Source organism: Macrotis lagotis, chromosome 1, assembly GCF_037893015.1.
Source record: "Macrotis lagotis isolate mMagLag1 chromosome 1, bilby.v1.9.chrom.fasta, whole genome shotgun sequence".
Taxonomy (NCBI): Eukaryota; Metazoa; Chordata; class Mammalia; order Peramelemorphia; family Peramelidae; genus Macrotis; species Macrotis lagotis.
The window spans coordinates 851,946,674-852,018,762 of NC_133658.1; the positions used below are offsets into that span (position 1 = coordinate 851,946,674).

At 39.9% G+C, this 72,089-nt stretch overlaps 2 protein-coding genes across 2 annotated transcripts; both read right to left on the reverse strand.

Moving 5' to 3' along the window:
* Nucleotides 1-19,788: 19,788 nt before the first annotated feature.
* On the reverse strand, nt 19,789-49,011 carry RRAGC (Ras related GTP binding C). The gene is made up of 7 exons (XM_074217584.1): nt 48,738-49,011; nt 45,120-45,323; nt 44,221-44,420; nt 42,711-42,825; nt 40,934-41,076; nt 34,241-34,389; nt 19,789-29,035 (listed from the first exon to the last, which is right to left on the reverse strand). The coding sequence occupies exons 1-7, from the start codon at nt 48,987-48,989 to the stop codon at nt 28,884-28,886; spliced, it is 1,215 nt and encodes a 404-aa protein (XP_074073685.1). The 5' UTR covers nt 48,990-49,011; the 3' UTR covers nt 19,789-28,883.
* Nucleotides 49,012-53,259: 4,248 nt separating this feature from the next.
* On the reverse strand, nt 53,260-58,633 carry MYCBP (MYC binding protein). The gene is made up of 5 exons (XM_074217585.1): nt 58,427-58,633; nt 58,177-58,249; nt 55,543-55,591; nt 54,535-54,664; nt 53,260-53,542 (listed from the first exon to the last, which is right to left on the reverse strand). Exons 1-5 carry the CDS (start codon nt 58,439-58,441, stop codon nt 53,498-53,500), a joined length of 312 nt encoding a protein of 103 aa, XP_074073686.1. The 5' UTR covers nt 58,442-58,633; the 3' UTR covers nt 53,260-53,497.
* Nucleotides 58,634-72,089: the final 13,456 nt, after the last annotated feature.

A 72,089-nucleotide genomic window follows, 5' to 3' on the forward strand; every position in this document is an offset into this window, starting at 1 on the left:
AATATAAAATACCAAAGTAGTAATGAATTTTAGAATATAGACTGTCCAAGCAAAAGAAGGATCTTAGAATAATATCAGAACTGAGAAGAACTATAAAATATAGAATGTTGGGGTTTTAAATTTTATTTTATTTCCAATTACATGTAAAGATAATTTTCAACATTCATTTTTTATTAAGATTTTGAGTTCCACAATTTTCTCCCTCCTTTCCCTCCCTTTCCTCCCCTTGACAATATTCTGATACAGGTTATACACATACAATCATGTCAAACATTTCCATATTAGTCTGAAATATATGTGAGAACTTAGAACATAAAGCATAGAATTTCATAGTTATAAAGAAATTAAAACATAGATTATAAAATATTAGAGTTGGAAAGGTTCTTAGAAAATAGAATCTAAAAGATTAGTTTAGAATATCTGAAAATGTCTAGAATAACCGAAAAGTAGAATTCAGAATGTCAGGGCTTAAAAGATTCTCCTGTAATTAGATCATTGTATAAAAAATTTAGCACTGGAAGAGACCTCAATGACCTAATCATTAGTCCATTCATTCCATCCTCCATTTTCAAGAGAGAAAACTTGAGGTTCAGGGATTTTCTAGGGGAAAGGGGCAGGGATTTTCTGCCAGAATCTTACAAAAAAGGAACACAAATGATTTCTAGATTAGAAATTTTTAACCTGGGTTTTATGAATTTGAAAGAATTTGGTAGAATAAAATAGACAAAATAGACAAAAAATAACATTTTAAATGCACAAAATAAAATACAAAGGATTAAAAGGGCCAATCATATTGAAACTCAGATATATTGATAACTGAGTTTCAATATGATTGGCCTTCTTTTTAATCCTTTGTATTTTATTTTGTGCATTTAAAATGTTATTTTAAGAAGGGGTCCATATTCTTCACCAGAGTATCTAAGGAGTTCATGAGACACACACAAAAAAAAGGTTTACAACCCTAACTCTAGACAGACAGAATGGAGGAAAACTGTACCTTCTTTGTTTGCTTTGTAGAAATCAGAAAAATGTTATAAACTGATGAGTTCCTCCTCCCTTAAACATTCAAACAGAGCCTGCTGTCTGAGACACAGAAAAAACAATCCCAGGAGGGTATGGAGTCAGACTAGATGATTCCTAAGGTCATTCCAGCCTTGAGAGTCTATGCATTAGTCTTCAACCATAAGCAGTACAGGCCATGGAAAGGGCATTGACTTGGAATGAGACCTCCCTCTGACATTCGCTGCCTCCGTGACCTTGGACAAGTCACTTGACCTCCCTAGGCCCCAGATTCCTCATCCATAAATGAGGGGGTTAAAATAAACAGTCTCTGAATAGTCCCTTCTAATTCTTTAAGTGTGCAAGATTTTGGGGGGAGGTTGGGGGAGGAGGAAGGGTTTTTTTTGTTTGTTAGGGTTTGTTTTGTTTTTTAGTTATAGTGAATACTTACCATTTTTAGGTTTCTAGTTTTTATAAACCACCATCCCTCTCTATCTCATCCCATTCACAGCCAGACTTGGGCTATAGGAACTTGACCTTATTTTTAACAATCCTTTATTTTCTAACATAAGGACATTCAATAATGTTCACCAAGGATAAAAATCAAGAGTGTGAAGAATGAAGAAAGGCCTCTCCAGGAGAGAGGGTGGACTGGGTTTACCCAATGAAATCCAAGAACCTGCTCTAAGAGGGAAAAAGACCTAACCACACAAGTGGTGGGGGATGGCCCCGTCTACTGGACTTACCCACCATTCTTCCTTGGCTCCTAGAGCCCCTGGATTCTTCCTTTACTGGCCTACAGTGGAAACAGACTTGAGGTCAGACTATCATAGCCTTAGAACTAGAAGGAACCTTGGAAGTCATCAATCCCAACTCAACCATCCTGTTTTATAAGTGAGAAAACAAAGCCCCAATGAACAAAGAGCTTTGTTTATGCAGATGGAAAGGAGCAAAGCCCCAACTTGTATTCAGTTCTAACTCCAATCCAATGCCCTTTCCCATCTATCATACCACTTTTCACACAATGGGTTTTGAATCAAACTTGTCCTGTACAATCATAGGCAAAATAAGGCACAGTAATCACAATAATCATACAGACAATGAGAAGTTATAAGTCTCTATTACCTTCTTTGACCCCAAGGACATTGGAGGAAAGGTTTTCTTGGATCATACAGATCAGGAAAACTGAGGATCCAGGATCTCAGAAGTGAGCTAGATAGTCAGACACCAACAGGTATTTATTAAGTATTCTCTTTGTATTAACCTCTATTAATCAATAAACATTTATTAAATATCTGCTATGATCTGGGAACTGTGCTACAGAAAGACAGGTTCTTGCCCTCAAGGAACTTACAATCTAATGAGAGAAGGCAACTCACAAAAGGGAGTCTGGAAAGTCGGGGGCAGGGAGGATAGAATTAGAGAAAGTATTCAATCTTGCAGGAGCACGGAGAAGGCAGAGAAATTCTAAAATAATGCATTCAGGTGAGAAAAAAGATGTTCAAAGCTGAGCTCTCTCCTCAAATAGAGCCTTGGGAGTACATGGCTCCACCCTTCAAGCAGAGGGACGGGGGAGTTTGTGAAGTGGAGTCCAAAGGCTAATGGAATCTTGCAGAGAATGAGGTATTGCAAATAATGATCCTCCTGGGTTATGATAAAGTCCCAAAGGAATACTGCCAGGGGAGAAATGCTAAGGATCAGGAAAGTCCGGTTTAGGTTCTGGCCATGTGAGCCTGTTTAAAAAAGAATGAAACTAATGGATAGAGCACCAGTCCTGGAGTCAGGAGGACCTGAGTTCAAATCCGGCCTCAGACACTTAATAATGACCTAGCTGTGTGGCCTTGGGCAAGCCACTTAACCCCATCTGCCTTGCAAGAACCTAAAAAATAACAAAAACAAAAACAAAAAACAACAACAACAACAACAACAAAAGAATGAAACTTCCCAGAGAAGAACCAGAGTTCAGTTGTGAGTACTCTGACTCTGTGACATTCCTGTACAAATAATGAGGGCAGTGAGACAATGCAGAAGGGGCTATAGCCTGGTATCTTTGGTTAGTGGGTTGACAAGGAAACATATTCCATCTGATTTAGAAGTGGCATGGGAATCTGGGATAGAGGGTAGGTACTCTTGTGCGTAGTTTGGGGGGAGAGGGAATGTTTTTCCTGGTTATTTAACTATTTTATTTTATTAAAGACAAATTCCTAATGGTTTACTACATCGAATTTGCCTCCATCTATGAGAAAATGCAATGAATAGGGAAGTCAAAGATTTTTGACTAGACACTAACTCTAAAAAGCACCTTAAGAGTTGTGTAATTCTCTATATTGAGGGAGACCCTCAAATTCTGAAAAATATTTTGGTACAAAAGTCAGGTATTATTTCAAAAAAAATCTTCCTGAAAGGGTAAAGAGCTGGGCCCTTCCTTCACTCCTTCTGCCTGGGAGCATGAAGCCTCGCTTTTTAATCTGTCGCCTCTGAAAAGTGTCTCTGTATTTCGTCAGGGCAGCACATTCAATTCAGCCAACGTGTTCATTTCGAGATCAATACTGTCATAACCAGGTTGAAAAATTAAATTATTGTAACTTTATTTACATTTCTTAAAAGTACTGTGAAAATTATTCCTAACCGGGACCTAATCAATGTTAGAGACTAAAAATATGCCACTCTGCACAGCTCTCTCAAAAGATTAATGTACATTTTTTTACAAGAAATTAGTAGCTTAATGAAGTGGATAAAAACGCTGTCACCATTTTTATTGGCTCTAAATTGCATAGTAGTAGAGGTACAGTAAGTGCCTCCCTCACATATAATGACATAATGAGTCATGACTCTAGCTGGAAGGCCAATTTGCCCTTAACTGACACAAAACCAGGGAATTAACATCCCACTCATTCCGAGCCAATATCAGACGCATTATTACATCTCACAGCAGGGCTGGTAACGAAAACTCTTAACTGTAGAAATATTGATCTATTCTTCTTTGAAATGATGAAATGTATGTACGTATGTGTGTTTTAAAAGAGTATCTTAAGTTATTTGATTTTGTGAGAGAGGCAATTTGTTGGGGGGACAAAAGTGGGGTCCACCTTCAATGTGGAAAGTTTGGGGAGAGTTGGGGATTGCCAAGAAAAGAGAGTTAGAGACCTAAGCTCCAGCTCCATCTCTGCCACCGGTTAGCTTGGGAGGCATTGTGCTTCCCCGATTCTAGGTTCCTTTTCTCTTTTGTAAAATGAGGGGTTAAACTAGCCAATATCAAATATTCTAGGTTCTAAAGTTCTTTCCAGTTTTGGCATTTCTGTGTTCTACATTCTAAAATTGTTCTGTGGTCTCTTAATAAAAATGCTACTAGTAACAGCTTACATTGACGTAGTCCTTCACAGGTAACAAAGCGTTTTGACTTAAAGAAGTCATTCAACTATTAAGTGTCCAAGCAAGGATACTTTGACTTCAGGTTCAGGATCTTTACTTCCACTGTACCCCAGCTCTGACAATCTCTGATCCAAGGACCCCCCAGTTCTAAGATCTATATTGTAAGTCCCCTCCAGCTCTGATTTGCCATATTTTTAAGGCCCTTCCCAGCTATAACATACTACATTCTGAGATCCCCTTCCCTCTCTAATATTCTATATTTTAAAGGTCCTTCTGGCCATAAATTCAATGTTCTGAGGCCATTTCCAGTTCTCACATTCTGCTATAAAGGGTTGTCCAACAATAATTCTCTATGTTCTGAGGGGCCTTCCAATTTGAATAGTCTATGTTCTAAGGTCCCTACATTTTTGAATTTTCAGAAATGACTTGGGAAGCCTAAAATATTATATCCAGGCTACCAAAAAACTATTAAATGCCATCTATACTAAAGCATTCTTTGTAATGAGTACTGGGAACACCTGGAAAATTCCACCTATTGCTTCATTTCGATGCCTGTCACGATACCTGGAGAATGCTTTAATTAAATGTGCATCCACACAGGCCCATCAAACTCTAGGTCCTGGTGGAAATCCTTATCAGGCCTTTGAATGGTAAAGTAGGATTTAGCTTCTTAATGCATCTCTATGTATTAAAATGCTACCTTGTCATTCAAGGCCCAGGAAGCTTTCCCTGATTTCGCCAGCTGATGGTGATCTCTCCATTTTCTTAACTCCCCCAACAATATATATTTATCTGTATTGTATTATACTTATTTGTATACGTATCTCATTTCCCCAATAAATCTGTATGATCTTTGAGGGAACTGGCTATCTTATTTTTCTGCTTTTATTGCACTTGGTGCCTACCTCAGAGCCTTGAATGAAGTGGGTATTTATTTAATAAATGCTTATTAAATGAATATACAAACCCGGACCACAAGATCATCATGCATAAAAGCTTTCCATGGCTCCCCATTGCCCACATATATTATCTATCATTCTTAAAAACAAAGCAAGAATCAAATGTAATGCAACCACTCTGGGTCCCATTTTTGAGACCAAGGTTGAGGAAACTGAGGCTCAGCCAGATTAAATTACTTGCCAGAAGTCACATAGATGGAAAAAGGCAGAGTCGAAACCCAGACGCAGATCTTCAGACTCCAATCTGATGCATATTCTACTGGCCTGTCACTTACTACCAATGGGACCATGGGTCAATCACTTAACCTTGCTGGGGTCTCCATATAAAAGGATGAGGTCAGATTATTTGACCTCTGAGATCCTTTCCATCTTTAGATTTTTTTATCTCTGAGAGTTAAAGCTATGAACAAATTGCTTCCTTGAGGAAACTGAGGCTTAGAAAATGGAAGGTGACTCCCCCAAGGACTCATAGGTAATGTGGTAGAACTGCAAATCAAACCCAAAGCCTCTGACTCCCAATCCAACATTCTTCTCATGACACCATTATAAAAGCTAGGATTGAAGCCAGTTCCTTCCAGAATCAAGTCCTATGCTTTCTTTTTTTTTTTGTTTGTTTGGTTTGGTTTTTTGCAAGGCAAAGGGTTAAGTAACTTGCCCAAGGTCACACAGCTAGGTAATTATTGTGTCTGAAGCCAAATTTGAACTCAGGTCCTCCTGATTCCAAGGCCAGTGCTCTATCCACTGTGCCACCTAGCTGCCCTCTCTATGCTCTTTCAATAATACCATGCTACCTCTTTCTACTATCATGATTAAGCATGGTGGGCTTCAAGTTAGATCTTGAAAAAATCATGGACAAAGAGTAATTGAAAGAATATTGAGAAGTTATAAAATACTGAAAATGAGTGGGGTAGTTTAGTGTATTGGAGAGATCCCCAGCCTTAGAGTTAGGAGATTAGTTAGTTCTAGGATCAGTTTGACCACAATTTCATTATCCATATGACTGTGCATGTACAAATACTCATTTCATTGGCCCTAAAAGTAAAATGAGAGGGTGGGTACAGATCATCCCTTCCAATTCTAAGTGTCTTCTAATCTTTGTCCTTAAATGCTATCACCAAAGCAGAATCAGTTCTGAATTCTTGAACTGAACTATATGTCAAAAACAAATAACTGGAGACATTTGCTGCGCTGTCCTTGACAGCTCCCCTCTCTCTGCTCTCCCTGCTATCACAGAGCATGGAAACTAGGGTTTATAATAAGACAAGCCCTAATGAATGAATGAAACTCTGTACCTCCCAATCCAACTACATCTGCTTCTCTGTTGTTTCAAACTCAATCCAATTTGACAAGCATTTATTGAGTGTTACTTATGGGCCCCATGCTGCTGAAGAGACAAAAGAAGTCTAAGACATGGGCACTTAAAATAATAATAACTATCTATCTATCTATCACTCATAGAGACAAGCAGCCTGAAATAATGGATAACGGACCAGCCTAGGAGTCAGAAAGACATTCCAACTCTGACATTCTATGCGATGAGGCTCCTCATACCCTTGATATTTTATGTTCTAAGAACCCTTCCAGTTCTGACCTTCCTTGTTCTATACGCTACTCCTTCTACCTCTATTATCCCATATTATGAGATTTCTTCCTCCTCTAACATCCTGGGTTTTAATGTGCCCTGTTTCTGACTTAACCTGTCACTGCATCTCTAAGATTATATGTTTACAGATATTTGAACCATCTGCATTGGTGGAGAGAGTTTCCACATCGGGAGTTCCCTGCAGGGATGAAATCACAGGTCTGGACTCCTTCAAAAATATGTGTTTCACAATGAATCACAGGCATTAGAACTGGAATCTCAGAGACCATTTTATTTGGATCCTATATCAGCCTTGGAAGACGGTTAAAAAAAATTATATTCCCATCTTTTAGAGATGAAACTGAATTCAGAAAGATTGCATGGCCTTTTCCATGATATCATAGGTCATCAGTGATCAGAGTTGGGACCCCAACCAAAAATAGGGCCTTGAACATGACAGACATATTTGTATAGAGTTTTAAGGTTGGCAAAGTCCTACATATGGATTAGCTTATCTTACTTAGGTCCAAACTTTCCCCTGAAATTCCTGCCAGATACCCCTGAACACAGTGTGCCCTTCCCCAAGCTCTAACATAGTTCTCTTTTTTATGTTGTCTTATCCCATTAGAATGTAAGCTCCTCATTCTGTAAGAAATCATGAGGGATGAAGTTCTGTAAGAAATCATGAGCTATGGGGCAACTAGGTGGTGTAGTGGATAGAGCACCGGCCCTGGAGTCAGGAGGACCTGAGTTTAAATCTGGCCTCAGACACTTAATAATTACCTAGCTGTGTGGCCTTGGGCAAGCCACTTAACCCCATTGCCTAGCAAAAACCTAAAAAAAAAAATCATGAGCTAGGTGGCACAGTGGATAGAGCACCAGCCCTGAAGTCAGGAGGACCTGAGTTCAAATCTGACCTCAGATACTTAATAATTGCCTAGCTGTATGACCTTGGGCAAATCACTCTTAACCCTATTGCCTTAAATTTGAAAAAAAAATTAATTAAAAAAAAGGAATCATGAGGAACAGGACTGGAAAGACATATGAACTGATGCTAAGTGAAGTGAGCAGAACCAGCTCATTGGTACACCCGAACAGTAGCATTGTATGATGATCAAGTATGATCGTGTCAGCAGTACAATAAGCAAAGACATTCTAAAACCCTGGTGATAGAAAATGCCATTCACATCCAAAAAAGGAACTATGTAGTCTGAATACAGACCAAAACATACTATTTTCAATTTTTTTAATTTGTTTTATGTATTATGGCTTTTTCCCTCTCATGATTTTCCCCCTTTTTAATTTGATTCTTCTTTCACAATATGATTAATACGGATATATGTTTACCATAATTATACATGTATAACCTATATTAGATTGCTTTCTATAAGGGGGACGGGGGAGGGAAGGAGAAAGGAAGAAAAATGTGCAACTCAAAACCTTACAAAAAATGATTGTTGAACCTGTTTTTACATATAACTGGAAAGTAATATTAATTTTTAAAAAAGAATGTAAGTTCTTGAAAGTAGGGACTGTCTTTTGCCTCTTTTTGCATCTCAATTTCTTAGCACAGTGTCCAGTCATAGTAGGCACTTAATAAATGTTCACTGAATGAATGAATGCTGTCTTCCCACATTGGAATGTAAGAAACTAGAAAGCAGGGATTGTCTTGCTTTCCTTGCATTTGTATCATGAGCACTTAGAGCAATGATAAGCAAAATGGTAGACCCTTAATAATGTTATTTGATCTGAGCTTCAGGACAATTCTGTGAGGTAAACTGAGATTGATGATTTGGGCAAGCAGCCAGGTGGTGCTGAACGTAGATTCAGAGGGCCTGGTTTCAAATACCAGTGCAACAGCTTAAAACCTGTGACCTTGGAAAATCCCTAATGGTTCTGGGCCTCAGTTCCTGCATAGGTAAAATAATAGAATTAGGCTAGATGATCATAAAAGTTCCCATTGATATAAATCAACTTTCCAACGAGCCATCTGGGGAAATCCCAGTGTGAAGCCTACCTGCACCAACCCAGACCAGCCACTGGGTCCCTGGAGGACCGAGGGGTTAAGCTACTTGCCCATAACCATTCACTTAAAGAAAACAGCATTTACATCATGCTTTAGGGTTCATAAAATATTTTCACAAATAATATTTCATTTAATCTTCACAAAATACTAAGGAAACTGAAGCAGACAGAGGTTAAGTAACTTGTGCAGCATCAGACATCTAGTAAGTGTTTGAGGTTGGATTGGTCCTCTGGATAATCTTAGACTTGGAGTTGGGAAGACCCGTGTTCAAAGCTGTCTTACCAGCTATGTTCTTAAAACCCAGGCCCCCAAAACACTAGCTCTGCTTTAAACTATATGTCTTCCATGTAAGAACCAGTTCATCTAAGTCAATTCAATTCAATTCCAGAAGCATTATTTTTGTAAGTGTCTACTACATGCAAATGACTCTATTAAACAAGTGGCATGCAAAAACAAAACAAAACCAAAAAACACAGTCTCAGTTCTCTAGGAACTAACATTCTACTGAAAGAATACATTTGTTCAAGCAAATAAACAAATATGATACAATTTGTGCAGGGAGAGAAGACTAACTCTAAAAGGGAACAGGGCAGGTTTTCCAAAGGAGGTAGCATGGAAGCTGAGCTGGGAGGGAAAGGAGGGATTCTAAGAGGCAGAGATGAGAAATGAATTAAGGAGAGATTCATGAGAGTGGGTACCAGGGATTGATTTTTTTTGAAGGGAGGAGCGCAGAAATTCATGAATAAGTGTGCCAAAATGTGTAAATGGGTGGAAGAACCAAGCCCATTTGGAGGTTGGAGATCTCTTGAAATGTTAAAGTAACACTTAAAGAGCTCATTTTATTCTTCATGACATATGCTCATTTATTGCTTTTAACCCTGCTCTGCTTCCTTTAGAGAGGCAACTTGGAGTAGTGGATATAGCATTGGCCTTGGAGCCAGGAAAATCTGCATTCACATCTTACTTCAGACACTCCTAGATGAGTGATCCTGGGCAAGTCACTTAACCTCTGTGAGCGTCAGTTTTCCTATCTATAAAATAAAGGGATTAGCTTCAATGACTTCTAAAGTCTCCTCTAGAACTAAATCTAGATTCTCTGTCTTCACATGCATGTGGGGAAGAATCAGAAACTGGAGAAGAGTATGTAATCTGTATTGGCTGTTGTGGTTCCTCATTGGAAAAAAAAATCACTCAATGTCTATTGGCTTGTTTGTGCCCATTTTCCATAAGAGAGAGGCTGAAGCTCATAGAAGGTAGGGTTGGCATCACATAACTGGTTATAAAATGTGGCACAAGTCCATAGAATGTACTACAAAAGCAAACTGTCAGTCTAAGCAGTCACTTTCTTCTAGTTAACAAGGCCTTTTCCCTGATCCAAATTGTGTCTTTAGGTGGTTGATTTCATCTTTGATTGAAGACCTACACTAAGGGAAGGTGGGGGGGTAGCTTATGACCTCCCAAAGCAGCACATTCCACTTTGGGACAGTTCTAATTGTTAATCCCCCCCCCCACCATGTCTCATGCTGAAATCTATTTCTCTGTAGCTTTTCCCCTGTTCCTGGGGTCAAAAAACAAAAATACAAGACTAACCCCTGTTCCACAAAATTTAAATTTTAAATACTTAAAAATAGGGGTGATGCCCTTACTTCATATAAATCTTCTCTTCTCCAAACTAAACATTATTTAGTTCCCACAATAAAATCTTGAATGGCATGGTCTTCACTTCCCCTACCATTCTGAACTCACACTAGTTTGTCAGTGTTCTTCATTCTTCATCACTGTATTATACTGTTGAAATCAATTATACTGACTGAGCTCAGGGTCCACTAAGACCTCAAGGTCCTTTTCATAAAAGCCACCATCAAGTCCTGCCTCTCTTCTTAATTCATTTTTCATCACCATGTTTTACTGCTGAAGACACTTGCACTGAGTTCACAGTAGACTTAGTGGGGTCCACTAAGACCCTAAGGTCCTTTCATAAAAGCTACATTCAGGCCCTGTCTCTCCCATCTTATGCTTGGGAAGTTGGTTTTTGGTATAATTGTAGGAGATGGCTTTGATATAATTGTAGGAAAGCAAATTCTACCACTTACTATGTGATGTTTGGTAAGTCATTTCTAAAAGAACTGGAGTAGATACCTTCTGAGGGTCTTTGACCCCAAATTTACATTTATCCTTATGAAATTTCATCATAGTTTGACCCCATTGCTCCAGCCTAGTCTTCTTAATTCCTGACTATTGTTCAGTATGTTAGCTATTCCTCCTAGATGCAGGTTGCTTGTAAATGTAATGAACATGCCTGCTATGCCTCTGTCCCAATCACTGATTAAAATGATGAATAGCAAAAGGCCAAAGACAGTTTCCCAAGGCAATCCACTGGAGCCATCCCTTGGGAGAATCCACACTCGGTATTCTCTCCTCTCCGTCTGTCTGTCTCTCTATTTATGTATGTCTGTGTGTTTCTCTCCCTCTCTCTGACTTTATTTCTCTGTGCCTATCTATGTCTCTCCCTCCCTCTCTTCTCTATTTGTCTCTGTCTTCCTGTTTCTCAATATATGTCTAGCTTTCTTTCTGTCTGTATCAGTCTCTCCCTCTCTTCTGTTTCTCTTTTTCTGTCTTCTATACTTCTGTGTCTCACCCTCCCTCAATTTGTCTTCCTCTGTGTTTCTCTCTGTTTCTGTCTCTCTCTCACTCACTCTTTCACATCCACACAAACACACAAGCACACACATGTGCAGGCGCACCCACATAGTCCTACCAGCTGAGACTGGATTAAGGTATAACTGTGAAGGCCAGTACTTTCCACGATGGCAGTGCCTTTCCTCATATAGCCCCATTTGAGATCCAGGAACCTGGTCTTCCCCAGGTGCAGAGGGTTAGCTGTTCACAAAAAGGACTGGGGGAAGCAGCCCAGATGGGGACCAGAGAAGTAACAGCTCCACTTTTTGTGTCCTCTGCCTCAGAACCTGAGGAGACTGACCAAGGTGATAAAGTGGGTCATCTTCCAAATCACTAGACCATGTTAGCTCCACTGACATGGAGGACATTTCGGGCTAGCCCGGGCTTGGTTACACAGGCAGCTACTGCCATACTATATTAAAATAGATTTCAGAGGACTGCTTCCCTCATAAAAGAAAAAAGGCTGAATCTGATTAACTTTCACACAGTTATGACTAAAGTAAGAAGGAAAATAGCCATGGTTGCAGTAGAATTGTTGTACCTAGAAGTTCCTGGACTGTAGAAAAAAAAAAACACCCAATCAAGTCTATGGCTTAGAGGTGGCCATTTCCTATAAGTGTGATTGGCTAAAGCTAATTCAAAGAAGAAAAAAATGGGACTTAAATCAAATATCACCTCCAACAGGAAGTCATTCTTGATTTTCCTGTTCCATTGCAACAGTGGACCTCATGTTGTATGTTTGTGTGTCTTTAATGACTTCATTATACAATTGTGTATTAGAATTATCTATGTTTCTGTCTCTCTCTTGCTTCTGTTACAGTAGTGCCAAAAAAGACTATATTATGGAGAACTCACACAGGGCAAGAGTTCTCAAAGAGGTCAGAAGAAGCAATACTGGGATACCCTGAAGGTTTCATTGAAGAACTTTAGAACTGATTGCACCACGTAGGAGACACTGGCCCAGGACCACCCAGCCTGGTGTGCCCTCATCTTAGAGAGGGCTGCACTCAAGAATGGAAGCAACTCAAAGGAAACACAACATTCCTAAGTTTTAGAGTACCTGCCCCAGGTGTTCACCTGGACTATTTGTGCCCAACCTGTGGTAGAGCATTCCAAGCTCATATTGGTCAGATTGGCCAGTCAGACTCTTGTCTCAAACATAGTGATGTCATTTTGATCTTCTTCAATGATGAAGGACAAGAGCCAACCAGTGGCCCCTGCAAGGCCTGAGACCATGGGTGATGTGAGCTTGGTAGCTCCTCAGGTCCTAGGATGTTTGTACAGCCACAGGTGGTCCATCCAGCAGGCACACATTGAACAAAAGCATTTAGCATCATACTATTCAGGAAACGGGGGGGGGGGGGGAGCCAGGAAGACACAGGCCTTGTGCTTGGGGACTTCACTGTGAAGTGACAAAGGCCAAGTGGTACCAAGAAACTAGCAAGAGAGCACAAAAACAGATGGCGGCTAATATATCATGAACCATGGCAAAATCCTGGATAGAGGTTGTGAGGCCAAGGAGAGAGTTGCCAGGATGGACTTTGATCTGATCCACAGCTGCCAGAAGCATCATCATAAGCCACAGGACTGACTTTGTCACTCTCCTACTCAAAAATTTTCAGTGGCTCCCTACTGTCCCTGCAACAAAATACAAACTCCTTAGTCTATCATTCTATTATCCCAATCTGGCTCCAGCCTATTTAACTCCCCTCCAAAATACTAGCAGTAGGGGCAGTAAGTAGTACAATGGATAGAGCACTGGTCCAGGAATCGGGAGGACCTGAGGTCAAATCCAGCTTCAGGCACTTAATGCTTATTTATCTGTGTAACCCTGGACAAGTCACTTAACCCCACTGCCTTGCAAAAGCCAGAAAAAAAATAGTAGCAGTATATGGTTAGTAGAAATATAATTTGGGGAGTACATGAAATCATACTGAGAGGAACATAATGTTTTCTGTTTGGGGGGTCAGATTTTTTGGCGGGGGGGGGAGATCATTGTCTTTATACTCCTGAAGCTTAAACAATGTCTGGTACAGGGTAAGTAGTAGGTGCCTATAAAATGCTTGATGAATTTAACTGAATTATATAAAAGTGATAACTCTAGTTATTAAATGGTTTTAGGATTTAGGAGTCACAGTGGAGAGAGTGTAGAATTAGAAGCTCCAATTCTGCCTCACTTACTAGTTTCAGAGCAGATGGACTGATTAGCATGTCCTATGGGATGAGCTACCTTCTGGGGTTGTTGGGAGGCTCAAATGAGATATTGGTTAAGGCCTTAGCACATCGCTTCTTACAAAGTAGGTACTATAGAAACACTAGCTGCTGCTATTATTGTTGTTGTTAGTTTGAAGTCTTGGGTCACCGAAACAGGGCATCCCTCCTCCTTGTCCTCCCTTACCTAATAGCCAACTATTCATACTTTCCCTACCCTAGAGGCAAGTCACTGAAACCTCTCTGGACCTCAATTTCCTCATCTGTAAAATGGGTATCAATCATAATAGCACTTGCCTCCCAAGGTTGCTGTGAGGATCAATTGAGTGATCATATGTAAAATGCTTTATAAATCATAAAGTGCTATAGAAATGCTAGCCATTATTATTCTCAAATTGGATATGAGAGACAGAAGACCAAGCCCCTAGGCCCAAGTCTACTTCAGTCATTGCTGAACAGTATAATCTTGGGCAAATCTCTTCTCCCCTACTCTAGGCCTCAGAAATATGAAGAACCAAGAAAACAGTATACATAATGCTATAACAATGTAAATGGAAAGAATGACAAAAAAGGAAACCACAATGTCCTATCTCTAATAGCTGTGTCTATTTGGGTCACCTTGGGCAGTTCACTTAGCCTCCCTGCGCCTCAGTTTCCACAACTGTAAAATAAGGCGCTTGGACTAGATGGCCTCCAAAGTTCCTTCCAATTCTAAATCTATGGTTCTTGAACCCAGAGTAGTTATAATCATCAAATTTGGCCCCAAAGAAAAGAGGGGAAAAAATGTATCTCCTTTCTTTCCTTAATAGAAATGGGGGACTATACAAAGTCAGACTGTGGTTGATGAGATGTTGACTGGTTTTGGTTTTGATTTTGGTTTTCTCTTCTCTTTATTGATGCTGCTGAACTGCTTTTTTAAATTTTTTTCAGGGGTGAGAAGGGGAGAATATATTTGGACATGAAAGTGATGCAAAAACAAAAGATTCATTAAAATTTTTCTAAGAAAAATGACCTCCAGAAAGAGAAAATGGCAATTTACTGCATTTAGAAAAGCAAAAAACAAAAAAACCCTAGGGTAGGAAAAGTATGAATAGTTGTAAGGAAGAACAAGGAGGAGGGATGCCCTGTTTCAGTAACCAAAGACTTCAAACTAACAGCAATAATAATAGCAGCAGCTAGTGTTTCTATAGTACCTACTATAGCAATGTGCTATGGCCTTGACAAATATCTTATTTGAGCCTCCCAACAACCCCAGAAGGTAGCTCATCCCATAGGACATGCTAATCAGTCCATCTGCTCTGAAGGTTAAGGTTGTGTTCATACCAAACTAATTGTCTATTTCAAATATTCATTCACCTGTCTGCACTTACCACAAGAGATGTTCAGGTTTGTGTGTATTATTTTCAGACTTAAGACTCTTAAAATGGTAGCTAAGGCACTCAGGAGATAGCACATTAGCACTACTGGGCCCCTGGAGGAGTAAAAAAATGAAACTTGTTCTCTTTTCCCTGGAACATTCAGTCACTTTCCATGTCATCTTCCACAGCTATTTTCTCAATTTTCTCTCAAGCATACTTGAAGATGAAGTGATGGACCTCTATCTTACAGGAAGCTCATTAGCATTCATGTTTGCACAATAAAACCCAAGGTAGGAATTGTGGAGAATTTGAGAAGGCTGAGACGATTAAAGAAAGACAAGATCTTTGGAAAGGCAAATGGATGTCATAGATTCAGAGTTATGGAACATAGGGTAATGGAAAAACATTGGACTTAGAACTGGGAATCCAGGATCAGAATGGGCTCTGCATGACAATGGGCAAGCCACTCTATGTCTCTAAGCCACAGTTTCATACTAAAGAAGGAAGGAAAGAAGGAAGGAAGAGAAGGGAGGAAGAAGGGAAGATTAGAAGGGGGAGGGAGGGAGGGAGGGAGGGAGGGAGGAAGGAAGGAAGGAAGGAAGGAAGGAAGGAAGGAAGGAAGGAAGGAAGGAAGGAAGGAAGGAAGGAAGGGAGGGAGGGAGGGAGGGAGGGAGGAATGGATCTTCCAGGACTATTGTGAAGATCAAATTAGATATATTGCTTTGCAAACCTTACAGTACTATGTAATACTTGCCATGTCTAATCACACACAGTTCCAATAACATGGAAGCACTTTGGAAGGGCTTTGGTGCATGTCCAGTTTGTCTTCCAATGCACCTAATGCACCCCTACCTTGTGGGTTGGAATAGCCTCCTATGATTGGCCCATATTTTTAAAACTGGTCATATTGAATTAGTCACTCTTTTTCTAGCCATCCTATTTCGACCCACAAGGTAAAGATCCACAGCACCTGTGCAATGAACTGAACCAGTGAAAGAAGAAGTACTTTCTTTACCCTGCTCCTCTCTTTTTTACCCAAGTTTCAAGAAATGGGTCTAGGGATGCTTATTTCTGTTGTGCCTTGCTTGTTCTCCTCAGTTGCAGATGCAAGCTTCAGTGATCACCAAGGAACCAGGAGTTTGAACCATGGAAACCTTAGAACCAAGATTGCAACAGGTTGATAAAGACAAAAGTAAAACCATTTCCTCCTACCAAATCAGGAAAATGGCCTTCTAGTCTCTATTTGAAGATCCTCAAAGATGGATAATTCACTATCAGACCCCTACATGCTGTGCTCTTCCCCTTGAACCTACCAGGGTAAAGCAAGCACAGGATGGGTTCAGAATCATCCAGTACCAATTTTAAGGAACTTATGATCTAATCAACTCTCCTCTCTGGTTCTGTCTCTCATTTCTCTTCTGTCTCTCTCCCTCTCCTCTGTCTGTTTCTTGTTTCTCTTTGTCTCTGTCTCTGTCTCTGTCTCTCTCTCTCTCTCTCTCTCTCTCTCTCTCTCTGTCTCTCTCTCTGAACTGAGGTCCAAAGAAGGAATAGGATTTACCCAGGCTAGCACAGCATCTGGCACACTATTTAAAATGCCCATTGGCACTGATTTTGGGACAAGGGAGAGGAGCTAGCAAAAGATCCAGTTGTGGTCCTTTATCCATGATACACTCTCAAAGTGTCTATGTTATAGAATTGCAGGTTAACAAAAAAGATTTATGCTCTCAAACCAATGCTGATCCTGAGACCGAAATGCAAGGAAGTAAAAAAATGAAATAAAAGTTCTCTTCTGGTGTTCCAAGTTCAAGGCACTCATGGCTCAACTCTGATATTACCGAAGTAGAAATCTTAAGAACCCAAGACACTGAGAAAAATTTAAACGTGACAATGCTGCCACCTAGTGACAGGCAACACTAAGACTCCAGAACCAGCAACAGAATGAACAGTTATATATAGTTACCTAGCATCTGAGATCACAGGTTATTAGTGCTGAAATGGCTCTGAGAATTGAAAATGTCTCAGCTTAAGGAGACTTTAGAATTCAGGATATCTGAGACAAGAGAGACCTTAGAGGGGCGGCTAGGTGGCGTAGTGGATAAAGCACCGGCCTTGGAGTCAGGAGTACCTGGGTTCAAATCCGGCCTCAGACACTTAATAATTACCTAGCTGTGTGGCCTTGGACAAGCCACTTAACCCCGTTTGCCTTGCAAAAACCTTAAAAAAGAGAGAGAAAGACCTTAGAGCTGGCAGGGACTTTATTCAAAATCCTTTATATAAATAGAATTTGTTACAATTTTGAAAGAAAGGAACTCAAATCAAAACAATTCCAGGACTTGGGATGAAACTTACTGGCCCCCTCCAGAAAAAGAGCTGATGAACTCAGAGGGGTGGGATAGGGGAGCACTGCATTCTAGGGGATGGGGATGGTGATTGAGGGGGTGGAAGAGAAAAACAAAAGGAAAGAGACAGGAGAGGAGAGAAAGACAGAGTCAGAGAAAGACAAAGAATATTTGAGGATTTGTTTTACTTGAACATTCATGTTTGTAAAAGGTTTTGCTATACTTTTCATGCTTTCTCAGAGTGGGAGGGAGAGGTGAGAAAATGAGAATTAAGATCTTAAAAGAAATTTTGGTTTGCTTTAAGATCCTTGAGGGCAACAATTTTTTGCATATATTTATACTCAGGATGGTTAGCCCATAGTGTTTAAGAAATACTTCTGTAATTTTTTAAAAGCATTGATTAAGCTCCACTGATTGATTAAGTTCATATTGATTAATGTCCCAGACATCATCTAGGGGCTTCAAGATACCAAACAGTCCCTGGACTCAAGGAGCTTACAGTCTATGGAAGGCAAACAAAATGTACATAAAAAATTTAATTCAATGGTCAATGTGTTGATTTATTTTTGCTTGATTACAATATTTGTTACAAGGGAGAATTTTCACTGGAGAGCAGGAACTGGTGGGAGGGAAGGGGATGGAGGAAAAAGGAACATCGATATTTTAAAGAACAGAAACACTTGAAGAATTACACAAGAAGAAAAGAGTGAAGCTCATAAGGAGATAGAAAAGCAGGGCACTTTGCTACTATGTGGTTAATTTTAAATATAGTTTTTTAAAAACAAGCAGATGTTCAGCTTCATATACAAGAGTCTTTTCTGTGCACATTTGAAATGTTCATGTTTGTTGTTATTTGTTAAATTCATAATAGAAAACTTGAAAGAAAATAAAGTATAAAATAATTTCTGGGAAGAGATTACCAATTACTGGGAAGATGAATTTAGCCTTCCTGGAGGACAGGGCACTTGAGTTGAGCTTTGGAGGAAGTTAGATAATCTCAGGAATGGAAGACCTAATATATAGCAGACACAGAAAAAGGAGAACTGTCACACACAAGAGATAGAAGCAAATAATGCAGTTTGGCTGGAATAAAGAATATATAGAAAGGGAGTGATGTGAGATCAGCCTGGATAAATGAATGGAGCCAAAAGGCAGAGTTTTAAAGCCAGAGAAACAGATATCCTAGAAGCAAGAAGGAAGGAGCAATATGGTCAGAAGTGGAGGGGGGGTAGTCATTTTATAGTCATTTCTGACTCATCACAACTTGGCAAAGATACTGGAGTGGTTTGCCATTTCCTTCTCCAACTCATCTGAAAAATGAGGAAACTGAGGCAAACAGGGTTAAATGACTTTCCCAGGGTCACACAGCTAGTAAATGGCAGGTTGGATTTGAAATCAGGATGAAATGAGCCCAATACTCTGGCAACTATATATACTGGAGTAAGGATAGACTGGAGACTGAAACCAATTAGGAGAAATAATCTAGGCCAGGAGTGACAATGACCGGAAATACAGAAGCGGTTTTGTAAATGAACAGAAGTAGGCAGATATAAGATATTGCAAATATAGAAACAAAACTTGGCAACTAATTGTATATTAGTGATGAGAGCCAAGAGTGGAGATTGACTTCATTGCAAATCTAAGGTCTTAAAAGGATACCCTTCTAATCTCTAAAATGGGAATGTTAAAAGAGAAAGAATTGGGGGTTAGCAAGAGGATAGAGAATGAGTTGTTTTGATAAGTTAGTGATGTCTGCAGTATATATATATATATATATACACATACATATCAAAATGTCCAAAGTACTTGGTAATGTAGACCTGGAGCTAAGGAAAGAGACTGGGTTTGGATACAGATGTTCTCTTCTTCCATTAGTCTCTCTTGGTTAGCTTTCAAGGGTTTAATTATCCCTCCAAAAATGACTCCCAGATCTAGTCTCAATCTAAGACCCACTTCTGAGTTCTAGTCTCTAGTCACCAGCTGCTAATTGAACATTTTCAGATGGAATATACCTTAGGTATTTCAAATTCATCATCCTCAAAATAGAACCCATTTCCCCCAAAACCTCTTCTGAATTTCCCTATTTCTGACAAAGGCACCTTCATCCTTCCAAGTTACCTCAATATCAACTCCTCACCTCTCTCATCCCACATATTCAATGAAATGCCATCTGAATACAAATGACAGTTGAATCCCTGGGAGTTGAAGAGATCAACAAGAGAGTGAATAGCTCAAAATGCACAAAGGGTGGGAGAATAGTGACTCAGCAAAAGAGTTTGAGCAATGAGTAATAAAATGACAGGTAATAAAAAAGCAATCATAAATTTAAAAATAAAAATAAAGGAAAGAGTAGTCGGCGTCAAAGGCTACAGAGAAGTCGAGAATGACTGAAAAAAGTCAGATTTTGTCATCATTGATAACTTTGCAGAGAGCAGAGTTTCAGATTAAGGAGAAAGTGGGGAAGTGAGTTTCCATGTGGCAAGGGGGTAGTAGAAGAGTGACCTTTGAAGAAAAGACAGTGAATGTCAACTCAACTAACATTCTGTTTTCCAATGGGAGGGCCATGATATTATTCCGAAAGGATCTGCAAATCTATATGCACGCCAAACATTGTCATTTTGATCTTTATTTAGCTCCAACAAAATATGCGGCATGATTCAGTATAAGAAATAAACAAACATAGCTTCTGTAGAGTTTCACACATATATGTATTACTGTCTTTCAAATGTATGTAAATGTTGTGATTAATTAAAAAGACGAACTCATTTAAAAGTGTTTCTGAATTTGTTGTACCTTTTTATCATCATGTATTTTCTCAATCAATTGATTAATAAGATCATTTCTGACTCCTGGGGGGGGCATGATTTTTTTTTATGAGGATGCTTGGAACTTAAAAAGACTGAGAACCATTTCTCTGACATTCTATAATCTGGATGCCATATTCAAGACATAAGTTATCTTAAGGACTTGGAGAAACATTTGAGGAGGATAAGAGAAGCTTCAAGCTTGGTATAGTGGGAGCAGTGCTGTCCTGAAAGTCCCAGTATCCAAGAGAGTTAGAAAAGGTCACCCAACTACTATAATAGGACTTCCCACTATAACATCTAGGACAGATAACTGGTCAGACTCTGCTTGGACTTCCAATGAGGAGGAACCCATCCCTTATTGAGGTGGCTCATTCCACTTTTAGATAGTTCTCATTGTTAGTAAGTTTTTTCCAGTCATCAGGTCATCATTGCCTCTTTGCCACTTCCATTCATTGCCCTTGGTTCTGTCCTTCAGCTCTGACACTTAACTACTATGGACAAATAGGATCATAGGATCTTAACTACAATTCGATATCTCACCTCCTTTTCACCACTATGAAGCTCTTCGAATAACTGCTATTCTTGCTGCTTCTATTTTCTTGCCGGCCAGTCCTTTCTCAAATTCTTAGAAATAAGCTTCTGATTCCACCACTAAACTAAAATCACTCTCTTCAAGACTGCCAACAATCCTTTAACCATTAAATCCAAGTGCCTTTTATCTCAATACTCGATTTCCTTGATCTCTCCAATTTTTAACACTGATGACCACCTTTACCCCCACCTCCCCTTCCTGGATCTTAACTTTCTCCAGCTTCCATGATGTTGCTCTCCTAGTTCTTATCGGAGGATGTACTTTCCAGGATGTAAGATCTATTTTCCAGAAGTCGGTTCATCATCCATCTTCCACTCCCTAAGCATGAGCTTCCCCCAAGATTCTCACTTGAAGAGCTAAATATCCTCTTCTCATCACTCTATGCTCCCTACCTTGGTGATCTCATCAGGTCCCTTGAGTTTAATTATCATCTTTATGCAAATGACTGCCAAATCAATGTAACTGACCTTATTTATCTCCTGAGCTCCAGACTTAAATCAGCTACCTGATATCCCTGAATGAAGCTCCATGTGAATGTCCCATGAGTACCTCAAACATAACATGTCCAAAATGTTATCATCAGTCCATTTCTCTAAAATTTGTGTTTTCTGTTGAGGGGAAACCCATTGCAATCATCAAGGTTCATAATCTCAAAATCCTAGATTTTCCATCTCCTATGTTCAATCAGTTACTAAATTGTCGACTTTGTCTCTACATTTCTTTCTCATGTCTCACATGATCATTTCAAGTCAAGCTTCCATCATCTCTCATTTGGGCTATTGTTAAGTTTATGATCCAGCCATTCTGGATGCTATGCCTAAAGAGCAATAAAATTGGTCATGCCCTTTGACCCGGCAATACCAATATTAGGTCTATATCTCAAAGAAATCATTTAAAAAAACAGGAAGTTTCACATGCTCAAAAATATGTATAGCAGCTCTTTTCATAGAAGCAAAGACTTGGAAATTGAGGAATGGCTGAACAAGTTATGGTATATGAATGTAATGGAGTACTATTGTTCTATAAGAAATGAGTGGTCTTGGGGTGGCTAGGTGGCATAGCGGATACAGCACCAGCCTTGGAGTCAGGAGTACCTGGGTTCAAATCCAGTCTCAGACACTTGATAATTACCTAGCTGTGTAGCCTTGGGCAAGCCACTTAACCCCATTTGCCTTGCAAAAACCTAAAAAAAAAAAAAAAAAAAAAAAAAAGAAATAAGTGATGAGTGGTCTGACTAGAGAAACATGGAAAGAATTACATGAACTGATACTGAGTGAAGTGAGCAGAACCAGGAGAACATCATACACATTAAGGACAACCCTGACAGACCTTAGAAAATACCCAACACATTATAGAGTCTGAATGCATACTATGTTCACTTTTTAAAAACTCCTTTTATGTCTTTCCTTCCTTTCTCGTTTTTTCTTTTCCTTAGTTCTACTTCTTTCACAACATTTTTAATATGTAAATCTATTAAACACAAATGTAACATGATCAACTTTTACCAGACTGTTTGCCACCATGGGGAGGAAAGGAAGGGTGGTATAAAAATGTGGAACTCTAAGTCTGCAAATGTTTGAATGCTGAAAAAGTACCATTGCATGTAATATGGACTAAAATTTTAATTAAAAAAAAAAAACTTAATAGTCCATCTCCATCTCCAATCCATCCTCCACAAAGCTGCCAATATAATATAATCTTTCTAAGACCCAGGACTACCTGGAATTCTACACTTCCCCTATTCAAAAGAGGAATCTAGCCAATATTTCCCTATTTACTAGGGAAAAATCTTCAATCTAATTCTTAAGGTCCTCCAGAATAGGCCTCTAGGCTCCCTTTTCTGGCTTTATCTCATGTTACTCTTTGGTACCTTTTACCAAAAAAAAATATTTAATCAAAGCATATAGATGTTTCTCAGTCTTGGCATCCAATCTCCCACCTCCAAGCATTTGTCCAAACCATCACCATTGCAGGAATCAATTGGCAAATATTTATTAAGCACCTTCTGTGTTGGAGATGCAAATACAAGGAATAAAGCAAACCCTATTCACAGGAATTTACATTCAAAAATTCCAACTCAATAAATATTAAGCACCTACACTGGACTAGAAATTGTGCTAATGTTCTTGGAAAATGCTCTCTATCTCAGCTTCTCAGAATTTTAGCTTTTTCAACAGAGCATGATGGAGACAGAGCCATTGATCTGTTCAGATGATCTGAGAGTGAGTGACCAACTCCATTGGGAGTAAGACCAAGGAGGAGGAGGTGTCAGCTCCTATGTGAATTCTTTTCCAATACCAGTTGTGAGTGGTTCTCTCCCTCTTATTCATTGGTGTACTCATTATTTCCCTCCCAAGGGTTGGAAACTCCTTTAAGGACAAGGGTGTCCTTCTCTTGCAGCTAAATGGCACAGTGAATGGAGCTTGTTATTTGGAATTAGTTAGACCTGAGTTTGAATCCAACCTCAAACACTTACTAGGTATGTGTCCTTGTCACTTTCCTCATCTGCAAAATGAGGATTAACAGCATCTACCTTCCAAGGTTGCTGTGAGGATAAAATGAGAAATTTGTAAAGTACTTTAAAAACTTTGGAGCCCTACATAAATGTTATTGTTACTCTACAAACCTTAACTATTTGTTATTGTTTTAGGCTTGAAATATCAGCACCTAATATAAGACCTTGCACATTGTGTTTCATAAATATTTGTGGAATTGAATTTTAAACAAACCTTTGAGATAATCTATCCCCCCTCACTGTATGTAGGAGATATGGCGGCCCAGAGAAGCTTAGTGAGCTCATCAGATCCCAGAACTGATCACTGATAACACCAGGATTCAAACCCAGGTTCCCTGAATCCAGGTCAGGGCCTCTTCCCATCACAGAACTCTTCAGACTCCTCCAATAAACAGCAGAGTACTCTGAAACATTGAGTACTTGATAAAAAAAAAAAAAGTAGCAGAGCAAGAATCTTTTTGGACAAAAGTTGACTTTTAAGCTCCAGGAAGGGACACAAGTTGGGATCCAAACTAAGAAACAGTAGGAAGAACTTCATCAAAACTCCCACACCCAAATAAAAGCAGGTAATGCTGACCAGAAGCCCAAGGCCTGGACAGGATGAAAGACTGGCTGCCTCAAGGAGGCTTCCCGTGACAAGAGTATTCCTGTGAGTCATTCTTCCACAAGAGAAGTGAAACAAGTCTTCTGACTACAGTTGACCTAAATTTGGTAAAGGCACAACCTCTAGGCTTTTAGTTTCCTCATTTTTAGAATACAAGAGTAGAACAAGGATCGTCAGGATCTCATCTAGCACCCAATAGTATAAAACCACATCTCCAGATCCTGGGGTACTTGCTTCTCTAGAAAGCATCCTCCTGTAGGGTTATGGCATCTCCCTGCATCCCAAAGGTGATGGAAAGACTCTGAAGCTAAAGCCAAGTTCAACAGGACCACCTCAGCATGTGAGTCCAACTTCAGTCTGTATTGTCCTTTGCCATCCAAGAAGCAGAGCCAAGAACAAGCCACAACTTTTTGAGGCCAGGGTATAGTGGAATCAGAATATGGGTTTGAAGGCAAACTCTGCTATAGTTATTGCCTTGAGTACATCACCTGTACCATGGGGATGATTTTCAAGGATCAATCAAGATAATGTATGTGTGAACCTCTTTATGAACATTGAAGAACCACATAAAAAGTAATTATCAATATTGATCCCTACTAATAGAATCATAGTATAAATCCCTTCATTTTATTGGGAAAAAAAACTGAAGCTCAAAAAAATTAAATGACTTGCCCAGAGTCAAAACAACAGTTTTTTGTGTCTGGGGTGGGATTGAATTCAGGTATTCTTGAGTCCAAATCCAACATGATAGATCACTGTTGATACTCATAGTCCTCTCATCAGCAAGTAGCCAGAATATTTTTGGATTCATACCTTAAAGCCAGTTCAGAGGTGGAGTAAACATTTCTTTTTTCCTTTTCACAAGACTCCCTTTTCTTTCTTGAGATCACTCTATCCTACATCTACCAATGACAAGTGGGGACTGCTTAGATTCATGATGGCTAATTAAAGTTATTGCTCCCTAGTATGGTTCATAGGTTCTAAACCTATAAATGAAATAAGTTAGGAACCATACTAAAAGACAAAAATGCAACTTCCTCCTCCATCAACAAGGCTCATTACTGTCAAAAAAATTACTCAAATTTGGAGCAAATTGAAATAACAAGAAATTATCACCCAGCTACCCATAGCAACATGACTTACTGGCAATTTGTTCCTTTGAAGCTGTGATTTAATTTTTTTTCTATTTTTTGGAAGGCAAATGGGGTTAAGTGGCTTGCCCAAGACCACACAGCTAGGTAATTATTAAGTGTCTGAGACCGGATTTGAACCCAGGTATTCCTGACTTCAAGGCCGGTGCTTTATCCACTATGCCACCTAGCCACCCCTGCTGTGGTTTAATTTAAAGAGAAGGTAGACCTAATATAATTTATCCAGAGTACCTTAGTGAAAAAAAAATTTACATTAATTATTGTCCACACTCCCTGGGAGGTGAAAAGGTTCTACTATGCCAATTTTACAGATAAAACACCTGGTCCAAGTACAGAATAGTCCAGTGCTCTGTTCCCTCCAGCTGTTCCCCACTTCTTGAATACAGAAAGTCCCCTGTCCTTATTCATGTGTTGTTATGCCCTTTCAGTCTCCTTGACAGTAGGATGGGTTTCATTTAAGCTCTTTCATTGCTTCTAGTCTTTCTGAGATTCAAGCTGGAAGAGCTTGCTTATGCCAACTTAGGTTTCAGCTAGCCTTCAGTGGCCTTGTTCCTCTTCCTTCACTCACCTCCATCACATTTAGCTGCCAGCCCAAGTTCTCAGACTCTTGGGTCAAGGACTAGATTTAAGTTGATACAGTTTCAAACCTTCCAGAACTGACTTCCTGGGTCAAAGCCTCTCTCCTCTAGCTCTAGACTGGACCAAACTTCTATTATGCAGGTGATCCAGCCCTCTTAGAGCTTAACTAAGTCCCTGTTCTCCAGAGAGAACAAAATTCTGGCTTCCAAAAATATCTCCGGCTTCAGATGATTTTGCAATGGCCTTGCAGTCACCTCCCCCCCAAGTTGAGATCTCCATGGTTCTTGTTCAGTCTTACTCTTACAGCTATTTCTCTCAGCCCTGTTCAGTTTACCTTAAACATATTCACTAGCCACTTGGAGCTAATATTTTCCCAGCATCTCTCAGGACACTCAATTAGACACAACTTTCAATCCTCAACCCTAATCCTTCTCCAATCCTTCACTCTGCCTTGCAAAAATTAACTTTTTAAGATCCTACACTACAGGTTTAAAGATTTTTAATAGCAATAGCAATAAGAACAGAAAATTTCCATCACCAGATGATTCCATATTTGTCACTAACTAGTAGCTAATCCTTAGGGAAAAACACTTCCCCTAATCTTAGACCTATTTCTCCTTCTGTACAATAAGTGTGTTAGACTAAATGATCTTTAAGATCTCTTCCAGCTCTAAAATCTAATGTTCTTAGGAACCTTCTATTCAAGACTATATTTTAAAAGTACAAGCTGCCAAAGTAGCCCAAGCTTGAGCCTAAAAAATCAGCTCTCCATCTGCCTCCTTCACCTGTATAGTCCCACAGCTAGAAAAGACCTTCAAGAAATCTAAGTTAATTCCAACACCTGAATCCCCTATGCAACATCCCTGGCAACTGGTCATCTCCACCTCCTATTAACACTTAAACATCCAATTTGATTAGACTGCCCTTTTCTGTGAAGGATAAAACATCTTCTCAGAAACTGTCTACTTCTTTGTCCTCAGAATAAAACCAGTCCCTGATAAACAAGAAGACTTCAGAGTCAGAAACAAATACCCTGGGTACCAGAGAAATCAGGTTAGAGGTAGTTATGAAAAAGAGATATTAAAAAACAAACAAAAAGAACAGAGGCTAACTATGCTCAATTTCACATTGCTTTCCTTCCTCATAGACATGTCTTGAAAAGGTTTGCATGAAGGTCAAGGTCAAATGACTATCACCATCTCCCCTAGAAATTCAGATGATTTGCCACCTGTGAATGAAAGAAGCTGGTACAAGATGGAATGGAAACTAAAATAAATGTCAAGCAGGATTACTCCAAAACTAAGGGTGCTTTCTGGCAATGGTGAGGTTAGGCAAAAACTTCTCGGTCTGAATAGGCACAGGCACAATTTGGCAAGCACAAAAACCTATCATGAAAGGAATGATGTATAAGGGATTCCAAGTGGGAGGACAGGTACAAAGACTCCAGAGCATTAGTCTAAGGAAACACAGAGCCACAAGACTCATGGTGTTCTTGGAAAAAGAGAACAGAGAGAGTAGATAACCCATCTTCTTTATCTTATGCAAATTAGAAAACCAGATCTTGGAGTAAAGACATTTATTGATACCCATTTGATATAGTTCAGTGAAAGAATCTATAAATATAAAAGCATTTTTTTCTTTTGGATATCACCATGGTCCATGTAAATACTCAACAATCAGAATCATCTGCAGAAAGCACTCCAAGTCTCACTGTTAGGCTTACAGAACTTAATATACAGATTTAATATAACAGTGGCACTTATGTACTCAAGTGGTCCAGTGGCTTTTGAACATAGAACTATTGGGCATCTGGAGGAAAACAATATGCAAATTTCAATCAAATGAAAAGATTTCAACCACCATCAAGAAAACAATCAAGAATTAATAACGTAGGTGAAGAAAAGTACCACATTTGACACTTGGTGTCAGAATACTGGAGACAAGAATGTAAACCAAACACAGGCTTGGGACCACACACTCTCTCTCCCATTCCCAAACAGACCGCAGTGAACCCAGCATGTTAACAAGTTTTTGAAGCCCTCTGGATCTGTCTGGCAAACAGCAGCAGCTGGAAATACAGACATTTATTATCTGAGAAAAAAATAAACATACATACATGCATATATATATGTGCATGTATATATGTATATGTATATATTTTGCTCCTATCAGGGTGGCTAGAATAAGGTTAAGGAAGGGTGAGCTAAATGTTTCCATGACATGATGAGCACTTCTTCCTCAGAAGAGTGAAATATTAAGTCGAGTTAAAAATATCCCCTTGGTTACATTAAATCCTGATCATGAAAGTAAAAATTGCGGTCATCCATCATCTTCAGGAGAGAGAAAACAAGCCATTCTGGTGCCCAAAACTCAAGTGCAAAATTTCTCTAGAGTCTGAAAGCTTTTTCCTCAATACTTTGGAGAGATGGGCAGCTGTGGTTGAGCCCTGCTTTCCAGTTGCCAAGGTTGGATTCTCTTGCATTTCTTCAAGAAGGAAGAGGGAAGTGCCTTTCAATGCAGTCACACTGAATGTCTTGAGTTAGAGAGCAAGTGCATTAGTGGATTGGTTCTCAGTGTGTGGTGTCCACCATTGGAATTGGAGAGGCAGTGTTAGCACTCAAGCAAGGCAGGGTATTTTAGACTAATCAAATGACAACTTAGGTGAAGCTTGGGAGAAAATCAGTCTTTTTCATTATACTCAACTGGCAATCACTGAAACTCTCCATTGAAAGGAGGAGTTTAACTTGCTTTTGTCTCCAAGTCTGATATACTCAAACTACTAAAGGAGGACTCAAAAGAAGAAACACACACACACTCAAAAAACCTGGAGTTTCCAATGTTAACTTCAGTGGCCTCAAGTGTTCTTTTTTTCATTTTTCATTTTTCTGCTTTTTGCTTTTTTGTTTTTTTGTTTTTTTAAGAAACAGTAGCTTCAGTTGTGCAACACCAGTTGGAAGGGCCTTTATCCAAATTAGAAAACAAACCCCTCGATCCACTGGAACTGGTACCAGATTTCCACGAACCCCAGCTAACGCTGGTCCTGTTGCATACGGCATCTGACTCAAGGTTGGAGAAGGGGCCAGGGAAGAGCTCCGTAGCCCACATTGCCACTAGACAGCATTTCTCGGGGCGCCATTGTGAGTCACCGCTTTCATGGCACAGGGGTTGACTTGATGGCTGCAGGCTCTGTGAGAGGTCACACCTACCTCAAAAACTTCGTGAATAGCTTTGCGGAAACAGTGGAAGTTGTAGTCTATTAAACCTGCAAGAAGAAAAGAGAAGATTCCTCCTAAATGCCAATTGTGAGAGTGTTTGTTAAAACTTATATCTGGAAGAGGGAGGGGGGAAAAAGGCAAGATGAATAAAAGCAGACACAAACAAAAGAAAACTTCCCAGAGCTCTTCTTGTCTACTATTTCAGAAATGTGTCGGGTTCACTATTTTAAAAACAGAGTAAAGTACACCAGACTCACAGAAGACAACCAGCTTCTCATTATATGGACTCCACTACTCAACTGTCACAACCACACGCAAATCATAGGCTCTATAAAACAGGGATTCAGCTGTCCATACAGCTTTAGAAAAGTGAACTATCCTTACCAAACTTTGCACAATTAGAAAACCCTTTTCTATCCTTGATAGCACTGAAGAACACGGAAAAGTCAGTATATTTTTCCAATAAAATTTTCTTTATGAACTGATAGAAAAATAAGCAGATCCAGAAAGCACAAAATACACAATGACTAAACAATTTAAGCAGAAAGACAAAAAAAAAAAAAACATGCTGAATGCTGAGTAATCAAGTAAAGAAGTTTAAAGAAGGCTGGCATTTAGGAAAAGTTGAGAAATGCACCTCTCTCTTCTTTGCACAGTTGAAGAACTATGGGTGCTTCAAATCTGGCCTCAGATACTTACCAGCTCTGACTTAAAAAAAAATTCTTTGACAATGGGAATGACTCAGAGATAAAAGAAAAATTTGAGGTAGCCAAAAAAATTAATTCAACACAAAACATTGTCTTTGAACAGTTTAACTTTTTCAAAAAAGTCATGAATAAGCAAAGGCAACACAAAAATCTAACCCCAATGTGACAGGTTAATGGCATGATTACAAACTACTCATATGCACCTGTAACTATACATACTAATCAACTTCTTTCAATCTAGATTCCACACTATGCTTACATCATTCACTAAGTTACTTGGATACAAGAATTATAGAAGAACATTAACTTCAGCCCCAGTTAAGACAATGCTTGGAAGTGATTTAATTCTGGCAAAATAATTGTTATTTGATTCAGGCAAAATATGGGCCTGGCAATCAACAGTCAGGCTAAAATGAAAAAAGGTGAATACCAGATTGGCTAAAAGATAATGAATTTTTGTGGGCGCTGTCATTCTCCAAGCTTCCCACTACCAAATCATAATGATCATAGGGCTGGGAATGCAGAACTTGAAAATACATAAGAGGGACATAACAGCTGCCTTCAAGTCTTTAAAAAGCCTATCACTTGGAAAAGGAATCAGACTCTTTTTCTTCTTGCACCTGGAGGACAGAACAAGGAAAAATACTTAAAAGCTGCAAAGAAGAAAATTTAAGCTAAGAATGAGGAAAGTCTTTCTAACTATAAGAGCTAACCAAAGTGGACAAGGCTAACTCAGAAGACAGCAGGTTCTCCAGCACTAGATCTTCAAGCAAAGGCTGGATGATTCCTTGTAGATACATTCAAGAGGGGATTTCTGAAGGGCAGTTAGGTGGCGCAATGGATAGACCACTGGTCCTGGGGTCAGAAGGGCTTGAGTTCAAATCTGAACTCAGACACTTAATAATTACCTAGCTGTGTGTCATTTAACCCCATTGCTTTGCAATATCCAAAAAAAGAAAAAAACAAGAGGGGATTTCTGTTCAACTGCAGATTGGCTTAGAGGTCTCTGTTTTCCTGATTCTGATTCTACGATATCATGTCTCCTCTCTAAAATGGGAATAACATTTGCATTCCCAAGCTCCCCAAGGTCTCATGAGGAAAAGGATTTCTAAATCTTAATGTGGTCTATAGGGTTATCTCCCATGACCCACTGTATCTCTGGAGTCTTGAATTGTTTTCAGCAAACTATTCACATTACCAAGTGAAGATCACTTAACTTTGGACAGAAACATGGAAGGACCAAATGAGATCATAATGTAAGATGCTGGCATATAATAAGGAAGTACTCTATAACTGTTAGTAGCTATTATTATTATTATTATTATTATTATTATTATTATTATTATTATTATTGCTTGCTGATTAGTTTTGCAAACCACTCTTTCCATTAAAAAAAATTCTTTGTTACCAGTTATAGCTGAAAAAGATCATGAGTACAGAAGGTGTAAAATACCATGGGATGAAGAAATTTAACAGGAACAGATGTAAAACACTACAGGAAGCCAATAACCCCAGAAGAAGATAAGAAAAGACACAGGCTAGCAGAAGGTCCAAGAGAGGTCTAGGTATTCCCATGCCTGTCTCCAGGTTAGCTAACCCCCAAGGCCCAGGATGCTCTTTAACAAGCACCTTGTTGCCTTTCAAGCAACATCTTCTCCAATAAAACCCTCAAAACTGCTAGTGCAATCTCCCAAAAATTTACTTTTGTGTCTACTTTGTATCTATTATTTATGTACAAGTCTCCCTCAAAGGTAAATCAAATCCTTGAGGGTAAGAACTGCTTCAATTTACTTCTGTCTTCCCAGCACCTAATGGAAGGGCCTGATAGAAATGTTTGTTGATTGATTCAAAGTTTAACCCTACACTCATATTATTTAACAGTCATACCCAAAAATGCTAATGGCATCCACAGCAAGGAAAGTAAACATTCAAGTTTATTATATATGCTAGTCGTATCATAGGGAGAATATTGTGCTTAGTTCTGACTATGGCTTTTTTATTTTATTTTTATTGATATATTTTTCTTACATGTCACATTCACTTTCTAGTGTCTCCCTCCCCCTTGAAAAGACATCCTTAGTCACAGAAATAAAAGGAAAAAAAATAATTTAGTAAAACTAACCAACACATCAACTCTGTCTTACAAGCCAAACCAATTGACAAATGGTCAAAGGATATGCAAAGGCAATTTACAGATGAGGAAATCAAAGCAATCCAAAGTCATATGAAAAATTGCTCTAAATCACTACTTATTAGAGAAATGCAAATTAAAACATTTTTGAGGTACCACCTCAAAACTCTCAGACTGGGCAATATGACCAGAAAGGACAACGATCAATATTGGAAGGGATGTGGGAAATCTGGGACACTAATACGTTGTTGGCAGAACTGTGAACTCATCCAACCTTTCTGGAGAGCAATTTGGAATTACGCCCAAAAGGCAACAAAAATGTGCATGCCCTTTGATCCAGCAATACCACTACTGGGTCTATACCCTGAAGAGATTATGAAAAAGTGTAAAAGCATCACCTGTACAAAAATGTTCATAGCAGCTGTTTGTGGTAGCAAAGAAATGGAAACTGAGGGAATGTCCATCAACTGGGGAATGGCTTAACAAACTGTGGTATACGTATGCGATGGAACACTATTGTTCTATTAGAAATCAGGAGAGATGGGAATTCAGGGAAGCCTGGAGGGATTTGCATGAACTGATGTTGAGCGAGATGAGCAGAACCAGAAGAACACTGTACACCCTAAGAGCAACATGGGAATGATGATCAGCCTTAATGGATTTGCTCATACCAAGAGGGCAACAGTCAGGCACAATTTTGGGATATCTGTGATGGAGAATTCCATCTGTATCCTGAAAAAGAACTGTGGAGTTTGAACAAAGACTATTACCTTTAATTTTTAAAAAAAGTTATCTTATTATGTGATTCTGCTATATCACATACTATATGTTTCTTCCTTAAGGATATGATTTCTCTCTCATCACATTCAATTTAGATCCATATATACTATGGGAATGATGTAAAGATTATCAAACTGCCTTTTGTGCGGGGGGGAAGCAAGATCAGGGGAAAAATTGTAAAACTCAAAAATAAAACCTTTCTGAAATTTAAATTTTTTTTAAAAATTTAAAAAAAGTCTTAAAAGTATATGCACAATTCCTCAATCATAGCCTCCCACTTCCTCAATGAATGGAGAGGGCCTGAGTACATTATTTTAAGAATATTGACAAACAGGAACCTGTCCAGAAGAAAGTGACCAGGCTAATGAGAGGACTAGAAATCAAAGAACAAAGAACTAGCTACAAAAAAAGAGGACTTGGGACAAAGGAATAGACTAATGTCTCCAAGTATCTTCAGGGTTATCATGTCGAAGGGAGCAGAACCAGGCCCGGTGGACAGAAATTACAGAAGCAATGGGAGCTCAGTCACAATGACTTTTCCAACAGTTGGAAATATTCAATAATGGGAAGAAAAAAGGGGTTTCAGACAGAAACTAGATAACTATTAGTCATAATAGAGAAGAGAGTCTGGTCATGGGGTTGGATCATCTTCTAGGGACAATCAATACTGAGATTTTGATTATAGTTTTTAAAGTACAACTATTAGGGGGTGGCTAGGTAGCACAGTGGATAGAGCACCAGCCTTGGAGTCAGGAGTATCTGGGCTCAAATCCGACCTCAGACACTTAATAATTACCTAGCCATTTGGTCTTGGGAAAGCCACTTAACCCCATTGCCTTGCAAAATCTAAAGTACAACTATTGGTAACTCCTTCAGTAAGAGGACAGAACAGGAAACATCACCAATTTGCTTCTGAGTGATCATCTACTCTAAGATTGATGCTAAGCACTTAATACAGGTATTTTATAGTACTGACATTGGCATCAACTTTATTTGGGTCACTTCCCAACTGTCCCTGATCCCAACCCAGTTGAACTAACACAAACTCCCTTTATCAATTAATTTGATTAAAATAATTTTTTAAAGTATATTTAGTTGGGGGGGATAGGAGGAGATATGATGAAATCCAAAATTCAATCGTTCCCAGTCTTCCCATTGCCTACTCTGGGATTCCCCTCCCCCACACATCACTCCACCCTCACCCTTCCCCCTTCCCTCCCCTAGCCTCCACCTTCTATTTCACAAATAATAAATAAAATCAACTCAGTGATTGCTCCTAAAAATAATATATCAGTCTACTCATTCTGGACTCCCTGCACCATTCCGATAACTTTCCACAAACCAAGGTAACCCTCTGTGCCCACCACTCCTGATTCTGCGCTGCTTCCTCCACTAAAACAACTCTCCTTAGGGGAAACAGCCTATCTTCCCTTCTATATTTGTGTCCCCAGTGTTTAGCACAATGCTTTGAACAGTTTAATAAATGCTGTTTTATTTATTTGCTTATTCATTTAGATATTATTCATTTTTCATAATAAGTCATAACATTCCATCATAATTTTCTGTGGTAGACAAAGGAAAATAAAAATAAAAGAGTTTACATAAATATAAGCTTTTTTAAAAGTTGCCATTACCTTTACGTTCAAAGCTTTCTTCCCTAAGAATGCAGACCAGTGCCAAAAATTTTGTCACTTCCTTTAAATAAAGGACAGTTGTGTTATTTAGTTTGATAATTGCCATAGATTCTTTATCATATGCACTTCCACTGCCATCTTCCTTTAACCTATTTAAAAGAAAGAACTTTTCATCACATGTTCCCAATCGGATTTCCAAACACCCAACCTACACCTACATATAATACATGGTTAAACTGCAAATGATCATTATTCTGCACAGAAATATACAATATGACAAATGCTTCCTCCCAATGCCTTTAATGTCTTCCAATAAGAATGAATGCTAAAAGGAGAAATATTGAGTTTACAGCCCATGGGACCTCATTTTCAATTTGTCAATGCCAAGTTTCCCCATCTCAGAACTGGTTGCACAAAGCCATTTAGTAGACAGACACAGAAAAGGTTTTAAGCTAGTGTGAGGTTCATAAAAGTATTCTCATAAAGAAATCTATATAAACCTTATCCTTTCTAGACTATACACTGGCAGCAATGTTTGAGGCTCTTGAAACATCTCACCAAATAGAGTCATGCTCCTACCTGCCTTAAATCTATTTCTTCTATATTTGGCTCTCTTCCCATTTCAGGTCACTGCTGGGACCTGAAATCCTGTGAGAAAACATATTCCTCCCTTGAAATAAATTCTAGGTTCAAGGGGAAATACTTTTTAAGGTGTTTTTTTTCCCCATACCATGTTAGAGTATCCCAAATATGAGATGAAGAATATTGATTAAATTTTTTTTTAAAAAGCCTTATTTAAAATACATCATTTAAAATTATTCTCTTACCCTTCACTAAAGAATGCTATATATAACTTCTAAACTCTATCCAGCTGTTAAGAGTCATTTTTCAGTCATGTCCACACTTCTTAGCAAAAATACTGGAATGGTTTGAATTTTCTCCTCTAGTTCATTTTACAGATGAAGAAACTGAGGCGAATAAAATTAAGTGACTTGCCCAGCTGTAAGTGTCTGGGGCTAGATGTGAACTTGGGTCTTCCTGACTTGACTCTAAGTCTGGCCCTCTATCCACCACACTTAGCTGGCCCCTACCCAGCTACCAACAGGGGGAAAAGGGAAGAAGAAAGGAAAATTAGAAAAAAATCTATCTTGAGTTCTCAGCACTGATATGTATGGAACAGAAAAAAAACAGGAGTTAAACATTATCTACTATTATTTTATCTGGTATGAAGAACAGATAGATCTTTCAGGTCTGTAGGACTTGATGAAAATGAGAAGTTGGAAGGCTGCCTAATACTGAGAAATATCTCCTTGGTTTGAATTTTTTCAGACCAGAGGCTCTGGGAAAAAAAACATCTAGAGAAGTGATCATATCGGATGAAGGATCCACAGATAGAAATCCTGAAGCCATGTAACTGATGAAATTCGGTTCTATTTGAGAACAGCTCAAGTTTAATGAGAACTGTACAGAGTTATACCTAGGGGTCTCTTTCATTAAAAGGCATAATAGTTAACAGCATCTTTTAAGTATGGTATTCAATGTTTATGTTTAATCACCTTAACACAGGGTGATTTTTTTTTTAAAAGAAAGATATGTTATCTGAATCTCAAGCAAAAGTTTTTCTGATCGGACTGTGTGACCATGAGTGAGTCACTACCATTTTGTGACAGTATGCTCTAAATTCAGTAAATACAAACCACCTCTTAGATGCGAAAAATACGCTAAAGTTAAAAAGTGATAGCAAAATGTCATAAGGGGAAACTGATATAATAACTGTATTGGGTCAAGATATTTCTACCAACTATCATCATATTGTATATAGTCAATGAAAATGAAAAGGCTCTGATTACAATATTTCAGAGATTCACATGCAAAATAAAGACTAATGATCTCAAATTTACCCTCCTAATACCATATATTTCATTATTCAGGGGACAGCTAGGTGGCTCCAGAGTGCACAGGGTACCAGGCCTGGAGTCAGGAAGACTCATCTTCCTAAGTTCAAGTGTGTGGCCTCAGACACCCACTGGCTATGTGACCCTGGATAAGTCACTTAGCCCTGTTTGACTCAGTTTCCTCATCTATAAAATGAGCTGGAGAAGGAAATGACAAACCACTACAATGCCTTTGCCAAGGAAACTCCAAAGAGGTCACAAAAAGTCAAGTATGATAGAAATAACTGAGCAACAACAATTTATTTGAACTTGGGTTAAAATGCTAATGGAAAGTAAAGAAAAATGGGAATAAAGAGAGTCCTGGTAGGTACTTTACAAACACAGTAAAAATAAGGAACAGATACTTCAAGTGTTTCTGAAATACAGAATTTAGGATACTTTGAATCCTAAGATGGTTCAGAAGTATTAATTCATCAGAAAAGTAAAGACACAATGTGCTTGAATAGATTTCAACTATCATTCTCACAATAATCTGTCAATCTCTGGGAGAAAAGAAAAGGGAGGAAGAGAGGAGAGAGAAGAAGGGGAGAGGAAAGAATCTCAAAATATTTAAGCCTAAATACCTCAATATTTTCCTTTCTAAACTACTAAGTATGAAATTATATATCAAAATTATATGGCATTTACTGTAGGAATAGGTTTAATTTCTTCTGTTTTACCCCACAATTTTACTGATATAACTCTATTTGTTTATTCTTCAAATCTTTTATCTCCTCAGGACTGCCAGTGCAACATTCACAGATTCTTTCAATATATTTCAAGCTCAAAATCATTCCATGGACAAATTATTTTGGGAAACACTAATACAAGATAGGGGACTAAGTGGAGAAAAAAAAAACTTTTCAAATTAGAGTTTCCAAATCTATTTCATGAAGATGCTGAAAAATTCTGACAATTACACAACAGCTTTTGCAGAGATTAAAAACTACTTCTCTTGTCAAAAATCAAATGTCTTATTTAATCTATTGATTTTTTTTTGGCCTTAATAGGCACTAATCACTAACAAGAAAAACTCAATAAAAATATAGGGAATGAGTTAATTTAATGACCCTGTGGGCTCTGTTGGTTTTACTCTTTCTCTTCTTAAGTGAAGGAGCCAAACCTAAGAGATATTTCTCTGTTCTAGGCAACCTCCCAGTCTCCCATTTTCATCAATCCTACAGACCTGAAGGATCTGTCTTCTTTTTTTTTTTTAGATTTTGCAAGGCAGTGGGGGTAAAGTGACTTGCCCAAGGCCACACAGCTAGGTAATTATTAAATGTCTGAGGCAGGTTTTGAACTCAGGTACTCCTGACTCCAGGACCAGTGCTCTATCCACTGCACCACCTAGCCCTGAAAGATCTGTCCTGCCTGCTCTTCACACCACCTCTGCTTCCACCTAGGATTCTTCTCAATCCCAAGGGCCCCAGTTTCACCTTTCACCAAATAAGGATCTAAGTTTTCTTGAAATTTACTATTAGTGACTTCAGGGGACATGTATAAAAGACAAAATGACAAATTAAAAAAAGAAAAATTATAACTCTTAAAACTCTTTACTAGAAAGTATCTCTGAAATCTCAAATTATCTATGCCTGAGCTTTCTCAGATACATAACATCATAAAAAACTGAACATAAGAAACCACAGAAGCCATTCAGTCTAACCTATACCCAAGTCCCTAGTCAATGGTCCACTTTCAAGTTTCCAAAAACAATAAATTATAATGATAATAATGATGATCATAATATTCATAGGGTACTTTGCTGTTTGGAAAGCACTTTATAAAGATTAAATTTTTTGGACCTGGGTTCTAGGTGCTATTATTCCCAAATGAATAGACAAGGAAACAGGCAAGAGAGATTAAGTGATTTGCCCAAGTATTTGAAACAGGATTCAAACTCAGGTCTTCTTGATTTCTAGTCCCACTGTGCCACCTGGCTATCTCCAATCATGGAGACAAAAATCTCTCCCAAAACAACCCAGTGAGGCATCACAGAGGATGGTTCCAGGCTTGGGAGTTGCTGCCTCATACACACACTACCTGTGTTAGTCTTGGAAAGTCCCTATATTTCTAGGAGCCTGCTTCCTCCTCTATAAAATGAGAGGGTTGGACTCAATGGCCTGTGGGGTTCCTTCTAGCTTTAAGTCTGTCATAATTCATCTAGAATATGCTTAGATTCTTCTAATGATTAGGGAGTTTACCTCCACAACAAACTGAAACTTGGGTCTCAGTCTTCCATCTCCCTCCAGAGGCTTCCTGGATCTGAAAACAAATAATTCCAGCTCCACCCACCTTTTATCCCTCCCTCTTTCCCAACTTTTTTCTTCTCTAGGCTAAATATCAACTCTGTTCCAGCTCAGGGCATCAGAATTAAACAAATAAGAAAGAGTTTTGCTAAGTACCAATTTCTTATGCCAGGAAAGGTATCTGCTGCCAGAAATTCATCTTCACTGCCACAGCCCAACAGTTTGGAGACTTTGACACTAGACCAAATTGTCTGGTTCCTTATCAAAAAAGATGTTAGCTACTCCTGCTGCTGTATCTGGTGGGACTTTCAGTCCCCTCCAGAACTGGCTCCTAATCTGCTTGCCACATATACAACCCTGGGTATCCCCTCTAGCATGATATTTCATGCCTTGTAGCTGACCTCAGCCTCCTGGATCCTGCCCAGTCCCTGGAATCTAGGGAAAAGAAAGCACTTCTCACAGCAGGCTCCCCAAGATATTGCTCTACTGGATTTCAGGTCATCTTAAGTTTATGGTCACCTCCTTTATTCCAACTGAATGTTTTCATCACTTTAGCCCCCCAGAATTCTTTTTTTCTTTTTTTTTTTTTTTTAGTTTTTGCAAGGCAATGGGGTTAAGTGGCTAGGTAATTATTAAGTGTCTGAGGCCAGATTTGAACTCAGGTACTCTGACTCCAGGGCTAGTGCTCTATCCACTATGCAACCTAGCCACCCCGCCCCGCCCCCCCTAGAATTCTGGACCATCACTTCAAACCATTCCTCTCAGAACTCAGTTTGTCTAAAGCATATTCACTAGTCACTTAGACCTACTACTTTCTGTTAGCTCATTCAAATACAATTTAAGCTCCTTATCCCCTTTTTTCATCTTGCCTCCCTTACCAAACAACCGATTGAACTTTTTGAGATATCTTAAACTAAAAATTCTCATCAGAAAATATTTTATAAATGCACAAATAATAGTAGAAACATCCCACCCCACTCCCCATAATAAGACAACTCATAAAATGGCTATTCCTTCTTATTTCTACCCACTATTTCCTTACTTAAAAAGCTAGAAGAAAAATCATATCCACTAATGAGACAAATAGGGACTATATGTGTGGGTATGTGTTACATATAATGCATATAAATGGATGTGGATATACCAGTTCTCAAATTAAGAAGGTGAAATAAAAACAAAAGAAAAACATGAACAAAGTGACAGGGAAGGCAAGTGATGGAGAAGACAAAATACAGTCTCAAGGAAGGAAATGAGTGAGTGTGATCCAACCCACAAACTGGGATAAAAATGAAGCAAAAACAAACCAAACATGGAAAAGGCTAGAGAAACAGACCCAGCTAAGTTCAAGAACATCTGGAAGAGAGGAATTTGTGTGCAAAGAGGCAAGTAGTAAGAGAAACAAAAAAGTGGAGAAAAGACAAGCCAAATTGAAGGATCAGGAAAGATCCTTCAAAGAGTCAGACTAGTTGACACAAGAAAGACATGAGCATGAAGGAAGACAAGAGACCAGAGTAGCAAAAATGAAAAAGAGGCAGTGAAGGCTGAAAGGGATAAGTTCATACAATTCTTGGTTTAGCAAAGTAGAGCCCAAGAAAAGTCAAAGAACTTGGAGGAATGAGAAGAAGAAGAGAGTATCACCCTCCTGGTTGGAGAGGTCTAAAAAAGAGATCCAGAAATTAAGCCTGAGTTTCCACATTTGTAAAATGTGAGTCAGGTAAGCACTGGAGCACCTCCCTCAAGGATCTGACATGAAGAATCAATGAGACAAGACTCGAAATGCTATAGAAATACCACTTCTGGATGTTATGTAAGCAGCAAATATGGGTCCCTTAATCTTAATTTCCAAGCACTGGCCTCTAGAAAGTAGATTAGCCCTCCAAAAGTTTGGAAGAGTTCTTTCTGTAAACCTGCTAATATGTTTCCACTTTCTAACTGATCTTTTGTTTCAAAAAGACAAGCTAGGAAGAAGTTTGCTTTTTCAATCTTGGGAGGAAATAAATCAGTTTTCCTGCTAGGCTAAGAGTTCTGACATCCAAAATCGTCAGGTTGCTTTATCTTTATTCTTTGAAACATCAGTACCTTCTCTCTTCCAAGTGCCTGAAGGTTACATTAGGAACTAGTATAGGGTGTTCTGTTCTTAGCTTTTTTAATAATGCCAAGCCAGCTTGCTTTAGATTCTAGTGGGAATAATGACTATAAATAATACTCCCCTCCCCACAACACACAAATACATTTAAAAAATAAATGGATTTACCACCACTCCTAAGTGGAACAAAGACTCCCTGCAAAAAATTTAAAAGACTAATCAAAACTCCCAAGGCTGTTCTCTATGATAGTCACAGAATTTCAAAAAAACAGAAAAATATAATCTCTAGGCAACAATAATATGGGCCAAACCGAAATTGCTTTTGAATACTTGGTAGAAAATCCAAGAAATTAAGGCCCAGGTTTAACCCAAGAAAGGTTCTAACCTCCCCCTCAGAGGAAGAGAGCCTCAAAAATACATCACTTACCCATATATACAAGACACATCAATTACAACATCAATCATGTCACAGCACAGCTCATATGACTGCATATCCACAGGAGAGCTATCTGTTGCAATGTAGATTTTGCTGACAACATCAAAGAGAAAAGCTTTTTCGATACCTGAATTCTTTAAAAAAAAAATCAGGAAAATGTTCAGTCCTAAAATACCATAATTTGTACAATCTATGGAGGATTACTTAAGTTTACTTCTGAAATGACTAGCCCTGTGTAGGGAGACATTCTTATCATCTGTTTTAATGAACAAAATATAACATCACAAAATTTTCCTTCATCCTCCTTTGCCATTTATCATTGAAAAGTACTATTTCCCAAAAACAGTTAACATTTATATAGCACTTACTATGAACCAATGACTAATTGCTAAGCAATTTTACATATCATCTCATTTGGTCCTTATAACAACACTGCAAGGTAGTTGTGGTTATTATCTCCATTTTACAGATTAAGAAATTGAGGCAAAGAAAGATTAAGTGATTTGCCAAGTATCCCTTAGCTAGTAAGTATCTGAGGTCAGTTATGAGCTTGGATCTTACAGACTCCAGACCATTGCTGTAAGCACTGCACCACCCAGCTATCCTAAGAGAGAATGCCATAGAGAAGAAGCCACAGTGAGAAGGGCAAAAAAAAAAAAATTTCCCCAATATTCCAGTCACTGAGCTTTTAAAAGTCCAAAATCACTCAAAATAACCCTGAATTTCAATGTCACAACCTCAAATTGCTGTAGAATCTTCATGTGACAATGACCGTGAGAAAATCAAATGCTGATTTCTATAAAGATATCAGAATTTTTTTCTATACCAAATGATATAAGCCACATAAAACAAAAATACACGCTGGCCAATTTTAAGATCCCTAGGTTACCATTAGGCAATGTAATGGCTAAGCTACAAAGCTGACTGAGCATTTTCCTTTTTCACTGAAATGATTCTACACAATAGAAAGTAAGGCATGATATGCAAAAGCAAGACTCTATTTTTAATTCAAGAAGAGAATGATCAAGAAGAGAAAGATTTTTATCTTGAAAAATTACATTAGCCAAAAATTATAAAACTACAACAAAAATCATTTCATTCAAATTGGTATTAAAAAACTGGCACCAGAGAAATGAGACATTTTACCCAAGGTCCCACAGTCAGGGAAAGAAAGGCAGAGCTGGGACAGACTTCAAGCTGCCCACACTCCTGCCCAGTACTTTTTTCAACAAATCATTAGGATCAAGACTTCACTCAGGAGCTCAAAATCCCCCTTGTTTTTGCCTTAAGCTACTTCAGTTCTTTGATATCATGAAGTATTTTTCTAGTTACAAGATAATAATCTTCACATTGAAGCAGCTAGTGACTCAGTGGATGGGTAACTAGGTCTGGAGTACTGTAAGAGCTGGATTCAAATCACTTAACCTGTCTTTGTCTCAGTTTCCTCAACTATAAAATGGGGATAATCACAGCAGCTACCAGGTGTGGTGAGGATCAAGTGAGATCATATCATTAAAGACCTTGGCAAAGGGCTTGGTATGCCATAGGTACTACATAAATGCTTATTCCTTTTTCCTTCCTCCCTCAAACGATTAGAAGGCTCTTCTCAGCATTTCATTAATTATAAAAACAAACAGTATTTAGGAATGGGAAAAGGCAAAAAAAAAATACTTAGATAAAATGAGCCCATTCTGAACCTGTGACAAAACGAAAATATAATCTAACAATGCTCCTACAACTAGAATAATGAGTTAAACAGCTTACTTACAGATATAAAGATATTTAATAGGTTTTCCAAGGTCGGCAGCTGTGGAATGAGTTTCTGCACCACCTTACTAAAGGCTTCAAATATTGAATGGTCATAGATACTAGTCAAATAAAAGCTGGAAAACATAACCCAGTTTTATTAATCTGAAAAACATTTTGCACAATGTCTTATTAACAGTAACATGTAAAATTTTTAAAATCAAATACTTAATTTCAACTTACTGGTGTCTTTAAGTCTTGAGCAGAAGACTTGATTTTGTCATCCCCACTGTCCAATGTACAAGGCATGATTATAAACTAATGAGACTGATTTTCACCTGTCTCTTACAGAAATCAGTCTCATTACTTTCCATCACACCATATACATTTGAAGTTGTGCCCAGGGAGGTATTGGGGGCAGGTGCATGACCATGGACCATGGATCCAAGTCTTTGGAATCTGATCCAAAATGCTCGGTTTCTCAATTACAAAACTGAGCAGAGGTCACAGATGGAAACCAAGAGCAAGCTCAATCCAGAGAAGACATCAGTGACATCTGTTAAATAATAAATGTAATGATAGCTTGTCTTGTTCTTCCTCATGGGGAGAATGCGAGATGGAAGGGCAACATGGCAGTGAACTTTTCTTCCCTTTAATCGCTGAGATGGTTACTAAGAGGTGCTTTTTAAAATAAAAAATATTAACTGCAAAATAAATAGCGCATTAAGGAATTCCACCTGCAACACGAAGATGGTTGAAATTTGGGGAGAAATATTCCCCGAAAGCACAGTAGAACAAACACTTAAAACTGGTTTCCTGCTCCTACCTCCTGGGTACTCATTAGTAATAATCATAAACAAGTGCTTGTTCTTTCAATTGCAAAGGTTGCAGTCCTAGGGACTAACGCAGACCAAAAGTCCCAATGCTCTTAAACTGTACAGGCTCATGAATTATGCCCCACCTCAGAAAAGAACCAAGATTCTTCAGAGCCCAATAGGGCTTGAAGGCCAGGCTTGGCTTGACCTATCCTGGCCTGTCCTGACCTGTCCTGCCTCTTCAAAGCTTCTCTACCAATCACAGTCCCAGTTTAATTCAAACCTCTCTCCAGAGGCTGAAACTAGATTGACTGTCAGGCAAAAAAAGAGCTTGAATAATGGTCTAGATGCAGAATGTTCTGCAACTAATTACCTAATAAAACAACCAAATAATAAGGAGATTCCTTGTACTAGATTCGGGAAAATTCTTATTAGACCAAGACATGGAAGTCACAAACTAGATTTTTTTAACAGAAAATACTGACTTAAATCATTTAAGTTTTAGTGAAAGGATTTTAAGGTGGTTTTGATGGACAGGAAAACATGTAATCATATAACTTGCCCCACAATTATGTTTAATAAAGATTGGGAAAGGGGGAAAGAGCTAGTTTTTTTTTAAATGGCTCTGTGGGAAGGTATGTCAACAAAGAAAATCATAACATGTACACAATCATAGGCATTTTTCCCAGGGTTCTTAAAGAAAGAATGCAAAATTACCTAAGATGGAGTTTTTCTAGCCCAGCATCTGCAAGGTCATCATTGGCCCGCTGATGAATGTCCCTCTGAGTTTCTATTTTGTGATCATCAGACAAGCCATCAACTTTGTGAATAAAAACCTCAAAGTTCATCTCTGGATTAACTTTGTAGGCTTTAGAAACAGTGATGTGAAGTCTTGTTAAAGCCTCCATGTAGTCATCCTATAAAAGAGAAACAGAATTGAACAACAAAAATCTATCAAATCTCCTTGATTCAGAATCCACTTCCTTTCTGTTAAGACAATATAGTCACACATCCTAAAGTATCTAAAACTTTGATAACTACACAAATTCCTTAAAAATAACATACATTCCTTTCAATCAATACTAAATGTATTCAATTTTCTTACTATGAATTCTAACAAATTTAAATGAAACATTTAATATGAATACATACACACACACACACACACACACACACTTTGGTAGAAGTCAGACTCTTCCATAATACCTATATCATTTCAAACTCATTTGTAAATAATTTCATGATTTAAGCAATCAAGAAAACATGTTCCTTCTACTACAGGGAACAGATAAAGTTATTTAGTCTAAGAGTCCACTTGACCATTGCTACTAAAAGATACTGAGATACCTGTCATTGGCCAATAAAAAAGGAAACAAAACAAAGACCTCAAAACTTCAGGATGTCAAATGTCTTCAACCACTTGGTCTTCATACCTAAAGACTGGCCAGTTCCTCATGTGCCACTAACTTCCTCAATTCTGTCTTAGAAGGCTGATAACTAATCTAGTGGCAATTAGCATAAACAATGTGAGAAACAAAGGTCAGAGAAAGTGAATTTTTTCCTTTGTCCCTTTTGCTTTTACAACCAATTTAAAAAGAAAACGATCAGATAACTACCTGTGCATCAATGACATATATTAATGCCCCTGTGCCTCTGAAGATCATCTCATAGTCAAAGGTCGGGTCAAAAAAATCCATTTGCCCAGGAAAGTCCCATATTTGGAAATTCACAAAGGAGCTATTGGAAATGTCATCTTTGTAAATTTTGTTGGTGCTTTCCAAAAAGAGGGTCTCATTGGGTGACATTTTATGAAAGACCACCTGTTAAAAGAAAGAAAAGATCAGGCTTACCACCAATTACAACTTGGTATGCACCATTCAAAAACCAGCCCTAGATTGGTAAAAATTAACCACGAACCAATAAGGAAACACAAGAATGGCCTTTGAGTAGAAGTTAATGGGCCAAAATTGATTCTTCTGCAGGGTCTAATCACCAGTCTTGATTTTGTTAAAAGAGATCCCCATTAAATTACTGATTATCCATTAAAAGAAAATTGTGAACTCCAAAATGTTTTGCCTTATTCTCTGTTCTATTTAAAGGTCTGATCTAGTAAACAATTTAACATTTAGAATGAGCTTAAAAGATTTGGGGGAAGGGAGGAAAAAGAAACTGAAGGTGATTTTAGAGTCCATCCCCTCTTTTTACAGATAAAGACAGCAAGGAACAGGGCCTTGTCTTCAATGTTGAATATCAGACAATTAGTTTCCAAATTAAGAGTTAGAAAGCAGGTCTGCTGACTCCCAACACATCATACTACTACTGTAGTCAGTTTCACATGGTTTTTACCCAACTTTAACAGCATAATCATTACTCTTTATACCCACCTTTCTAGGAAACTCTTCATACTTTATAGTACAGTGAAAATTTTTACCTTTGGCCAAGGTCCATTTAGACACTACTTAAAAGCAATTCACTAAGATTTAAGGGTCTCTGTTTCTTTAAGGAGCACAAATCCCAAAATACTACTATTATTACAATTTAGGCAATATCTCAAATAAATGGATTTTGTGAGACACCTAAATGTATACTTTTTTGTAAAAATGACATGAGTAACAACCCTCAAAGTTGAATTCAAGGAGCATTAAATGAAGAAGTTTTCAGAGGTCCAACAGGCACTTTGTACCTGTGAGATGACAAGAGATGTAAGAAAAGTACTATAACTTAATATTAACCCAAATTGGGAGGTAATTATTCCAAAGAGCATTAAGAAACTTCTTGAAAGCAAAAATGGTCAGCATTTCATAGGTTCAAAGACAGAGCTAGAAGGGACCTAACAGGTCATCTAGTTCAAACTCTTGTGTTTACAGATAAGGAAATTCAGGCTGGAGATCCATCAGAAGTATGAGGCAGAAGCTGGATTTGAACTATAGAGGATGCCTTTCATTTATTTTGTACCTACTATGTACAAAGCTCAGGGCTCAGCACTTGGGAGTACAAATGTTAATAAGACAAAGAATTTACAATCTAGTAGGAAAGATCAGATTTATACACAAATAATCCTAATACAAAACAGAACATAAGAGCCCAAGAGAGGTAACAAAGTTAACAAGAGAATTCAGGGATCACTTTCTGCTAAAAGAGGGAGTGCATCTGAGCTTTGATCTTACTAATTTGGAAGGTTTTAAGGCAGAATTTTAAATTAACATGAACCTTAAGAGAGTACAACTCCTTAATTTGAACTTGGCCAAGGTCATAAGGGTAGTCAATATTCTGCAGGATTCAAACACATATTAGGAGGCAACTAGGTTGGATAGTGGATAGAGCAATGGAGTTAGGGACCTGAATTCAAATGCCACCTCTAGCACTTGATACTTACCAGCTATGTGACCTTGGGCAAGGCACTTAATTCCATTGCCCCACCAAAAAAAAAAAAAAACCACATTCTCTGACTCCAGTCTTCTTTCTACTACACCCAGCAACCAGCAAAGATAAGGCAGGGACAGTACAGATAACAAGGCAAAGAGTGCAGTGACACAGGTGGAAAAGCAAGACATATGTCTAACTAGAATAGTGACATGTCTAGCCTGGAGGAGATAGAAGAAAGTACATTCTATATAAAGTGACAGCTTAGTGATTTGGGTCTTGGACTTGGAGTCAGAGAAATCTGGGTCCAAATCCCACCTTCACTGTATGACCCCGGGGCAAGACATATAACTTTTCAGTGTCATTGTTTCATTCTCTATAAATTGAGGGAGTTAAAGACTGAATATCACAGAGTCCACAAAAGTGGCACGATGCATGTTTATAAAGAAAGACTTAAGTCAAACTTTTAAAGGAAAAAGATTCAAAGCTCAGGAAGATAAATCTGAGAGCATGGTATTAAACAAATTAAGGATGGGAGTCAGAAGCCAATTAGGAAGCTATTGTATAAACCTAATGGGAGGTATAAAAAGGATGTTGGCAGCAGACTTGCAGAGAAGAATTGAATATGAAAGCAAAAATTACAAAAAGAAAGACTATACAGCAAAAATTACAAAAAGAAAGACTATACAACATACAGAATTAACTTCCAAACTTACCTTCCTAGACACATACAGGAGAAACAGCGTCAAGCTGTGTGACTGAGGAGCGACCTTCTGACAATCTATGCCAGCAGCATGACACAATGAAAACTGTACTGTTTGGAGTCAAAGACCCTGGGTTTGAATCTCCTGTGTGACTTCTGTCACTTCATCACTCAGGGGGTCAATTTTTTTATTACCATAATGGAAGAGTTGTACTAGACTAGGTCCTCTAATGTCTCTTCCAATCCAAAACCTAAGAACATATTGGACTTCTTAGTAAACTAGAAACCACTTTTCCTTTTCTTCTTCACAGGCCCGATGGAACATTGGATTCACATCTGTCTAGAAAATCCCTTCCAATACCTCAAGAGAGACGCGGAATCAAAGAACTATGATCATAATATTCCATTTCATCAATCCTGAAACAGGCCTGTGACAATAACTAAGATCCACAACCAGATTTAATTCGGTCTGAATCTTTGCACATCTAAATCAACTCTTAGGGGGTATATATATGTTCAAAGGTGTAGGATGTTTCAAATTAAAAGAGATCCACCTGGGAAATCCAGGACATCTCATTTTCTTTTGTTTGGTTGTTTTGTTTTGTTTTTTTACAGAGGAAGAAACTAAGCCCCAAAAAAGGGAGAGGATTGAGAATTATGGCCCTAAAAGCGGTATCTTCCAGGTGATCGGTCCCAAGCCCTTCTTTCTGAGGATGAGGACGAAGGGCCCAAGTCACTCCGAGTCACACAGGCAGTAAGCAGCAGAGCCCCCCGATTCTGCTCTAGGAGCCCCAAAGGGAGCAAGCCATCGAAGGAAGGGTTCCCTGGGATCCCCGGGGCCCCACCCCCTCCTCTGGGCCTCAGTTTCCCCCTCTGTAATGACGAGGAGAGGGAGGCTCGGTGCCGGGGTCCCCCGTCCCTGACGGATCTGGAGCTGGGGCTCCTCCAGGCCACCCGGGCCACCCCTGGAGTTTGCAGATGAGGGTGCTCGGGGCTCTGCGCGCTGGGCAGGGGCTACCCCCGGGGCCGCTCTCCCGTGCCTCCCCGCCAGGCGCTGGGCGTGGGCAGCGAGCGGCCGCGGGGCCCCGGCTCCGGGCCCGCCCCTCGGCCCGCGCCGCCCCCCGCTGCCCGCTCCCCGGCCGGGCTCCGAGGCGGGGCCCGGGCTCACCTTCTGGATGGACGACTTGCCGCTGCGCCGGAGCCCCATGAGCAGGATCCGCGGCTTGGAGCTGTCGCTGCCGCCCGCCCCGCAGCCGCCGCCCGCCCCGGGCCCGGCCGAGCCTCCGCCCGCCGCCGCCACCACGGCCGCCTCCTCCTCCTCCTCCTCCACGCCGTAGCCGAAGTCCTTGGGGAACGAGTCCGCCGCGCCGTAGCTGTCGGAGAGCGGCGCCTCGTCCCCCGCGCCATACTGCAGCGACATGGTCCCGGAGCCGCCGCCGCCGCCGCCGCCTTGACAGGACAAGCCAGGCCAGGCCAGGCCAGGCCGCCCCTCCTGCCGCCGCCGCCCGCCAGCCGCCCCCCCGCCGCCGCCCGGACCGGCCCCGAGCCTCCCCGCCCCTCGCCGCGCTCATTGGGTCGACGCCCGAGCTCCGTCCTCTCATTGGCCTCCGCCGCCGCCACTCTAGGGCAGCAGGGTGGGCGGTGCCTCATCACGTGCTTTACGTCACCTGACTAGGCGCTACGGGAGGGGGAGGAGGAGGAGGAGGAGGAGAGACGAGAGGCGGCGAGGAGGCGGACGGGGTCACGAGGAGGGTGTCCCCAGAAGAGCCCCGAGCCCCGAGCGGCCGGGCAGCCCGGCCCCTCCCTCGGCCCCGGCGCGGCCTGAGCTCGGGGCCCGGCCGCCCTCCTCCCTCCCCCACCCGCCCGTGGCCGTGGCCGTGGCCGTGGCCTCTGCGGGGCCCGGGAGGGGCGCTCGCCTTTGTCTCTCGGACCCCCTCTCCCTCCTCTTCCCCCAGCGGACGGGGAGAGCTCCAGGCCCCCGAAGGAGACAAGCCGGCGCAGGCCTGCTGGGCCGCCCGCTGAAGCAGCTCGAGCCTCGCCCCATCTCCCGCGGCCTCCCGGACTCGGAGCCTCAGGACCCGGCGCTGCCTCCCTGCCCGGCCCGCCTCCGGCCAGGTCTGTGTGCAAAACCCCTCCCTACCTGGGAAGACCCGTCCGGAGTTTGGGCCCCGTTGGCATGGCTTTGGAGATACCAGGGCTGGCCTCTCCCCAAACCCGGCGGCACCCACCGAGGTGCCCACCCTCCTCCCCACGCTGCGGCACTGTGGCGGGGGAGGGGGGCGAGCTGCATCCTCGGGAAAATGGAGGATGTGCGTTATCCGTGGAGAGGCGGAGGTGGAAGGAGCCCTGCGGGCCTGCGGGGCAGTCACTACCTCACAGAACCGAGGGGTGAGGCAAGCTCCGCGTTAAACCCAAGGGTTCCACGAAATTGGAGAGTTCCTAGGCGGGGGGGCTAACATATAGTCAGTCCAACCCGAATCAAAAAGACTTTAGTCACTAAATAAAGGATGGCTATTTCTCTTTGCCAATTTTATTGATAGTTCTTTAGCCAATCTATTTCCAGTCAAAAAATTTACTTGAGACTTGGTTGTTAGAAAAAATCAAGAACTTTTTTTTCTGGACATCTTAACTTTGAGGAAATCTCAGAAAAAAAAATTCTAATTTAGTTTTGTCTGAAAGGCTGCCTTCCCTTTTATGGGACACAATTAGACAGGCACTTAAGCATCCTTTCTGATCTCTTATCTGTCCAGGCTGTGCCCCAGGCTACTTTGATCATCCAGGTAGGAGGCATGAACTGTACCAGGCCCTTAACAAATGAATCACTTTCATTTGAGTTGTAGAACAAACTTCTCATAACAGCTTTATGTTCAATTAGTCTATCCTCACATCCTGTGTCTAGAACATCCCTAATAGATGGCCTCTTCATTTCAGTACTCTGGTGAGCAGGAGGAATTCATCAATAAGGTAGCTTTTCCAAATACTGGAAAAGAAAAATACAGAGGATTTTGAGTCAGGAGTCTTGGGTCTAAAATCTGGTCTAACCTGGCACCTTTAAGGGAAGGTACTTAATCTCTGTGCCTAAAATCTGTCAGGTAAAGGAGGGAGAATTAGACCTCAGTGACCATGTTATGTTCTCCTGCCCCCACCATGAGTTAAATTGTTTTCTTGTACTGGGTAAAATTCAAATTCCCCTTTGGTTCTACTGCTGTCTGGCACACAAAAACAATTCTATTCCCACTTTCAAATGACCTCCTTTAAATATTAGAAAACAGTAAAAGAGCAAAAAATTTTTTTTCAAAAATTGCCCCAAGTTTTGAAGTTAGACATTTGCTGTTGGTCACATGGCATGGATTCCAGCCTCTTTCAGATGTATTCCTACTTAAAATGTAGAATCCCAGATGTGTTCCAAGAGCAAAATATACTGGGATTCATTTCTGGGGATAGGCACACTAATTCTTTTTTTTTTGTTTGTTTTGCAAGGCAGTGGGGTTAAGTAGTTTGCCCAAGGCCACACAACTAGGTAATTATTAAGTGTCTGAGGCGAGATTTGAGCTCAGGTACTCCTGACTCCAGGGCCAGTGCTCTATCCAATGTGCCACCTAGCCACCCCTAGGCACACTAATTCTAATATAGCTACTTTAAAAAGTTCATTTTAAGCAACAGAAGTTAATTCATACTGACATTATGGTCAGCTAAGATCCCCAGATCTTTTAAACATTGTTGCCAAATTAAATGTCTGCTTTACTGTAGGAGTAAACATTTATCCTGGAAATTTCAGCTTAGTGGTTTTAGTCCCATATTCCAGTCCCTTGAGGTTATGCTATTTGCAACAGTTAGTCCTTCACATTTAATAAGCACACCTTCTGATCTTCATCCACATCACTGGTGAAAACACCAACAGAATAACAGAGCCCAGCTGTCATGCTACTGAAGACCTCCCTCCAAGTTGATAAAGAGCCATCAAATCCACACTTTGTTAAAGTTCAACCAGCTTTAATTAGCCACATGATCACCCATCCAACCCACATTTTGCCACATCATGTAACAAATGATGGTGATCCCGGGTTCTTGAAGTAGTAACCCAGTGACAGATTGTATTCTCATCTCAAGACCAATCTTTCTAAATTATAAGATCAAGGCCACACAATATTAGAGCAGAAATCTGTGTTGGTGGAGGTGGTGTATCCATACTGAGGAAATTTGTGGATCCTTAAACTTTGGATTCGAGAAGACTTGTTCCAAGATACATGCCTTACATCAGACGTTCTAGTAACTCCATCCAAAAAAGAAATAGTTAGCTCCTGACAGAAGCCTGTCCAAACCCATTCATGGAGGAGTTTCACACCATTTAATTAAATTAGGTAAATGCAAGTGATTTGCTTGCCCCAACCTAATCTCACTTCTCCCAAAGGTGAAAGTGATATCTCCTTCACAACTGAATTGAATACCTCCTTTTCCTTCTCTTGTGGCACTTTACATAGGGTCTGGTAGTGTAGTGGTAGCTTAACTACTAGACTGCATTCATTTTTGTAGATTCCACAAGCACCTTACCCTTAGGCAGGTGCTTAATAAAAAAACAGCTGAATTAACAGTATTGCATTTAAACCACCTCCACAGATGTAAAGAGTGGGACCAGCAAGGCACATTGGATTAACTAGATTTAGTACCATCAAGATGGAATAGCTTTTAACAGAGGTTGTAATGTGTTATTACTAACCAAGCCAGTCTTCACAGAGACACTTTCATATCCCAATGATTATTAGAAAACACTGTACCATCTATAAGGGCACAATTTGGAAAGTAAAGTAGAAGCAATTGTATTTAAAACCAGAAGTAGCAAAAGGTCATCTAGTCCAGACCCTTCATTTTGATGAAGTGACTCCCAAATGAGATCACACCAAGTACTAGGTGGGCTGGTAATATAAGGTAATTTAAAAGCGGCCTGGGGCAAAGGGAAAAGGGTCCTTCTCTACCTCAACCCTGCTCTTCCTACTTCTTAGGGATGGATTCTAAGGCTGAGATGAAAGACTAAAGGGGAAAATATCTTAGGGGTGAAATACACTCTACAAATGAACTACAGGTACAAAATTTCAGGACCGCCTTTGATCAGTACTGAACATAAATTAAGCAAGTTTCATTGGGAAGAAATGGGCACAAGAATTACAGAACATCAGAACTAGAAGGGACCTTGGAGACCACAAAGAGCAAGCCCCTCAGTTTACAGAAAGGGAAACTGAGGCCTGGTGAGAGGAAGTGACTTGCCCAGGGCTACACAGTGCATTAGTAGCAACAGGTCTGGCTCTGTTTAAAGTTCCATGAACTTTGGCTCAGGAAGTGCCACTGTATAGCAAGCTGCACAACAAATAGGCAAAGGCCAAGGTGCAAGAGGAACACATGAAAAGTCCGCTACAAAGCACCACGTGAGCCAGCAGCCGGAGCATAATCACAAGAGCAGAGTGGAGGAGCGAAGGCCATCGAGCCAATGCAAGCCGAGATAGCATCCAAGGCACATCATCTCAACAAAGAGCCCACAGGGGCTCCAAGGAAACACGTGCAGGGCTGTGGCCAAGCTCATAGGAGAGCCTCACAACTACAACGTTGTCAGCTTTACAAAGCATGTAACAACAGTACAAGTTGAGAAAAACGACAGATAACTACATTTTTAAGGTAATGAAAACAATTTAGATGACTGTGTTTAGAATTTCTCAGGATTTACTTTTGATTTTCCTGCTTTATGAGCCAAAGAAAATTATATTAAGTTTATTTATTAGTGATTCTAAGTGTATTTATAACAATTAAATGTGACATGTGAATTTAACATATTAGAAGAGTTCTATAGTATCTGTCCATAAAAGACTGATTATGTACTATACAAACTATGCAAATCGTACAAAGCCAGTTTTCAGTGCCTTTTCAACTGAGAAGAATCTATTCAGCACGCTTCTCCTCCTGAAGTGGTTCATACTGAGCAAGCTATGGGGCAAAGACAGAGGAGCTTTGGTGAGTTTTGATTCCATACTAGGTAAAAAAAGCAACTCAAAGGCAACAAAACAGCAGCAATAACTTAATTATATTTGTTCTAATTAGGAAGCAGCACACTTACATTAGCTTCAATTCCTGTACCAAATGAAGCTACATTTAAAAATTCACTCCTGGCTCTAAGAGTAACAGAATTAAATCAACTAGAGGCAGACTTTAGTGCTGACATTTTCAAATATTTTCAATTACCAAACAAAAAAAAAAAAAAAACACGTCCCTTTGGCAGGCAGCACTACTTTTCAAATGTATTACTGTCTTTTCCTTGAGGATAAAACCTTAGGACTCTCACTATAAATCATTTTGACCACATCAGACACTTTTTTGATAGCATTAAGGCATTCTTTCTCTCCCCCACCAAATCTGTGGTCCTAAATAATTTATCCATAATTTCCTAAAAACAAGTAGAAAAAAAGTATAGGATTCAGTCTGATAAGAGAAAAATATTTAACAGATAATTATAAATTACATTTGAAAGTAAAACTACATTGATTTAGACAATACTAATTTGGAGCCTATGAAAATTAAGAGCCTAGTGAGGTTTATCACTGTGCTGAGAAAATAAGTTTTCAAGGGAAACTTTGGCCTATTTGAGAAAAATCATTGAACTACACATTTACCTATTATAATACCAATTATTAGTCATTCATGGCTTCTCAATAAAGTAGGTCCCCAAGAACTTTTTTCAGTTCAAAATTAAGTACCTGTTTTTTCACAGGTCAGTATTCTTAACATTTTATTAACTTCAAATTACTTACAGATTTGAAAACAGTAAAACACTTTTTAACAATCTATAATTTTAGACTTTAACCACCTTGAGATAGCTTCTTTTCACTATATGCAAAGTTGTGAGGTTTTATTATATCATAATCAGCAATAGTGAAAATCAATGGGGGCGGGGAATGGTGGCTGAAAAATTCAGTATTTACCTTTGCTTTCAGTTTTTTGTTTTCTTCTGATACAGCTTCAAATTTCTCTTTTACTTCTGCCAATTCTATGCGAAGCAACTCTATTTCTGGATTCTCTGGAGTTGCAGCTCCTAAGTGATGCTTTAGAAAACTGATAGTGGAGTTAAGAAAGCTGCAATGAGGAGCTAATATTAACAGCAATGTCCCCAAGTAATGGCTATGAGTTGTGAAGCAACCTGGATTAGTAAAATTTTAAATCAGAAGATCTCGGTGCAAATCCCTGCTCTGATTCTTCTACCTGTGTGACGTTGGGCAACTGATTTCATGTCTTTGGACTTGTTTCCTCATCTATGAAGTGGGAAGTAAAGTATTTAAAGCTACCCTCCATTCTCCCTCACAAGGTTGTGATGAGGGAAATACTTTGTACATCTCCAAGCTCTATAAATGTGAGCTCTTATATGCTACATAAACATTACAATAGTCACAACCCTGTCTCCAGAAGGAAACCAGAGGTTACATTAGGAACCTTTCCCTTATTAGGATCTAGGTGGCACAAGTGATCAGCCTAAAGTCACTAAAATCCAGGTTCAAATTTGCCTCTGGCACTCAGTAGCTGTAAGGCCCTGAAATGTGTCCCTTCACCCTGATTTGCCTCAGTTTTCTCAGCTGTAAAATAGGGATATTAATAGTACCTATTTGGATGCTTAGCATGCTCTCTGGCAAAGAGCAAGTGTTGGAAGGAACCTTAAGAGAGAACATCTTGTCCCACACATTAAGAGGTTCAAGACCATAAAAGTAGTTAAGCAGTAAAACTAGTGTCTTCAAACCTTCTTCTGATACCTGTTGAGTTTTTTTTATCATTCCAAGCCTCCCTCGCCACCATTTCCACATACATCAACTAGATATTCTACAAGACCTCACAACTCAGAAACTGTGATATATAAATTGTAAAATCCATCCCCTCAACATTTTACAAGGTTTTCTATGTAGAAAAAAATGCCCAAGACTGTCAGGTGGAACAAAGGATACTCCAATGCGCTGTTGGGTTTTTCTGGTTCTTCATACAAGGCAACCAATACTGTGGGTCAAAAGGCAGAAAAAAGTTGCAGTTAAATTCATAGGAAGACTTACTGGTTGAGGCTTTTAGTTTTCAAAATAACTTCCAAGAATTACTTGAAGAAGCCTTGTATTTGAAAGAATCAAGGATTCTTTGAAGTAAAATTTCAAAACAAGAAATGTTAAGGAGTTTTTCTTCAAAAACTTAAATAACTAGTAATCAACATGCTCAGCTAGGGACAGCTCAACAAACAATAGTTGCTGTTGCATAGAATAAGATTCTTTTCCAGCATTTTTTCCATATGCTGAGTCCATACCACCACTACCATGCTAGAGTGGATAAGATAAATTGACTATAAAATCCTACATAAATACATCATTCAAAATTTTTATATAGTATTTACAAATGGCAACTATTTAAATTCCTATATTATAGTCAATAGAATAAAATTTGACATATTTTTCAAAAGGTGATGCAGTGATCTCAAGGAAAAGGAAAAGGTGCTTTAAAAAAAAAGTTAATAAAGCGTGCTTTCTGGCTGTCAGTGCTCACTCTGGTGTTCAGGTCCTCAGATATGATTCCACTGATAAGATGCCTATCCATGAGGCAGGAAGAGAGACTGGACTCCTTAAACTGGATTTCTACCTGTAATTCTGAAAGGTGTACAAGATAGGAATTGGCACAGTCTCTTGATACAGGTCAAGGAAAAAAAGTACCAAGTTACCATTTCAGCACACTGAACTAGTCCAAGTTCATACAGCTGGTGAGTGTTGGAGCCAGGGACCTGGTTGGCATCTCTGACAAAATGGAAGAAGGGAATCATAAACTCAGAAAATATAAATTCTTTAAGGGCAAAGTTGTTCTCCTTTCTGTCTTTATGTCTATAGCACTTTATACTTTAGAGCACTTGTTATAAACACTTGTAGAATTGAATTAATAACAAGACTAAGTTATGAAAAGTACCCAAGTTACAGATATGCCCATACAGGTAGCTATGGAAACAAGTGTATCAGGCACTTATATGGAAGGAATTCTGAGAACTAGAGAACAGTTTGCAAATCACAGAATCTGCACTGGGATTACAGCCATTTTATCTAGCCCATAAATGAACAAGAATCCCCTTAAACAACATACCCAATTCCTCAGAGACTTGTAGAGAGGGGAAACCCACTAGCTCTCAATTCAATATTTTTAGAAATCTTTCTTCTGAAGGATTTTCCAGATTTAAATCCAAAATCTATTTCTCAACTTCCACCTATTGTTCCTAATTTTGCCCTCTGGGGCCAAGAGAATTTTTGTTCCACAACAACTCTTCCAAAATATTTGAAGATAACTAAAAGGTTCTTTCTCCCAGTCCTCCTCCCACCCTCCTCCCCACAGATAACTAATGGAAAAATTTAGTTTATCTATGAAATATTAAGGAGAGATAGAAGGGCCCATCAAGGATTGTGGCATATGGTTATCCTGGCTAATGAATTAATACCCAAGATAGGAACTCTTTTCAAACCACCAGATTCTGAAATCTATACCTAAATTACCCTTTTTTTTTTTTGCAAGGCAGTGGGGTTAAGTGACTTGCCCAATTACCCTAGCTAAGTAAGTGTCTGAGGTAGGATTTGAACGCAGGTCCTTCTCACTCCAAGGCTGGTGCTCTATCCACTGTGCCACCTAGCTGCCCCCTCCCCACCCGTTTACTCCTTTAACTTTGTCCCTCCTGCTTCTCTCTTCATGGAAAATCCAACAACTTGCCTCCTTATCCAGCTTTTATCCTCCACCTTAAATCCAACGAAGGACAAAAGAAAGGTACAATGTAACAATAGGTTTCCACTTTAATGAACTGGAAACAATTTAACAATTTTATGACTCCTCTCAAACCAGAATTCTTCAAGATAGACACACTGGTGGTCTCTTCAGAGAAACCCCAAAATGGACAAAGATATCTATTTCAGCAGACTAGAAAGAACAGCCTGTTCTGGACAGCTAAACAACCCCACAGACTTCAAAAATTTTACTTTTGGATGAAGCTTTTCCATTTCCAAACTAGTTTGTTAAACTTTTTACACAGTGTCATCTTTTAAAAAAAAAAAAAATTAGCAAATGGCTTTAAATCCCATTCAAAGGCTTAAAAATTCGCCTTACATTAACCACCTGGATTTTCAACCTGTACCTACCCTCAGGTTTTCCAGATTAAGGCGCAGTGGAATCAACACAAAATCGCGGGGGGATGGGAAGAGGTCACACCTCTTCTCCGCAAGTTAACTCTTTCTCCCCGAGGCCTAAGCCGGGGACCGGCCCGGGGGCGGCTGGGCCCGGGGGCGGGGAGGGGCGGGGTGGGGGCCGGGGCGGGCGGCCCAGCCTCGCGGTCCAGCCAGCCGGTCGTCTTCTCTCCGCTGGCGGCTTGCTCGCGGCCTCGGCAGGGCCCCGCGGGAGCAGCAGCAGCAGCAGCCTGGGGCCGGACAGGTGGAGACGCACCTAGTTCTGCCCCCCGCCTGCCGCCCCCCGGGGGAGGGAGCCCGGCCAGGGTGCCCCTCCCCCGCCCCGGGCAGCACCAGGAGGGGGCGGCGGCGGGGGGCCCCGCGCGGGCCGGGCTCGGCCGCGCGGCTCACCTTTGGTGAGCGTGTCCAGCACTCCCGACTTCTCCAGGTACCTCCGGAACTGCTCCCGCTTCGAGTCGGCGGCCTGAGGAGGAGACGCCGCGGGTCAGGGTCAGGGTCAGGGGCCGGGGGGGAGGCGCGGAGGGCGCCCCGGGGCAGCTCCCGGGCCCACGCCCCCCCGCCGGGCCGGGTCCCCCGACTCCCGGACGTCCCGCCCCTTCTCGCCCCGCGTCCCGGACCCGTCCCCTCCTCGTCCCCTCACTTTGTAATGGGCCATAGTGACAGCGGCAGCGGGCGGCGTAGCCTGCGCGCCCCACACCGTGGCTGCCGGGTTCCTGGGGAAGGAACTGCGCGTGCGCCCAGAGGCGCGTACGCCTGCGCACTGGGGGCCCACGAGCCCGGGACGCCGGGGCGTGGCCTGTTTTCATGGCGACCGGGACGCTGTGAGTTTCCCCGCCCGGCCTACCGCGCTCCGGAGCACAGGGAGTCTGCGTGAACGCGCAGGCCGCCCCCCCCCCCGCCGGTCGTCGCCCGCCCGGGGGCCGGGTTCCTCTTCCGGTCCGCTCTCGGAGGCCGTTTAGCGCGACTTGCAGGGAGGGGGGAGGACCGCGTCCCCAGAGCCAGCTCGGTGGGTGTCGCGGTCCGGAGGGGAGGGGAACCCGGAAGCGGGAGGGGGCGGGGCGGGGACCCGGAAGGAGCCTCGCGGGAGGCCGCCGGGTCGGGAGGCGCCGGTCGCGGCGCTGCAGCCCCGCCCCTCGCCGCCGGGGCCGCCGGGGCCTAGTGGGGCGGCCGGGCCCCCCGACCCCGAGGGCTCCGAGAGACGGGCGAGGGGGGCCTGGCTGCCACGAGCGGCGCGCGCACACGGTACACACACACAGACACGGGACACAGACACACACACACACACGTACCGGGGGGCCGGCCGGCTGCCTGCTGGCCATGGCGAGGGGCTGGGTGGCGGCGGCTCCGTCCCGGCGCTCCTCCCGCCTCCTCGGAGGCGCATCAATGGCAGCGGGGAGCCGGGGGCGAGGCGGCCCGCGAGGCCAGGGAGCGTCCGGGGCCGGCGCCTCCCCTCCGGCGTCTCGGCGCACCCGTGGGCCGGGCTCTGCCCGAGGCGGAGGCGGAGGCGGCCGCGCCGCGCCGGGCTCCCTGGGGGCGGGGCCGTTGCCAAGGGCAGGGTCGCGCGGGGGGCGGGCCCAGGGGCGAGCGCGGGGGGCGGCCGGAAGGCAGGCCCAGGCCCCCCGCGCGGACCCGGGCTGGGGAAGCTTCCTGGAGCCGGCTGGGCGGAAGCCGCCGCACACGTGGGGCCGAGCCTCCGCCGCACACGTGGGGCCGAGCCTCCGCGGCCCGACCCTGGGCCCGGATTTCGACGCTTGGGTGTCGTTTTGTTTTTGTGCGAGGCGGCGGGTTCAGTGGCGCGCCCAAGGCCACGCAGCTAGGGTCGTAGTTCGTTTTTGAGCTCAGGTCCCCCCGACTGCAGGGCCGGGGCTCTGCCCACTGCTCCCCCCAGCTGCCCCCCATTTTTACCCTTAAAGGAATTTTGCAAGGGGGGTTGTCGGGCGCAAGCAGTATGTATTAAAAATTATATAAGCTTACCATTAAATGAATTGTTTCAAAAACGAAGGTGATAATGCCTCCAAATTCATCATTTCCTAGTTCTTTTACCTATGTTCTTGGGGGAGGGGGATTATCCCTTGTAATTGTATGGGAGAGATACTATATTAGAGTATCTTCCCAAGGCCCCACTGTAGCCTGGAATCATCTATAGTGGCAGTTTTATACCATAAAAATCAGCAAAACACTGCGGAGAAGAATTTGTTTTACTTTTGTTACTAATTGTTTAAACTTAATAATAACGAGAAGATGTTAATGAAACAGATTAAGCTTAAAAGTTTATCATACGGATTGTACACGTATCTTTGCATGGAATTGAAAACAATTCAAAAAATTCAAAAAATTAACAAAAAAGAAATGTGGAAAATGCTACACATCTAGAAAAAGAACTATGGAGTCTCAATACAGGGCAATTTCACTTTTTTTGTTTTTCCTTTTTCTGGTTTTTTTCACAATATGATTAATGTGGAAATAGTTAACATGATTATACATAGATAACCTGTATTGGATTGCTTGCTGTCTTGAGAAAGAGGGAAGAAAAGGAGAGAGAAAAAATCTGGAACCTCAGAAACTTACAAAGATCAATGTTAAAGACTTAAAGTTACATTTTAAAAAGTTACTATTAAGTGCCTATATAACAGTGTAATAGCTATAGATGATATACAGATATACATGTTTATCATATCTGTATTCATAACATTATTTAAAGAAAAAAGAAAAATAATCTTCCAGTATTCATAAAGAATTATTCATTCAGCACCTGTCTTACTCATTAAAGAAAAATATCAAGTAACATTTAGGTCAAAACTATATTCACTCGTCAGTGAAGGGAAGCAACTACTTTACTGAGTCAATTCATAATCAAGTATTCATAGTCTAATTTTTTTACAATATTGATAACAGAATTACAAAAATTATTAGTGGATGTTACAAGTAGCAGCAAATCACCCTGAAGTGATAGGTATAAACTGAAAAATATCCATTTTAACTTAAAATTTGTTTTGCCTAAAGTTATATAAATTAACAGAAAGTTTTAAATTAACTCCAAAATAGTATGCTGAATTTTAATAACAAAATTATTTTTCAGATTCAGATCCCTGAAATGCCAAAATGATAATTAACTATTAATTTTTTTTAATATTAAGGTAAAAACAAATACAGAAAATGATTGAAATAGAATCAATAATGATTAAGCAAAGCAGCTAACAGAAACAAATTCTGAATCTGTTGACCAATCCACCATTGAAGAAAAAGTCATGTTCATCAAATGAATAAATATAATCCTGTAATAACAAAATTAGTACAAAAGGCTTAAAGTAAAAAAGAAATTAGGATATAAGGATTATTTGACAGGTCAGCAGTTAGGAATGATAGGGGGAAAAAAGCATCTCAGGGCACCCAGGTGTCACAGTGGGTAGAGCCACCTGCCCTGGAGTCAGGAGTACCTGAGTTCAAATCCAGCCTCAGACACTTACTAATTACCTAGCTGTATGGCTTTGGGCAAGCCACTTGCCCACAATGGGCAAACCCCATTGCCTTGCAAAAACCTTAAAAAAAAAAAGCATCTCCATGTGTTCAAATAGTGGAGCACATGTTTAGTAGCCCCAAAGAGCAGTTAAAACTTACTAGGCAAATTTTCTATGGGGGGAAGGGAATTCAGGAAGATTTTCTATAAGTAAAAACTTAGTTTCCCATTTAGTATATGAATACAATCCATTCTACAATAATACTTGTTTTGAAAATTCTAATTTGTTCTGTTTCAATTAATATATTATGGAATAAGTTGAGTATAGCACTGATTTCATTGGTACTTGTGCATGATTTCATTAGTGAGAAACTAATTATATCCAGCTGAACCAAGACAAAATGTCCAGACTTCAAACATATGCCAGCTGCTTCATTTCATTTAGTGTGTTATCCTGCACCATTTTAAGGTAATGGAATAACTATTACAACCCTTCCCATGCCCACTTCCATAAGCAAGTTGCAGGTCTTTTCCAAGATCAAGTGTCATATTTTTTATCTGTCACCTTATACATAATGACCTGTGGGCAGAAGATTCCTCCCAATATTTTCCCTGGTTGCTGCTCACAGAGGTCTCTAGCCATCTCACTATGAACAGCCTGGGGTCATAGCCAGAGGACTCTTCCACTTCCACTACTTATTGTAATATTTATGTATTAACTATTCAATGTACATAAAACTACTTTTTTAAGTTCCCATCTTTTTATATGTTTTATATATTTTTAATCCCATTTTTCTGGTAAGTCTTGTGGTTTTTATTGGGCAATTTTATATGGCATAGTAATTTTTAGGACTATGTATGTCCTATTCAGACTGAATTGTAAAAATTGATGTTGCTGGGGGCAGCTAGGTGGTGCAGTAAATAGAGCACTAGCTCTGGAATCAAGAGAGGACCTAAGTTCAAATCCAGCCTCAGACACTTAATAATTGCATAGCTGTGTGACCTTGGAAAAGACACCCTTAACCCCATTGACTTATATATAAAAAAAAAAAATTTGATACTGCCTTTAAGAACTTTAAGTATTGTTTGCAGTTTAATAAGATGTAAGTTTTTTATCTGATATTAAGGAAGCAGTTGAATTGCAAGAGAAAATTGAAGTAGGGAATTGTTTACATAGATAATGCAAGAAGACAATAGGACATATAGTAAAAGAAATTAAGATTAAAAATTTTTTAAATTTATGGAATAGAATGCCAAAATCTGTTTGACAGATTTGACAGACATCCACAATATTAAAGAAAGGGATGCTAATGATTTTTTCCATTGCACAGTTCAGTCAACTTCCACACTGGAAACATTATTTATTGATATAAAAGACTGGCTCTCAACCACAGCAGAATACATGGTATTATCCACTTTAAATGATTGTGCCTTTGATTATGAAGATGAAAACAAAGTTAACTGCATTTTTTTTCTGATAGTGCTAATATAGTTCAGGGAAGAAAGTCAGAAGGAACTGCAAAGTTAGAAACTTCATAAAATCATCATTTGACACTGAATAACCAATTGCAATTGTCATTTGATATTTCAGTGTCTGAAATAAAACAAGTTAATCATTTACAAATATTTCTGCCTAAAACATTTTTCTGTTTATCACCAATTTAACAAATATCAAACCAACCTAGAAATAGAAGGTAAAGAACCAAAAACTGAAATTATTAAATGTGACATACTGGAATGAGAGTAATGGATGAAATATAGATTGCAAGCTGCTACTGCTCCATAGCAAGCAGAGTTTATATATTTGTTTCGTTATGATTCTCTTTTTGCAAAGAAGGTAGTTAATTACTAATAAGACATTATTTTAACAATTGTCATTCTTTAAGAATTTTCTTTACTTTCAACTGCATTTCATTTACAGTTAAGATTGACTGATACTCAGCACAAAAGTTAATCAAGAACTCTGGAAACATAAAGAACTATACCATACATAAGAGCTCTGGAAAGCTTAAGTTTAGTATTAGAAAGTCTGAATCTCAAGATGAAGATTTAATAAAGTCAGATAAGTTTATAGACAGTCCTTTTTAACAAAAAGTGTAAGCTACTTGGCCTTATGAAGAACTAACCACTATGAATTGCTAGTAATATGTATAAATATATATATACATAAATACATGTTTTTATATTATAAGTGAAATTTTAAAACATGAAATTAATTTGCATGATTTTGAGGTTTAGTAAATTTTTTGAACGTTCAGTCTAAGCTGTACAAATATCTAAAAAACTAACAATGTTGAACTTAGTAGGGCTGAAACTGAAAGCGTTTTTCAAAGTTTAATGAACAGAATTTGTTCAAGAGGGAGAAGTGGTTTAGCAATATCAGACTTAACAGTAAAATTGCAGCTTAAGGATGCTACTCACTGTGTCAGATCAGGGTTGAATTACATCTGTAGATTAGCCATGGGTAAAAGAGTTTGAAATGAGTAAAAACAATCTGTAAGCATCAATTAGCTCTATGAATTTACAATACCAAGTATTTGCATATCATTATTTGTAAAACATATGCTGCACATTTTTATATCATAAAATTTATAATAAACTTATGTTTGTATGTATGTGTATATTTTTTCCCCCAGAGAACTGGTAAAACACCATTGGGTAAAAGGGAACATTTCAGAGAGACAGCATTTGAATTGGACCTTGAAGGATGCAGTAATCAGACAGAGCTATCAATAAATAATATGTGAATCTGAATCATTTGGACATGAGCAAAGGCCTGAGGTCAGAGTGGAGAAGTAGACCAATGTGTCTATAGCAAGGTCAGGAAGTAAGAGATCACTTTGGAAATGTACGTAGTTAAATCATGGAGATCTTTGGAGGACCTGGGTAGGGGATTCGTGATGGGAAGGTGGGAATGGAGAAAAAGTTAATAGAAGTAAAAAATTGAAAGGGGGGCAGCTAGGTGGTGTAGTGGATAAAGCACCGGCCTTGGAGTCAGGAGGACCTGGGTTCAAATCCGGTCTCAGACACTTAATAATTACCTAGCTGTGTGGCCTTGGGCAAGCCACTTAACCCCATTTGCCCTGCAAAAACCTTTAAAAAAAAAAAGGAAAGAAAATAGAGGAATCCAAAGTAAATCAAAAAGAATATCCATAATTGAAGGAATGATGATACTGGTAAAAATTAAAAGAAGGAACAGTTTGGTGAGGAAGATAGAGATCAGTTTTGGAGAGAGTGAGTTTTTATTAAGATGTCCAGGAATGTTCAGCATAAGAAATAATGTGACCATCTCCCACCACTGGGCTTTTGCCATGGCCATCCTCCGTGCCCTTCTAACGTCACACTGGGAGTCCTTTGCTTCCTTTCAGTCAGTCCAAGTACTATTTCATGAAATCTTCCCTGATTTCCCTTCAACTACTCTATTTGTATTTATCCATTTTATCTTGGGGGAGGAGGGGTTTTCACCTCTTTCACTGAAATGTAAGTTCCTTGAACTTTGTATCCACAGTGCTAGTAAAGTCCCTGGCTCCTACTATGAGCTTTGTGTTGGTTGACTTTTTAAAAATTGTCACTAGGAAAGTAAATTATTCCTTTTTTTTTTTTTGGCAAGGCAATGGGGTTAAGTGACTTGCCCAAGGTCACACAGCTAGGTAATTATTAAGTGTCTAAGCCCAGATTTGAACTCAGGTCCAAAGTAAATTATTCTGGGGTGGCTAGGTGGCACAGTAGATAGATAGAGCACTGGCCCTGGAGTCAGGAGTACCTGAGTTCAAATCCTTACTGCTTCTGAGATAACATTCAAATTCCCCTATTTGATTTTTGAAGCCCTTCACAATTTGGAGCATATATAAGTTTCCAGGGATACTACACAGAAGAACAAACTGGTCTTCCCTTTACACACCATTTCCCATCTCCAAACCAGCTGTCTCCCATGCCTGGAATGTCTCTTCCACTTCATAAAATCCCTAGCATCCTTCAAAGCTCAGCTCAAGTGTCACATCCTATTCTGATTTCCACCCTCCCCCAAATTAACTAGTGCCCTCCCCTAGAAATTACAATGTCCTTGTCTTGAATTTAATTGTTCCCCCCGCCCTTGTTCCTTTAGAACAAGGCAGCGTTGGGGTGACTAGGTGTTGTAGTAGATAAAGCACCGGCCTTGGAGTCAGGAGTACCTGGGTCTCAGACACTTAATAATTACCTAGCTGTGTGGCCTTGGGCAAGCCACTTAACCCCATTTTTTTTTTTTTAGATTTTTGCAAGGCAAATGGGGTTAAGTGGCTTGCCCAAGGCCACACAGCTAGGTAATTATTAAGTGTCTGAGTCTGGATTTGAACCCAGGTACTCCTGACTCCAGGGCCGGTACTTTATCCACTACTCCACCTAGCCGCCCCTTAACCCCATTTTCCTTGCAAAAAACAAAAAAAAAAGAACAAGGCAGTGTTTCATTTTTATCTGTATTCTCAGTGTCTGGCACATCATTATTACTTACTGAATAAATAAATGAACCAGGGGTAAAAGTGAATTCTATAGTCTAAGAAAAGGCTATCACTTTATGGCCTTACTCACTCTGTTTAGAAGTATCCCTGGTAGGGGGAAGGGATTTAGAATACATTTTTGCCTTAGGACTAAATATCTTGAACCTTTCCCCAAATCTGATTTCACTTAGAATAAACTAACTTTGTTTTGTTAAGTTTAGGTTACATTGAATTAAAAGGACCTCATAAGTCATCTAGTTTTTCTTGATCAAAGTCATCTGCAATCTCTTTTTTTGCAAGTGGCAAAGAAATTCCTATCTAAATCGGTGGCAAAATATAAATCAGCAAAAGTAGAAAAAAAGAGAGTATCTTACCAGGCAATACAGAATGAAGGAACTCTCCCACTGGAGCAAGGAAACTCAGCTTAACCATTAGATCTGAATTCCAGATAGTAAAACACCTGCTTTCCAAGTTGCCCTCCAGACCTCTTCTATTCACAAGGTCTTAGAAGGTCTTAGTCCAACAAGATAACCTTGCCTGAATCACCTTCATTTGTGAGAATTCATTACCTAACAAGATAGTCTATTGGAATTTTGGACAAAACTAATTGTTAATTTCTTTCTTATGTTTAATTGAGATCTATCTCCCTTCCCCAAATGTTCCTAATTCTTTCCTCAGGGACCAAGAAGAATAAGTCTTATCCACTCTTCCAAATGCAACCTTTCAGATATTTATAGATAGCTTTCATAACCCTCTCCTGAGTCTTAGTCTAGGTTACCAATTTCTTCAATCTCATAGTTTCAAGATCTCTTAATTTAATCTTAATTCTCTTAATCTCTTAATTTCATCAGTGCTATTCATTTTATCTTTGCCCTCGAGTATTTTGTTTCTTGATTTAAAAGTTTGAAACTTTTTTCCTTTTCTCTGATACCTGATACCCTGATACTTTTTTCTTCTAGTTTTTTCCAGTCTTTTGACTTTGTTTTAATATTTCTTGATGTTTTATGAAGGGAGGCATTAGCTTCTATTTGGTCAATTCAGGGATATATTCCCTAGGTAAGGTTTTGTACCTCTTGTTCCAAACAATAATTCTGTTTTGCTATCATATCTTTCTTCTATAGTACATTTCTTTTCCCATTTTTTTTCTTCTATCACTCTAATTTGGTCATCACTTTTAGGGTTTTTTTTTTTAACTCTTTTGCTTCTAAGAATTTTTGTTGGACTTGGAGTCCATGATACATTTGTCTGTGAGGTTTTTCTTGTAGATGTTCTCAAGTCATTTTTTTCTGGGTTTGTTTCTTTGCCTATTGTCATAATAATGTAATAGTGCTTTCCAGCATGATTCTGTTTAATTTTTTTTGTTGTTGCAGTTTTGGGTTGGGGGTTGCTTCTTGACTTTGAACTTTGCTAGGGCTGGTCTCTGCACGTTTTTCTTGGGGGCACCATCTGGCCTGAGCTTCTGACATCTTATATCATCTTATTATTCAGGCTGGGGATCTGCAAGCTTTCAGGGCTTTCAAGTGTTGTGATCCAGGGCAAAGTTTGCTGTTGTCCTACTCTGACCCCTGCAAGTTCCGGATCCAGATTTGGGCCTGTCAGTTTGTTACTGGTTGAGAATTTCTATGACTGTTACTAGACTCAGCCACTGTTAACCCACTGGGATTTAGAGCAACTGAAATGCTAGCTCTGAATAGCTGCCAGATGGCACCTGGTGCTGTACCTTATGCTAGTTCAGGGAACCCCTAGAATCTTTTCTTGTCATATCACCCATTTTCTACCCTCTTTCAGGTCCTGAGCATACTACAAGCCAGAACTTTGCTCCTTATATCTTCAGACTTCTCTGTCTCCCCAAACCCACCTAGGCTAGAAAAGTGAACCTCTGTGCCTTTTTCATGGATTATTCAATCAGAATTCAGTTGGGTATATTTTCTAAATATTTGTAGAAGTTTGGAGGGAGAGATGAGTTATATTTCCTCCTGCTTCTCTACCATCCTAACTCCAGCTCAAATTTGTTTTTTCAAATTCCCTCTCACCTTCCTCCCCCTCTCAAACCCATTGAGAAGACAAAAATAAAACCCATTACAAATCTGTATAACCATACAAAACAAATGTCTACATTAGTTGTGTCTTCCCACTAAAGGCAAGAAAAAGAAATAGGAGAAATTGTTCTTCACTCTGCATTTTGAGTTCACCAGATCTCTCTCTGGAGGTGATGAACATGTTTCATCATGAATCCTTTGGAATTGGGTTGGTCTTTGTTTTGATCAAAGTTACTAAGCCTTTCAAAGTTAATTATAATATTGTGGTTATTATATAAATCATTCTTCTTTTTGTATCACTCAAGCCTTCCCAGGATTTTCTGAAACCATCATTTTCATCATTTCTTAGAGCACAATAATCCTTCATCACATTCATATACCATAACTTGTTCAGCCATTCCCCAATTGATGGGCATATCCCCTCACTTTCCAATTCTTTGCCACCACAAAGAGTAGCTTTCTCCTCTTGAACTCCTCAGGGTATAGATGTAATAACCATCTGAATCAAAGAGCATGGACAACTTAATAGTTCTTTTGAGTTTAATTCCAAATTTCTTTCCAGAATAGTTGGACAGTCACAGCTCTACCAACAGTGGATTAGTGTATGTATTTTCTCACAACCCTTCTAGCATTATCATTTTTTGGTAATCTTGGCCAATCTCTGGTGAGTATGAAATGGTACCTTTAAGTCTGTTTTCATTTGCATTTCTCTAATTATTCATGATTTGGAACATTTTTTTCAATTGTCTTTAGATAGAATTTTCTTTGTTTGGGGGAGGGGGTGGAATTAAGTGATTTTGCCCAAGGTCACACAGCAAGTAAATATTAAGTGTCTAAGGTGGAATTTGAACTTAGGTCTTCCTGACTCTAGGATGGGTGCTCTATTCACTTCACCACCTAGCTACCCCAGTTTATTCTTCTGAAAACTGTCTCTTCAGGTCTTTTGATCATTTATCATTTGAGGATACTGCCACCACTGGTGGCAGCATCTTATTATTGCAACTATTGTAGGCTGGCGGTTTGACCCACTCAAATCTCCCCACTTCATCCTCCATCCAACCACTAAAGTGATTTTCCTAAAGGCTCTCAAAGTCCTACATAACCTAGCCCCTTCCTACCTGTCCAGTCTTCTTACACCTTACTCCCTAACACATACTCTTCAATCCAGTGACACAGGCCTCCTGGATGTTCCGTCTACAACTCCATCTATCAACTCTGAGCATTTTCTCTGTCTCCCTTGCCTGGAATGTTCTCCCTCCTCATCTCCACCTATTGGCTTCTTAACCCTTCCTAATTCTACTTGTTCCCTTTGCTAATTATTTTCTATTCTGTAAATAGCTTGTTTGTTTGTAACTGAAGTACATGACTTGCCTGAGGGGGAAGGAACAGAGGGAACATGTGAACCCAACCTCAGACTCCAGAGATAATAGTCATTTTGCTTTCCCATACTACCTCCACTTCAAGTCATTGGAATTTTTTTCAAGTCCAGAGATGGAAAATCACAGAAGTTGGGATAACATGAATTTATACTATTTTGTCTTTTGTCTGATAAATTAGGGTCCCAGATGTGACATCTTTATGTGATGTTTGTGGCTGTACACACTGCCCCCAGTTTCTAAAGGTGAATGACCAATAACTCTCCATTTAACCTCTAATTAAAACCAATTAATCAGTCATCTCTGATTTCATAGTTAGCTAGATCCTATTCCAATATTCAGTTTAACCCAAAAGGACCAATTAGTGACCAACTGAAGAGAATTTGTGGAACTTTCATGTACTTCAGGTCATTAACAACATACTTAATCTTAGTCAAGACTTGGCAGTAGCTATGGAAAATGTTTCATTTCTCATATGCCCTCGGCTAAGCAAGTTCCTATTCCTTCATACCTTAACATAAGGGATTTGACAATTTATTTCTCAAAATAACCAATGATATTTTTTCAATATCAAGCCTCAAGATGCTTAGACATGAAGAAAAGGAAAGTTGGGAGAATATATTTACCATCTTCAAATAGTGGAAATGAAAAAGAGCAAATTTACATCTGAAAAGGATATTAGATATTAATCCACCCTCTTTATTTTACAAATCTCACTCCACTTATCCTAGAGGGGGGAGTACTAGGAACAATCAGCAGAAATTATAAATGATTTTAGGTCTAAGGGAAGAAGAAACTAAATAATGAAGGATGATCTAAAAAAAGTTCTTACTCCCCTGAAGTGTTCAAGACATCTGGAAGACTTCTCAGAGATGAAAGGATGATGCTTGTGTTACATGAACTCTCAAAAGATGTCTCTTCATTTTGAGATTTTAAGATTCTCATGTTGAAAATTAAAAAATATATATATATAGGGGCCTATCAAGAAGCAGCAACCATACAGAAAGATCCTTGGACGTAAATACTGTTTGTTCATTACAAACTGCCACTGGTAGAACTTACCATGCTTCTTACTTTTTTGACCTAAACACCCATATCAGTGAGCAGCCTGGGCCCTGAATCATTTGACAATTATCAGATCTGGGAGGGTTCAATAACCTTATTAGTGTAAATGAATCTTTCCATGAGAGGGACTGGCCCGGAGTCCAGGGCATGATGGTCATAGTTTCCATTATACTTCCTAGGAATTCAGTAGCTCCTCTGAAACACCCATCCAGCAACAGCCAGACCTTTGAACTAAATCATAAATCACTATGATGATTTGGATATCAGTACAGGAAACCTTTATTAAAACAGGTGTATTCTATCAGAGGAACAAGAAAACAGTAACTGATTGACTAATATAGCATCAGTTTTAAAATAAGAGATGGATTGATGGGGATGTATGACTGATAAAGCTCCTTACCCTAATCTTGGATCTGACTAGATGTCTGAGCAGTATAACCTAGGTCCTTAAGCTTTGGGATCTCTAAGAAGCAGGAAAGGGGTCCATAAGATTTAATCACAATTCCCATAACTGAATTGTTTTCTCACAAGACAGAAATTGGACTAGACCCACAATTGAATAGACAGGGAACTGAGCTACCTCCAGAATGGAGTCACAAGATAGAATCAGGGTTCACCCAATTCCCACAATTTCCTCATTATCAAAGAGGAACCTACAAATACTGTCAGCCTAACACGCCAACCTCCTCTTGCTTCCATCTTGAACCCTGATCTGGAATGATCTCTTTGGTTTCAATATATTTCAGTACTTCAGTGTTGATCCCTTCATCATGATGCTAAGCAAGTCAGAATCAGTCAATAGACTTAAGTGCCTACTGTATTCCAGCAATACAGAGAGAGACATAAAACAGTACCTGCCTCAAGGAGTTCACAGTCTGAGAGGGAGAGGTGCACACGTAAAAAGCTGAAAGGGAAGAGGAGTGCCCAGCTCACATACCAGGATGGAAAATGATTCTGAGGAGTTATGAGTTTCATCTTGCAGAATGATGAGTTTCTAGAAAGGAGCCAGGCCAGGGTGGGGGTGGGGGGAAGGTGAAAGGTGATAGAATGTATCCCCTATGAATGACAAAAGTCCTTTCCCTTTTCATCAAGGAAATGCTGTACTGTCACCCAAGAAGCATAATGGTACTACCCAAATCCTCTCTTCCCTTCTCTCTCTCTCTCTCTCTCTCTCTCTCTCTCTCTCTCTCTCTCTCTCTCCAGATAGATAGATAGATAGATAGATGCCTTTTAAACAAAGGTTCTCACAATGAACACAGCAAAGTAGACAAACAATGGAATTCCTCTTTGTCTTTCAAAGATGTATGTGTTCTCTGGAGTGGTTTTGTTGTTATTTTATTGAATTATCTTAGAGGCAGATCAGAATGCTGGTGATAAAAAGATAATGAAATACACAGCAAATAAAACAAAATAAACAGTGATTGCAATGTAGAACATTCGGTCTTTCAGCAGCTTCAGTCATCCCAGCCAAGCCACCAGCAGTGTGAGCTACAATAAACACCTTGGGAAGAAAAAGGAAAAATCAGAAATAAGTGAAGAAACTCACATTCTATGTTATTTATATTTCTTAAGCATAGGGAGCCCAGGGCAAACAAGCATCTGAGAGAAATCCAATTAGCTGAAGGGACATAGGTACCCACATTCTCTTGCACCCAGGCCCATTGTCCAGAGTTCCTGCAGAATACCAAATATTTTCCCTGACTCCTCAATCACTACCCTCACTTTTAGTGAGGCTAACCAGACCACCAGGTCCTAAGAATTTATGTGAGTGAAATCTTCAGGAATGCCACCCAAATCTACATTAATGAAATGCCATGTTTCTTAGTCACAGGGCTATAACCATACCTCTGTATGGAAGAAATATGAAACCATCTATAATATAGTCTGTCAA

Coding starts and splice junctions, on each gene's coding strand:
- MYCBP (XM_074217585.1), bottom strand. Junction 55,592..58,176: donor GCTGGACACGCTCACCAAAG/GTGAGCCGCGCG, acceptor TTTGACCCACAG/TATTGGTTGCCTTGTATGAA. Junction 54,665..55,542: donor AAACCCAACAGCGCATTGGA/GTATCCTTTGTT, acceptor CTCCACTATCAG/TTTTCTAAAGCATCACTTAG.
- RRAGC (XM_074217584.1), bottom strand. CDS start 48,989: ATGTCGCTGCAGTATGGCGCGGGGGACGAGGCGCCGCTCTCCGACAGC. Junction 42,826..44,220: donor CTAGAAAAACTCCATCTTAG/GTAATTTTGCAT, acceptor TATGTTTTCCAG/CTTTTATTTGACTAGTATCT. Junction 34,390..40,933: donor GATGTGTCTTGTATATATGG/GTAAGTGATGTA, acceptor TCTTTTAAATAG/GTTAAAGGAAGATGGCAGTG.